The 60,413-nt window shown below is 43.8% G+C and overlaps 1 protein-coding gene and 1 long non-coding RNA gene across 2 annotated transcripts; both read left to right on the plus strand.

Annotated features, from left to right (window-relative positions):
• Positions 1–15,564: 15,564 nt before the first annotated feature.
• On the plus strand, positions 15,565–28,403 carry LOC114774187 (HLA class I histocompatibility antigen, B-58 alpha chain-like). Its single transcript, XM_028966110.1, has 8 exons — positions 15,565–15,738; positions 15,921–16,181; positions 25,464–25,736; positions 26,036–26,329; positions 26,998–27,096; positions 27,207–27,224; positions 27,357–27,432; positions 27,519–28,403. Exons 1-7 carry the CDS (start codon positions 15,687–15,689, stop codon positions 27,404–27,406), a joined length of 1,047 nt encoding a protein of 348 aa, XP_028821943.1. The 5' UTR covers positions 15,565–15,686; the 3' UTR covers positions 27,407–27,432; positions 27,519–28,403.
• Positions 28,404–44,267: 15,864 nt separating this feature from the next.
• Positions 44,268–57,399, plus strand: LOC114774207 (uncharacterized). Its single transcript, XR_003744753.1, has 4 exons — positions 44,268–44,331; positions 45,239–45,366; positions 45,699–45,729; positions 57,353–57,399. It is a non-coding gene; the product is annotated as an uncharacterized LOC114774207 (long non-coding RNA).
• The last annotated feature ends 3,014 nt before the right edge of the window (positions 57,400–60,413 follow it).

Consider the following 60,413-nt stretch of genomic DNA (forward strand, 5'->3'; position numbering starts at 1 on the left):
ATGTAATGTAATAAACCAGCTATTTACATTAAATACATAATCTCAGAAAGTGACATAACTACAAACCAACAAACAAACATGAAAACTAATGATGATCATAGAGCTTTTTACTGATTCAGATTTTATAAGATTGGATTTGAAAAACACTGATTGGGTTGCTGCAAGACCAGAGGCAGAAATCATCAAGCAGAAATGGAATGGAGGTTAATCTAGATACTGGAAGAACTACCTGGAATGTGATTGTGTTGAGTGGATAAAGACGTATACTCAGTCTTTGAAGATCAGTCTGGAGAGAAAAGGTACAGCAGCACACAGAACAACACAGAGAAACACCCAGCAGGACTGATATGTAACGTCAGTAGGGATCCGTGTCACAAGTCGAGTCTCTAAACTCTGTAACATAAAGAGGGGGAAGCCATAAACTGAGGAATTAAAGAAAAAGATTAATAAAAAATAAACGAAAACAGAAGGAAAAGTCTTCTTAAATAGAAAAGTGTACAAATAACAAATGAGAATTGCTGGTGTCTTCTCCTTGTAAGTCACTTTGGATAAAAGCGTTTGCAAAACAAGTAATGTGAGTAAAGACGTTCTGACATAGTGTAGTTATTAAACCTAAACAGCGGTATGCACGAAAGATCACAGTACTACCCAGTTCTGACCCCCGCCCCCTCCAGAACATGAACTCACTAATCCTACTAGCATTCACCCAGACGGTGTGTCAACCTCTCCCTGAACGCCTTTCAGGCTGGCAAATGCAAATGAACCCAGCCCTATTGGCTGTCAATGTGCTGTGGGATGGTAAAATACTGGAAAGTTTCTGTTCAAGGTGCTTTTGAAAGTAATTATTGCATTTATATTAAGTAAAACCTGTTTTGTACTATTATGAAAATGGTTGTTCGATAGGTTGAAAGCACAGGTAAGTGGGTTGATTCTGTAAAGGGGATAGCAGATATTGAACGAATGTAATATTCGAATAATATGTGTTTCTTTTGAGATATTTCACTGAGATGAACAGAGCTGATCCTTAAAAAAACAAAAAAAACAAATCCAGCACCAACTCTACAGGGCCAGTGTGACGAGTGACCGGTGTGTGACCTAGGCAGCTGAGGTGACCAGAGCGTGAGGGGAACCAAGCAGTGAGGGTGCAGCACAGCCGATTCAACCGCGACTGGGACAGTGAGCCATGGCTGATGATAGATCTTCAAGTGACTGTGAGAGGAAGCAGCTGACGTGGAAGATCAAGAAGAATCTTCACAGGCTGACACCAGATGAACTGTTCAGTGTTGTCAAGAACATCAATCCGGTACCCAAACTTGATTACAGAGGTGATTAGGGGTGATGAAGAAAGCTGTTATGACTATATACATAGTTATCTACACAGTAAGACGCTAATGGAAACAGAAGACCAGGGGTTTTCAAAACTACTGTACCTATGTGATATTTTGGATGAAATCAGTATGAAAAAGGCGGGAGGGCAGTCTAATGTTAGCGAACTGGAGGTGAATGTACCTGATCCCATTCCTATCTCACAAGTACAGTGGTGTGAAAAACTATTTGCCTCCTTCCTGATTTCTTATTCTTTTGCATGTTTGTCATACTTAAATGTTTCTGATCATCAAAAACTGTTAACTATTAGTGAAAAATAGCATAATTGAACACAAAATGCAGTTTTTAAATGAAGGTTTACATATTAAGTGAGAAAAAAACTCCAAATCTACATGGCCCTGTGTGAAAAAGTGATTGCCCCCCTTGTGAAAAAACAACTTAACTGTGGTTTATCACACCAGAGTTCAATTTCTGTAGTCACCCCCAGGCCTGATTACTGCCACGCCTGTTTCAGTCAAGAAATCACTTAAATAGGAGCTACCTGACACAGAGAAGTAGACCAAAAGCACCTCAAAAGCTAAACATCATGCCAAGATCCAAAGAGATTCAGGAACAAATGAGAACACAAGTCATTCAGATCTATCAGTCTGGTAAAGGTTATAAAGCCATTTCTAAAGCTTTGGGACTCAAGCGAACCACAGTGAGAGCCATTATCCACAAATGGCAAAAACATGGAACAGTGGTGAACCTTCCCAGGAGACCCCAGGACAACATCTAAAGAACTGCAGGCCTCACTTGCCTCAACTAAGGTCAGTGTTCACGACTCCACCATTAGAAAGAGACTGGGCAAAAACGGCCTGCATGGCAGATTTCCAAGGCGCAAACCACTTTTAAGCAAAAAGAACATTAAGGCTCATCTCAATTTTGCTAAAAAACATCTCAATGATTGCCAAGACTTTTGGGGAAAATACCTTGTGGACCGACGAGACAAAAGTTGAACTTTTTGGAAGGTGTGTGTCCCGTTACACAGCATTTCAGAAAAAGAACATCATACCAACAGTAAAATATGGTGCTGGTATTGTGATGGTCTGGGGTTGTTTTGCTGCTCCAGGACCTGGAAGACTTGCTGTGATAAATGGAACCACGAATTCTACTGTCTATCAAAAAATCTTGAAGGAGAATGTCCGGCCATCTGTTCGTCAACTCAAGCTGAAGCGATCTTGGGTGCTGCAGCAGGACAATGACCCAAAACACACCAGCAAATCCACCTCTGAATGGCTGAAGAAAAACAAAATGAAGACTTTGGAGTGGCCAGGTCAAAGTCCTGACCTGAAACCTATTGAGATGTTGTGGCATGACCTTAAAAATGCGGTTCATGCTAGAAAACCCTCAAATAAAGCTGAATTACAACAATTCTGCAAAGATGAGTGGGCCAAAATTCCTCCAGAGCGCTGTAAAAGACTCATTGCCAGTTATCGCAAACGCTTGGTTGCAGTTATTGCTGCTAAGGGTGGCCCAACCAGTTATTAGGTTCAGGGGGCAATTACTTTTTCACACAGGGCCATGTAGGTTTGGATTTTTTTTCTCCCTAAATAATTAAAAAATTGTATTTTGTGTTTACTTGTGTTATCTTTGACTAATAGTTAAATGTGTTTGATGATCAGAAACATTTTGTGTGACAAACATGCAAAAGAATAAGAAATCTGATAAATGCTGTAAATGTAAATGTAAATGTAAATCAGGAAGGAGGCAAATAGTTTTGCACGCCACTGTAAAGAAACAGAATGGAGGGAGCGCAGGGGAACTCAGACACGGCAGGGCAGATTAAACACATCCTGACCAGGAGAGAAGATGAGTGGCTACAACCAATGACAAGGAGCAAGGAACCATAAACAAGGCAAGAAGTATGACAAGATCCTTAGACAAGGAATAATGGAGCACTCGTGGGTAAAGATCATTGACAGAGTTTGTTACGAGGTCAGCGGTTCAAGACCTTACGATGACTGAGGGTGAACAGTCCTTAAAACAGTTGTTACATGGGAGTAGATGAGGATGAGGAGGTGTGGAGTAATCAGTAGCTTGGAGAGGTTGATTGGGTGAAGCTGGTAGAGGGGCAGCAATGCTCTCATGACAGTATTGAGTTAAGTTGTTTTCTACTTGTGTTAAAAACATGTGCACATTCTGAAATGGCCGCAGTTGCTGGATGTGACTGTGAGAGAAAATGAACCAAATCCTGTTCCTGCACTAGACTCAGCTCCATGGTACCTTGTTCATGGTAAAATGTAAAAGTAAAGGCAGTGATGCTATAATTGCTAACTGGTTCATTATTTTCATAATTCTATTCTGTTATATTTTTGCGGAACCAAACAAAGTTACCTGTTAAGTGCTTTTTACTTATTTATTAAAAAGACTGAAGACTGGACCTTCTTACTGGATGCACCACAGCGGCTCCCTCTCCTAACCAGTATTATGCCTGTATCATCACAACAGTGTAGATCCAGTCAAACATGTAAAAAATATGAATTAATCCTGCAAAAAGTTGATCCTGCGGCTTATAATTCAGGAGGTTATAAATATGGGTCAACTTTAATTTCTTACATTTTTTATTCATTTGGAAGCTGACAAAAATTTACATTTACATTTACAGCATTTATCAGATGCCCTTATCCAGAGCCACTTACAATCAGTAGTTACAGGGACAGTCTCCCTGGAGCAACTTAGGGTTAAGTGTCTTGCTCAGGGACACGATGGTAGTAAGGGGGATTCAAACCCGGGTCTTCTGATTCATAGGCGAGTGTGTTACCCACTAGGCTACTACCACCCAGTTTGAATATTTAGCTGCAAGTGTGGCTCCAGAATAATTAATACCTCAAACACATTTCAACCATTTTAAAGTGTGGTCGGGCACATTATCAAGCTGAATGATGGAACTGCATTCAGGGAGTATTGTTTCCAAGAAGGGGTGAGCAGCAACGTTTAGGTAGGTGGTACGTGTCAAAGTAACATCAACAGGAAAACATGCAGGAACCAGGGTTTTTCAGCACAACTTTTCTCAGGTCAGAATGGGCACCCTTACCATTCTGAAGGTATGCTGGAGGTATGAAAACAGTGATAGACAATGTATTTTGACACCTTTCTATCAGAATTATAAACTGCTAAACCAGAATTTTCCAAATAAAAAAATAAGATATGAAATAGGAAAATAAGAATACAGAAAAGTGATTAAGAAGCATCTAATGTAGTGGTATAAAAGTAAAGCAACATTAGCAGCTGCTCCAACAGCAGTACCGTGTAACTTGTTCAGTTTTTAAGTTATTGCTTCTGATGTAGAATTCTGGTTGAGTGAAATAAAAAAATAATTTATTAAATTAAAATAACAATTTTGTTTTCATTCATTTGGTTACTTTTTCAGTATTAACAGTGGTCAGTATAACTTATTTATATAATTAGTGAAAAGATATTTAATAGATAATGGTCAGTATAAATTATATTTAGTAATATTTTACTGATGTAGCACAAAGCACATGGTTGAACAATAGGAGTTTTAAGAAGAAACTGTTATGATTATGTTTTTCGTTTCCCTGTTTACCTTGTCTACCCTTTTAATCACTAATGTAGAGTTAATGCTCATGAGGACGTTTTAGAAGAGAGTCCACTGGTCACCATACTAGAAGGTGAAATTTTGTATACTTTAAAAAAAAATTGACGACCCTGATAGAAAACGTTATAGTTTCAGATGAATTGTCAGGTAAAAAGTGATGGTTACCTGCTTCAAAGGGTCTGAGGATATATGAATATGTAGGTGGTAATTCATCACTTTAGAAGTTTAATTGAAGCTATTACACTAAAAGCTTGGGTGCTGGAACAATAAGGATGTTGATTTGATTCCTATAGGACCGGTACAAATGGTTATGACAATGGTGTTTGTTTATTCAATGGATTTGGTGTGTTGTTAAAAGGTTGTGAGGTGAACGGTGAACTCTGTTGAAGGTGGGGTAGGTGCTCTGTTGATGCTGCTAAAAGATGTTCCTAACACTGTATGACATGCTTTTGGGTCGACTCATACTAACCTCACACTTGAAATGGCCCCATGAGGGTTCACCTTCTGGTATCCAGCTGGAGATCAACTTCTACTTATTCAAACTAGCTGAAAGGGTTTCTGAGTATGATGTAGAGAAACAAGTTTCTATACAACCCGCTCACACCTTCGGGTGGAAGAAGTACCATCCAGAAACCAGCTGCACAGGAACCCACAGGACAAGGATGAAAAGCCAGATGATGCCACATCAGAGCCTGCAGATGGCAGAAAGGTCCCCACACAGTCCAGGTGGAACAGAGATTGTCAAATGATGCATTTCACCTAACAGCTGTGCTCAGGGTGGGTCTCTGCCTTCACCCACCGTGCCAGAACGGGCTAAACAAGATAAACAATTCTAAAGAAAGGAGAACAACAAATAAAGGGCAAGAAAAAAATGAAACAGGTTCAAAAGAGAGAATGTGAAGCTTGAACTAAATACAGAGGATATATTAAGAATCACAAATGCACCCACTTTCTGGCATGTATCTAGGACCAGGCACACATCACCTGTGTTTGTTCCATGAATTTGATTCACTGATAAAATGTGGTTACTGAATAGGTAAAGCAGACAATCTGAATTCACCTGATCAAATATAACTAGTGATCATAGAATCTCATAGTTTTAGGAATTGTTAATGAGCTCAGCAGCCATGACATCTTTATTGTTTGAAAGTGGAGTTTCCTCCCACTACTAGTGTATGTGGGCTGAGACCTCATGTGCACTTTGAGCATCGTCCTGAAATCTGGAGCTTGCTGTAGATTCCAGACACCAACATTCAGTCTGAAACTGTCACTACTTTCGCTACAAATATTTGTGCTGCAAATGAGATCAAAGGAAATTCTGAAGCATGGGCTGAGGAATCTTGCCAGGAACTCCTAACAACAGCAGTGGCCTTGAAATCTGAGGAACATGCTTCATGGGTACATGGAAGATCAATCCCATCTGAGCATCAGAAGAATTCAATGTGAGAGACCAAATTGAGCTTCGCTTCAACCACTTACAGAATTAGTCATATAATTGTTAAAAAGATAACATTATTTATTTATTAGGGCACTTGGGGAACATGTACATGCCACCAGTATGATGTGAAGACAGCCAGAAACACAAGTGAATGTGACTGTGAAACAGAACAGAACTCAGACGTAGACAACCGGTCAGGACTGGAGAAAAAAAAAAACAAGATAACCAGGACGTTACATTTACAGTGTTTATCAGATGCCCTAATCCAGAGCGACTTACAATCAGTAGTTACAAGAACTGTCCCCTGGAGACACTCAGGGTTAAGTGTCTTGCTCAGGGACACAATGGTAGTAAGTGGGGTGTAAAAACAGTGAAGACCATGTGGTGTGGGAGAAGAGAATAGAGTGTGTAGAAAAAACTCTTTCTCCCTCCACACAAAGCACTGTATTCAACCACTCTGTCAGGATTGCCTGCAGCTGGGCTCCACACCGGAACCCAATCCTGACGCCCCATAAATGCCGGAAGTTTCCGCCCATTCGGGGTCGCTGGCATTTTCGTGAACTCGCTGCACGAACTTGACCTAGTTTTGTTTCATGTGTTTTGAGTTCTGGCAATCGCCACACGCCTACGGGTTAGTTTGTGTTATTTCCCTTTTATTTCCCGTTTTTGGCCACCGCGCCATTGTTTATTTGTGTATTGTTTATTTAATAATAAAACCCCCTTCCCAGTATGTCAGACCTCTGCGCTTCCTTCCCCCGTAAGTCCGTAGTCGTGACAGAATGCCAGCGACCTACCCAAAAGCGCAGAGGTGGAAAGCAGAGGAGAAGAAACGCCGCGAAGGACGCAGCCCGGCGCGGCGAACGCGGACACCAGGGGAGAGACGCGGCGCCCGTTCTGGTGGAGCGTTTTCTCCCCGAGAAGCCGTGGTACGCGGCGCCGCGTGATGACGTCACCCCCGGGAAACTCCGCGAAACCCGGAAGCGACAACGTCGGCGGGTGAGGAGGCGGAGCGAGGACGTTGGCGTCGGCAGCAGCGAGGAAGTGACGTGGGCAGCGAGCGCAGAAGATGCGACCCCCACGATCTTCGGCATGTCGAGCCAAGAACTCTGCGCTCTGCTGGCAAGGCTCCCCGTGGACTGGGACGACACGGATGACGACGAGAGCACGGGAGACGAGAGTTGGGCTCCGCCCATCGCGCCAGTCTGCGATCGTCGCAAGGTCCGTGGGGACCCACGTCACTTCCAGGGGGGTGAGAAGCGGCAACAACAACGACGGCGTTCCTCCAGCGAGGAGGTGGGCAGCCTCCAGCCCGAATGGCCAGAGTACTGCCCATGGGAGCTTATCGCGCCATGGGTCCAGGATGTCCGCAGGGTGGACGACCCTCGGAGTCACCGGTGGGAGGACACGGATGACGAAAGCGATGATGACGTGGATTTTCGGTGGGCGGTCGGTGCCGGGATGGCTCCGCCCAGCTTGCGCGTCCGAGATCATCGCGGCGTCCGTGATGACCCATGTGACTTCCGGGGGTACGAGGTTGACACGGACGACGACCAGGATCGTCACGAGGTCCGTGGAGACCCACGTCCCTCCCAGCAGTGTGAGGAAAGCTGGTGGAAGAGGGCGACGGGATGTCGCCAGCCAGCAACTGCGCTGCCGGGACTGCCTCGCAGGGAATCCTCCATTCCTGCTCCAGTCGCCGACCCGCCTTCCCTCTGCCCGGACGTTCCCCAGCGAAAAGGCAGCGCAGCACCAGCGTCCACACCTGCTGGAGAAGACGTCCACCCCCCTCCACACCACACACCTACCACCATCTCCAGCAACGTGCCCAGCCCCATGTGGGACAGCCCAATTGTCCCGGGACCCTTCAGTGGGGCAGCAGACACTGATAAGACCACCACCATCCTCTCGTGTCTGCTTGGGTCAGCATGGGGCTGGAGCGCAGCCCTCTGGCAACAGGGAGAGACAGACAGCAGTTTTCGGGACTTCCAGCAGAGACTGAGGGCGGAGTTTGATCGGCCAGAGCCTGAGCCAGGGATCGAACTCTGCCCCTCCACCACGTCCAGCGCCAGTCAGGATCCGGGGCAAGAAGACCAAGCACTGGCGGGCGACGAGAAGGTCGCACCTCCCGAGATCCTGGCTGTGCCCCCTGAGGAGGTCCTGGAGAGCCCAGAGAGGGAGCCAGACGACCCTCTCTTCTGTCTGTCTCTGTCTGTGTGTGTCTGTGTGACATATGTGTCCGTATGTCGCCCCCACTTCCCCTCTTTGTGTCCACCAGATGGCGACCCAGCCGCGGAGCCGAACCCCAGGGAGGAGGTTCCTGACCCGAATGTGCTGGTCCAAGGCGAGGTGGACAAGCCCCAAGGTACCCCTAAGTCCAGCCGGGGGGGGTGCTCCCCCAAAGAATTTTTTGGGGGGGTGCAGTTCGGGTTGGGGACTCCTCCTGAGGGGAGGGGAGGTGGGGAAGCGATGGAGCTGGGTCCTCCGGTAGCCAGTGAGGAGGGCGGGCCAGGCATGGGCCTGCGTCTGCCTCCAGAGGGGTGGAGCGCCATAGAGCCCCCGGGTAGGCATGAGGACCCAGCTGGGACAGGCAGGAAGAGGGCCTGCTTGTCCCAACGGACGCAGAAGGGGCTAGCCGGATGGTCTGGCAATGCCCCCCCCCTTGGCACCAGGGCCGTGCAGCGAGAGGGGCTGCATAGTCCCAGAAGGCACCAGCCTGGGGTGCCTGGAACAGTCGCCGGAGGCTCTGGGACAATCTCCCTGCGCGGTGCAGGGGGTGACACAAGAAGTGTCAGAGGGGACGTGTGGAGACAGGGCCCACATGTACCCAGATGGATCGGCCCTGATTATTGTGTGCAGGTACGGGAGTCCGGGGCCGCCATGCGGGACCACGCCGGGGAGCCAGGCCGAGGGTCCGGGGCCGGCAAGCGGGACCACGCCGGGGAGCCAGGCCGAGGGTCCGGGGCCGGCAAGCGGGACCACGCCGGGGAGCCAGGCCGAGGGTCCGGGGCCGGCAAGCGGGACCACGCCGGGGAGCCAGGCCGAGGGTCCGGGGCCGGCAAGCGGGACCACGCCGGGGAGCCAGGCCGAGGGTCCGGGGCCGCCAAGCGGGACCACGCCGGGGAGCCAGGCCGAGGGTCCGGGGCCGCCAAGCGGGACCACGCCGGGGAGCCAGGCCGAGGGTCCGGGGCCGCCAAGCGGGACCACGCCGGGGAGCCAGGCCGAGGGTCCGGGGCCGCCAAGCGGGACCACGCCGGGGAGCCAGGCCGAGGGTCCGGGGCCGCCACGCCTGACCACGCCGGGGAGCCAGCCCGAGGGACCGGGGCCGCCACGCCTGACCACGCCGGGGAGCCAGCCCGAGGGACCGGGGCCGCCACGCCTGACCACGCCGGGGAGCCAGCCCGAGGGACCGGGGCCGCCACGCCTGACCACGCCGGGGAGCCAGGCCGAGGGTCCGGGGCCGCCACGCCTGACCACGCCGGGGAGCCAGCCCGAGGGACCGGGGCCGCCACGCCTGACCACGCCGGGGAGCCAGCCCGAGGGACCGGGGCCGCCACGCCTGACCACGCCGGGGAGCCAGCCCGAGGGACCGGGGCCGCCACGCCTGACCACGCCGGGGAGCCAGCCCGAGGGACCGGGGCCGCCACGCCTGACCACGCCGGGGAGCCAGCCCGAGGGACCGGGGCCGCCACGCCTGACCACGCCGGGGAGCCAGCCCGAGGGACCGGGGCCGCCACGCCTGACCACGCCGGGGAGCCAGCCCGAGAGACCGGGGCCGCCACGCCTGACCACGCCGGGGAGCCAGCCCGAGGGACCGGGGCCGCCACGCCTGACCAGGCCGGGGAGCCAGCCCGAGGGACCGGGTCCTCCAAGGGGAGGATACAGCAGGGCAGGAGCCCTGTGGTTGCCGCCGTCCACCCCGCCGCCTCCACTGATGGTACTGTTGGGGCTCCGAGGACGTAGCCCTTGGAGGGGGGGCTCTGTCAGGATTGCCTGCAGCTGGGCTCCACACCGGAACCCAATCCTGACGCCCCATAAATGCCGGAAGTTTCCGCCCATTCGGGGTCGCTGGCATTTTCGTGAACTCGCTGCACGAACTTGACCTAGTTTTGTTTCATGTGTTTTGAGTTCTGGCAATCGCCACACGCCTACGGGTTAGTTTGTGTTATTTCCCTTTTATTTCCCGTTTTTGGCCACCGCGCCATTGTTTATTTGTGTATTGTTTATTTAATAATAAAACCCCTTCCCAGTATGTCAGACCTCTGCGCTTCCTTCCCCCGTAAGTCCGTAGTCGTGACACACTCCAATTTGATGTTAACTGGCAGAAAGAGGCATGGCACAATAGAGGTTAAAAATGAACAGTTTCTAATTTATTAACACCGGTAAATAATTATTGTAGTTACATGTGAATATTGAATGTTAAAAGGTACCAAGGTTACAGAGAAAATAAAAATGAGAAGAAAGTGTAAAGAGGGAGAAGAGAAAGAGAGGGGGAGATAAAGTCTCAGAAGCCTTCCAGCTTCCAAGGGAAACCCCCCTGAGCAAGAAGCTCAGAGGTCCCTTTTTCCACATGTGAGCAGACTTTTATACCCCTGGTCTACAGGAAGTTGTCACTGACCAATCAGAACCTGTTGTTTCTGATGTCACGCCCCCGGTGCCTCCCATTTGGGGAAGACAAAGAGGGTGGGCGGTCCTGACGGCTGATACTTCACACGTTGATGTCGGACAAAAGGCATGTAAAAACCGGGGTGTCGAATCTTCACCCACAACCGTCAACACAGGAATGTCACACCTCCCCCTGCAGACATCTGTTAGGCAAGGCAAAAGCAGGCTCCCTGTGATGTCCATTCTTACAGACGGCCGGTGAGTCTAGTATCATTATATGAGAATGGCTGCAAAGTGTTACAGGGGTTTTAACCTGGGTCTTCTGGTTCATAGGCGAGTGTGTTACCCACTAGGATACTACCACCTGCTACAGATGGCCTGGGCTGGATCAGTCTTGGGCCCAATATTAATTTACCCTGTTTTAAACGGATGCAAGGTTTAGTTAACTTTCTAGTCTTTAATTTGAGGAATTTGCATGCATTTGATTTCACACTGTAGAAATAACAAATCTTTTCAAACCATGAGGATGCACGAGAACAGCAGCTGTGGGATGAAAAGACACCACTGGTTTAATATAAAATACTCAAATGAGGGATGTAATTTTAAAGGATATGACTGGAGTACAGTTTCTGTACGAATTGTTACACCAGACTAACGGGTAACAACCTTAATACGCAGTTGAGGGTTTGAATCTCACTTTACTGTGGTAAATATTTAAATATAAATATTCTCAAAAAAATATAGTTATGAGTTCATAGTGGAGGCCCAACATATTCTCCAAAGACACCCCGGCCATCTCCTGCACACAAGGAGATCCAGTCTTGGTTGTTCTTGTCTGTGGTTTGCAGGAGTTCCCAGCAGTTCAGCAACTCTTTACCTTCAAGATCCAGCTATTCAGAGACCACCTCTTGTCCTATAATTTATCCAAATCTTCATACACACACCTTGAACAAAACATCACTTTTATGTGTCTCCCAATGTCCCCGAGCTTGAATGACAGTCACTGCCAGTCTTGTGCTTTGAATAACAGAGATATAAAATATAAAATAAAGTATAAAATAATAAATGTTTAGTGGCCTTCAGTACCAACGATAAAACGGAAAGAGTTCCAGATGGGATATATAGATCCAGTTGTGTTAATAAAAATAAGAAAACTAACAAAAATAAGATTGCTGCTAAAAACAAGCAATTATACAGAAATGTGCAGACTGCTGCTGATTGTGGGCAGAAGGATGTGGGCTGATTGTGGGCATTTATGATTGTGATTGAACTTTTTTCAAGTTGTGTTATGCATCGTGCTTAAGCTTTTTAACATTGTATTGCATTGTGAGTTGATTTTCTGTTACTCTGGCATTGAGATTGGATTCCCTCTACGAATGCTGGGTTGTTTTCTGTCAAGATTTATTTAGGCGCTGTACCCCATGTCTGTGCATGACCAAAAAAAGGGCGCAGTTCTGATTTAGTTCCGGTGTTGAGATTAAAATAATAAAAGTGTGACAAATAAAACTGTGTGATCATTCCTCAATATGGCTAATGAACAGTTACAACGAACATTTGTACAAGCGTCTAGATCATTTTAAGCAGAAATTCATCCACCTTGAACTCAGAGTAGATGTTATATCTGTAATGTGTAAATGAAGGAGTAGAGACCAGTGCAGGTTTTACATCTGAACTCTCCTGAAACTCAAACTGATCTGAACAAATACAATACACACATTCATCAGTAGGGGCAGATAGAAATCTATTAAACTGATGCACATACACAACAGCAGAGATGAGCTGAGATCCCACAATTATGACAGTCGACTTAGGGTTTTTAACGAGATGTAAGTACGTACTTAGTTCTCAAACTACAAACTATTACAAATTACTAGAAGTACGATTACTAATACCTGTGTAGTTCAAATTTAGCAAATCAATGGTTGTAAATCAAATGGTTGCCTTGTGGTAAATAGAAGAGGACGTTGCAGAATGAGCCAGATTTATTTATGTCAGAATTATGGTCCTTGATGGGTTGAATTATTAAATTAACAACTCGAAGGAACTGAAAACAGTGCTTGGATTTCCAGATTATAAGTGCAGTGCAGCTGCTGTCATTTGTTCTTTGACAGTCCGAGATCTGAAGCTGTCACCCACACCCTGGTGGAACATGGAAAGAATTAGTCTTTTGAGGAAAAATTAAATTTTCAAATTATTATTCAAATTATTCAAACAGCAGCTCAAGACCTTCCTCTTTAGAGGATATTTAGATTAACTTGTAACCTTCTTATTCACTGATTTATGTATAGAAACTACAACATAGTGAATTAAAAGGTTGTATTCATAGTTGGGGGTCCTAGTGAACCAGAATTGATCACTTCATCAATGGTAACATGGACGCACGTTGTAAGTCGCTCTGAATAAGGGCGTCTGCCAAATGCCTGAAATGTAAATGCCAGTATGTTCTGAGGTGTGGTGTACGGTACATTATACCTGATGTGAAAGTAAATCTGATAAGTTGACAGTTATTTTTCTTTACCAAGCACACAGTAGAATTTACTGTCTTCACTGTGCTGCAATTTCACAGCATTACCACAAGGTGGCAACATGAGACAACAGAATATTTCCACTCGAAAAAGTAAAGAACAGAGGGAACAGGTGGCTGGAGTAAGTTGACCAGGATGGATGTGTGTGATGATGGAGAATGGAAGCTGGAGAAGGGAAAATGGCGTTTACCTGCTATACTATATACAGCTCGAACCAGCTACACTTTATATAGAAAATGTGCTTTATTTGACCTTTTATTTCAGATTAATTAGATATTTTATTTAATTTGTTAGTTACACTTTTATCTAGTGCTGAGTTGCCTTTGTTCTGTAATTTGTGTAATGTGCATTTCAATATCACTGAGTATAAATAAACTTATGGGCCCAACATTATTACCTTCCTACTGTTCCTACTCTTATTTACTATCAATGTAATCTTGACCAAAGAAGAAATAAACCTGAATTAAAAAGCTGACCTCAGCTCAGTTGGTTTGCGCACCAACCTGGTGATAGATGTTGCTCTCATTTAGTAATGATGTTAACATGTACACATAAAGAGATTACAAGTTTATGCAGATCTGTGAAGATTCTCAGTCAACCAGGTGAATTTGTCTGCAAGTTGACAACTGGACTTTCTTTCTTTCATTCTGCATCCACAGAACTTTGTCAATCTGTACCATAGAGCAGAGAACATTCCCCCCACCACAGAAGCCAGAACTAAGGAAGACAGGCATCTGAGGACGGCCCTTAAAACCTGTGGATATCCCAAGTGGGCCTTTAACCTTCAAGAAAAGGACCACAGAACAACCTGAATCGCAGGGCCAACGGAAGAACCTGGTCCTTCCATACATGGCCGGTCCATTTCAAACCTGCACACACTCAGAGACAGAGACTCTGTCCCAAAGACCGGACACCAAAACAGAAGAAGAACCATGTAGTGTATGCTGTCCAGTGCGGTGAAGAGCGCTCCGAGCTGTACAACCAAACAGCTGCTACACAGGAGGATGGTCCAGCACAGAAGGAGCAACATCTCAGGGCCAGAATCAGCGGTGTACCTTCACCTTAAGGACAAAGGACACTCTTTTTTGGATGAGAATGTTCAAATATTGGACATTATATAGTGGTTTGAGAGAGGAGTGAGGGAAACTTTGCATGTGCAAATCAACAATCACTCACTCAACAGAGGTGGAGGCCTCAGACACAACTTATCTCCAACCTATTTCACTGCCCTTTCTTCCATTCCCGGGAAAATCAGGCCTAATTGACACGTTCACCAGGTTGGCCACATTTAACGACCCGCTTAATTGAGGTAGGAGGAGCTCCCAGGGCGGGGCTGTCACCTCTACCCCCCCCCCCCCTGCTTTTGTTCCACGTAACGAGCTTATTCAAGGCGGGACTGAGGTGAAATCAACCTGGAGGATAAATTTGTGGGCACAAACCAGCTTTCCTCAGATTGACAAAGTTCAGTGGATGCAGAATGAAACGTCTCTAACTTAAAGAAAGAAAGTCCAGTTGCCATGACGCAACTTTCAGACAAGTTTATGCATAGTTCACAGTACGAGGCACAATTAGAAAAGGAACATCCCACCAACATGCATATTCAAATAAAATAAAATAATAATATATTTTAATATAATAGATGCAGTGAATTCAGTACAGTAATAAGTGAGTGTGTGTATCCTGTAAATTAACATAGGTTACAACAGGAATTAAAAGTAAAACAACCAGAATAATGGCAAAAGAATGTAAGATCATTTCTGACATAAATCATGCCTCTGTCCTCCAACAACAGATTATCGAGATATTTTAAGATATTGTTTATTATGTGCCACACTTTACAGATTTGAAAAGACATCTTTGCTCCATGACCCCCTTAATTCAAACTGGAATTTAGTTTTGCAAGTTAATCTGTTGCTTTAATTGGGTTTAACAAAATACACAAAATGGACAACAACACCGAGTATAAAATATCATGTTATAAAGTGTTTGGAAGTGACCAGCTTTTTTCAGGATGTTGCTTTCAGTTTCGAGACTAAACCCCAGACTCTGCTGTTCTTCCTGGTTTTAAGTGACGTCAGACCTGCTGCGCGATTCTATTGGTTCAGATTCTCAGATATAAAAACTCCGGACGGCGGGGAATCAAGTCACTTAAATTCCTGTCCGGGTTCATCTCGCTGCTGGAATAAACTCCAACATGAAGGCTGCAGCTCTGCTTTTCATAATCAGCGTTCATCTTGTTTCTGGAGGTACTCGGCACAAACAACATTTTATCCCGACTCTTTACTGGAAACATTATAGTATCGTCTTGCGTTTAAAATCATGAATTTTATTCAGTTGTTAGATTCATCCACTTTAGAGTCTATTTGAGTGAGATATATTTAATATATTTTTATTAATTAATATTGTTGTGTTTAATATTTATTTACAGGTTCTCATTCCCTGCAGTATTTCTACACTGCGGTGACGCGGGGAATTAATTTCCCAGAATTCACTGATGTCGGTCTGGTGGATGGACAACAGTTTGTTTACTACGACAGTAACACCAGGAAATATGTTCCCAAGGTGGACTGGATCAAGAATAATGTAGGACCAGAATACTGGACCGGAAATACCCAGAAACTTCAGGGAGAAGAAGCTGCATACAAAGCCAATCTGGTTACAGCAATGCAGCGTTTTAACCAGTCAGGCGGTGAGTAGAAATCTAATCCTGGTTTTAAATAATAAATTGCTTGGTCATTAGTTAAATCTCTTATTTAAACTAAATATAGCTCGAATTTTAGTTTATCATTTGTCATTTTTAGTTTATCAAAGTTTCATGATACAAGACAAGATAATAATAAAAAACTAAACTCTTACAAATCAGTTTTCTGACTGTTGTTCTGACAATTTAAAATAAGAGAAATACATCTGAATATAAAAATAATTACTTATTAATTTAGGGAAACTGGGTTTTTGTTGGCTAGCAAGAAATGATCCACAATGTTTATTTTGTTTGATTTGCTGTGGCTGATGCGGTCAAGTCCTGAGTCTTTTCTATCAGACGTTTGATCTTCTTTATTCTTCAAAACTACAAACCCATATGAAAATAAGAGTAAAATTCTAGTGCAGTAATGTCATTTGTCCACTTGAGGTCCTCGTCAGTTAAAGATTCTTCTTCAGTTCTCCTGATCTTCTCCACCGACCTTCATGTCACAGAATACAGAAAACACTGATTTTGAGACTCAGAAGCAACATCTGAACTGATGAAGACTGTGACCCTGCAATCATTTTCCAGCTTATACTTCTTATTAAGGCTGAAGGTTTTAAACAGGATGCTCAGTCCACCTGGCTTCCATACGCACTTCCATTTACGTCCACAATTACGTCCCACCCAGGAAGTAAATGTATAAAATTTGTGAATTATTATTTTTTAATAATCTTCAAATTATTGTGTCTTCAAATTCCTTTAAATATTTCAAGGAGTTGCAGTAAACATTTACACATTGTTAAATCACACACTTGGCAACAGAATAATTATTCCCACCAAGACACAGAGAAAAGGGAGAAGAACCAAGAAATAAGCAGCACAATTTCTTAATTTCTCTGAAAGTAGCAGCAGAAAGATTTGAGAGATGATGGGAGATGAAGGTGAATCGACTCTCTGAAGACTCAGCGCTTCATCTCCACTTGGTCGGAGTAAAATACAAATTACCAGACAAACTGAACTGAAGTTACACAAAACTTCAGCATTTTTATTTACTGAATAATGTGAAGAAATTGGGGGCAGAGGAAAAATTTCTCTGTGTGCACCGTGTGCTGTGCTGCTGTGTATCACATGTGACAATCACTTCACTTTTACTTTTAGAAATGAAGATTTTCTTCAGCTTCATCAAGTGACTCAGTTACTGTCTGGAGATGCTTGAAAGGGTGAAATTCACCAGAAGTTACTGTTGGAACCGCAGCCATTTTTATTAGATAAATGCAACTGGTGGCTCATAGTAATAAGTCACCATTTAAAAGTAAATGGATTCGGTGGCTGGAGAATAAAGTGACAGCGCTGTTGTAAAGGTGGGAGAGAAAAGAAACAGAAATGGTTCCCACGTCATGTGGGATAACTGGAGATAAGAGCAGGGAACAGAAGATGCTGCTCAGTTCCTGTATCAGACCCATATGGACCTTGTAACTGTGACATTCTCCACATCTTCAGTCCTGAGAAGAGATGAGAGAAGCAGCAGAGACTAGAAACACTGAGCTCTTCACTCCTTATAAATGTAGAGCCACAAACAGTTATATGAAGCGCCCCCTACAGGTCAAACAGTGAGAAAACCCGACACAGCTTCTACTTTACCTCACACACATCTACACCCCACCCTCCACCAACAGGACGGGGGTGTGGCCGATCAATGGTGGGTGTGGAAGTGGGAGAGAAATGTGTGTTTGCTGTAGTTCACCCTCTTTAAGCCGCTTTCATACAAAACCCGTTATTTTCTAGGTGTAATAGGGCTGAACGATATTTCGTTATCGTATCTATATCTCGATATGAACTTTCAAGATATTACTATCGAAAAAAGACGATAGACGATATAGATTTCCCCTCTCTACGCTCGCCCCGCCCTTCACACAAGAACATCAGTTTTATGAGCGGCCTTGAATGCGCCGCTAAAGACAGCGCGCACACACTACAGACACCGCGCAGAAATGAAAAAGAAAGAAAATGAGTGCGGGAGATAATGCGGCCGGTGGTAGTGCAGAATCTGACTTGGTGCCAAAACATAAATCATCTTCCATTATTTGGAGGTATTTTGGATTCAGAAAAGACGATGTAAACCAGAGTGACGCGTTGTGCAGGTCGTTCTTAACAATAATTGCGACTAAGCACAACCAACATGTCTCACCACCTGAAACAGCATGGCGTGCTGCATGAAGGGTGCATGACAATGAGAGAAACGCCGAGGACTTCTCAGTCGTCCCAAAATAAGTTCAGTAGCGTTACGCCGTACGAGTCGACGTCCACCAGACACAGAGAAGTTACAGACGCTATAACACACCACACTGCAAAAGACCTGGTACCTGTGTACACAGTCTCAAAACGAGCGTTATAAAATACACATTTTAATCAAGTGGCCATTCCGAAACTTTATAATGAGCGTAAAATGAGTGTTGAATCCGAGCTCCGTGAAATCGATCAATTCGCCACAACCACGGACCTGTGGACGAGCCGGACAACTGAACCATACATAAGTTTAACAGTCCGTTTTATCACAACAAACTTGGAACTCAAGACCCGCTGTCTGCAGACATCACTCTTCCCCGCGGAGAATACCAGGGATAATATAGCGGAGGAGATGAGCGGTGCGTTAGCAGACTGTGCTGCCTGTAACTACCTCTCTGTTAGTAGCAAATGCATTTTCTGCATACAGTTCTGTGATCTTTTGAAGAATATAAATGTTGCACTTCAATGTTCCACCAGCTGCTGCATTTGTTATTTGCTTGGTTTTCACCGAACCCGTAGTCATATCGTATCGTATCGATATCGAGATATCTGGCATGAAAATCGAGATATGAAATTTTGTCCATATTGTTCATCCCTAACGTGTAAGTGTGCTCAGTAACGAGGACCTCGCCGATATAAACTGGTGCCACTAACCAACACCTTTTATTTAACAACGCCGGGCAGATCCAGAGAAATAAAAATGCACCAAGAAAACATGTTTTACAGAAAACAAAGAGACACTTTAATTTTAAATTGCCACAGATTATAGTCTTTATCCGAGAACAAACACATACTGTAACCTGCCAGGAATATAAATAATATGCATAAAAAATAGTAAATTCAACTCCCAAAACATCACAGTATCACAGTCTTATGATCATGTCAATTTTTGTGCAGCTCAAAGTTCATATTAATCACAGCAATTTATAAATCACAAGAAACACAACATTAAAATGTGGTTAGTTCCCCCCCGGTCTCCAGGAAAAGAAGGAGATTAAAGTTCTCGGCCACTGCTGTATTAGCTTTCATTGCTACGCTGATGACACACAGCTGTATCTGTCAGCAATGCCAGATCAGAGGCAGCAGCTGAAGAAAATAGAGAATTGTCTGAAGGACATTAGACAGTAGATGCTCACCAACTTTCTCCTGTTAAACCCTGACTAGACAGAAGCGCTCGTAATCGGGCCTCAAGCAGCCAGGCATAAACTGGCTGACTACACAATAACCCTGGACAGCCTTTCTATCTCACCGAGTATTGAAGTGAAGGATTTAGGTGTCATCATTGATGCAGGTCTCTCATTCAATTCGCACATAGATAATGTCACTAGGATAGCATTCTTTCACCTTAGAAATATTGCGAAAATAAGAAATATCATTTCAATGCATGATGCAGAAAAGTTGGTCCATGCATTTATTACATCAAGGTTAGATTACTGCAATGCATTATTGTCTGGATGCTCTAGTAGGTGCATGAGTAAACTCCAGCTAGTACAGAATGCTGCAGCCAGAGTTCTAACCAGAACCAGGAAATTTGACCACATCACCCCAGTCTTACAATCACTGCACTGGTTACCCATCAAATTTAGGATTGACTACAAAATCCTACTTTTAACCTATAAAGCTCTAAATGGTCTCGCCCCACAGTACCTGAGTGAACCAAAGGTGCAGAAGGTCACAGCTGGGTCAGATCCTTCTCCTATAGAGCTCCGCAGTTGTGGAACAGCTTGCCTGTCAGTGTCCGGGATTCAGACACAGTCTCAGTGTTTAAATCCAATCTCAAAACCTATCTGTTTTCTCTGGCTTTTTGCTAAAGTTTCACTTGATTTTGATGCAGTGTCAATTATAAAGTCCAGTTTATCACAGAGTCCCCCTGTTAGACACAGACAAAGTTAAATTCACCAGTTAGGCTGTCCTAGTTAGGCTACTGGGCCACTGTGGCACCAATATACCACTATAACCACAGATTTCAGTATCGGTCGTACAGTGCAACCGTCTGCCGCTGCTTCTGTTTGTTTTTCTCCGAGACACGGAATCAAGCACCCAGACTACTGGCAGACCCCAGTGAAGAGACAAGCAGATACATCCTGGTTCCTGACAACTGCTTTACAAGGACAAAACATAAAACAAACCAGAGGGTCACCACAGCCACCACCACCATTACAACTACAGCTTCAGGGATCTTCAAATGGACCAGTAACATCATTATGGACACGTAATCTAGACCATGACACTGAATACATCTGGACTTCTCCAACCCTACAACCGTAGGACTTATCATTATATCATATCCAACCCTGCACTGACACCATTTGCAGGCTCACTCTACCCTGGAAGGGGGTCCCTCTCTGTATCACTCCTTCCCAAGGTTTCTTCCTTTCTTTTATTCTCTCTCCTAGAGTTTTTCCTTGTGTGCAGAAGGGTCAAGTGTGGGGGGTGTCAACTGTAGGGCCTGTCAAAGCCCATTGAGACATACTGTATGTGATTTTTGGGCTATATAAGAAATAAATGTTGTTGTTGTTGTTGCTGTACCGCCGGTCCTCTCCTCCTCTCTCTACCACATTTACCCCCACTAACTAACTAACTAACTAGCCGTTTGACTGAGGGTGATAGATGCTTGTTCGGATGTGTTTGATGTTCCGTTCCCTCAGAAATTCAGTGACAGCACGAGAAGTGAACTCTGGTCCATTATTGTGATGGCGCAGGAGTCACCCTCACGTGCAGAAACAGAAGACAGAAAAGCAATGACAGCAGTTGTTGTTTCCGCCGCTGCTCAGACCATTTACTGAAATAATCAGCCAGAGTAACGGCCTAAAACCTGCAGTCATGGGTACCCGGTTCGAATGGCCCACAGTGTCCATAACTATGTGCTGGAATGACCCCCCTGGGAATTCCACAGGCTGCTATGGGGCAGGGACACAGGCCTGGCAGGTCGAGCACGATGACAGGACTGTGTGGACTAAGTCATCCATGCGTGGCCACCAGGACAGCTCCCTGAGGCGGAATGTCCTGGTCCCCTTCATGCACTAACTGTACAAGGCGCTCGCTAAGAGATCTGGGAACTACCAGACATGAACCTCTGAAGACCAGTGACATCTCCACAGACATTTCATGACGAATGAAGAAGTAAGGCTGCAGGTAATCGGGAAGAAGCTTTCTGACTTTGGACCATCTGGAGCTGATGACTTGTCTGAGATGGTCGGATTCAACTCTAAAATCAGCCAGCTGCAAGAAGAGGGGACACTTCAGCTGTTTCTCCAAACAGGTCCTGCTCAACATCCATGACAGCGCTGTCTGTGAGAAGAGGGACACGTGAGAGGAACGTCCACCATGACGTTCTTGTTTCCAGGGCGGAACTGCACATCAGCCTGGCTGACCAACCTGCAATCCTCATGCCAGCTCTGTTCATGCCGCTCGTATGGAGAAGAGTAGCGAGGACCTGATGGTCAGTCCGGGGTGTGAACCTGCGGCCCCACACGTATCTTCGCCATTTTTAACTGCTGTACGCAGGCTGAGGTTCCTTCTCTGTAGTGGAGGATCTTCTCTCTGCAGCTGACAGCGTGCGTGAGGACCACGACGTGTTCAGCATTTCCTGCGTGAACTTGAATTAGAACATCTCCTGATCCACAGTCAGAAGCACCCGTCTCTATGAGAGTGGGGAGGTCTGGGTCACAGAGACCAAGTGCAGGACTTTGTAAGAGTCGTGTTTTAAGGTTCTAGAAGCTTTTCTCAGCATCATCGTTGCGTTACAATTCAGCCTGAACGTTTGTTCTAAGCCGTCGCCGTTCTGGTTCTACCAGCGCAGCAGAATTTGGTATGAATTTGCTGAACCAGGACGTCAAGCCAAGGAAGGAGCGTAATGCCACCATATCTCCTGGCGCAGGAGCTTCAGCTATGGCAGTCAGATGGTCTGTACCGGTACGGGGACCTTCTCTGGAAATGACACGTCCCAGGAATGTAATGCATGTTTGACCAAAAGCACTTTTGTCAAAATGTATTTGAAGGCCGGCATTCCGAAGGTGCTCCAGAACATCTTGTAAGTGTCTGTCATGCTCTTCTTTTGAATCTCCATTCACTATGATGTCCTCCAAGATGTGCTACACACCCGGCAGGTCTTTCAGTTTTGTTTGCATCATTTTCTGGAATGCAGATGGTGCAGAGGACAAAATGGACCCTTGTGAACTGGAAGATGTCCTCATGGGTAATAAAAGCAGTCAGCTTGCGGCTCTCAGGATCTAAAGGTGGTTGGTGAGAAGCTGAGCTCAAGTTCATTTGGCTGTAATGTGAAGCACCTTCTAACTGTGAAAACAAGTCCTCCATATGAGGAAGTGGACATCCATCCATAAATTATGGACTTATTGGGTTCACGAAGGTCCACACATAAACTCAGTCCACCTTTGCGTCTTCGTACTACAACTAGAGGACTCGGCCATTCAGAAGATTCCACTTGTTCAGCTGAGGCAGCGAAGGCTTGAAAACAGCCGACTACCGACAGCTCACGTTTGGCACAAGTGACCAGCTTCACTTGCGGAGTTGGCGGTCAGTAAAATATCGCTTGTACGTTACTTCCGGAAGAAGAAATACAGAAGCTCCAGCATCTACAGTTATCTCCAGGGCTTCAGTGTGAACAGTTCAGGTAACCTTATCATGAGCTGCAGCCAGAAGTTTAACATGATCCACACAGAGCAGAGAAAGTTCCGGAACTACCACGTCTCTCACTTCACTAGTGAGGGATCTGCAAACTTCAGCAAGATGAACTTCACTGAAGAAGCTGGACAATTTTTGTCGGTAGTTAGATGCTTGGTGGCTCCACGTCTGCAGCATGTTGTTCTGCTTCTTCTGCCTCCGGTAACGTGGAAGCGACACGCTGTAATGTCGTGTACAGGCGCGAGTGGGGACATCTCGGCTCATTTTGAATCGGCGTTTCTACCCGCGTCGCGATGGAAGATCGTCCTCCAGTAAATAACTTCTCTCTGTCTTCACTGAGCTGATCACGAATCATTTCATCCTCCGTTTGTACAAGATCTCGAGTTTCTGCAGGAGACCACCGACCTTCTCCAGAGTAGAACAAGAGATGTCCCTCGGGACACAGACAATGCAGCCAGACAGCGCGTCTCCTCGCGTCCGGCCATGTGTCCCCGCAGCATTTATCACCAGCATTTTATTACCGAAAATCCTCCGCCATGTCGTACCCGGGATCATGAGGAGGAAAGGCCGGTGGGCTCGTAGTGAAGCGCTGGTCCTCGTCGCCAATTTGTTCTGTTGGCGTCTTAAATAAATCTCACGGGAGACAGACGAACATTCAGAACCGCGTTCCTGCTCTTTATTTTTACTTCTCTTCTTTCACTTCAAATTCCCGTTTCTTTTCCCTCCTCAAACACCCCCTACAGGCTGGAAGTTCTCTTGTTCCACAAGATCCTTCAAAACACAGACATGACGCGGGAATTTAGGAGACGCGGATCTGATCAGCTTCTGACAGTCCAGATCTACAACATGAAATTATCTACAACACGAAATTATTTACAGCAAGAAATTATAATTTTACTGCGATTGAAGCGCCTTTATAAAGCAAGTGCCCGATGACGTGGCTCCGAGCCGCAGTGACGTCACCGCGTTCCGCTCCTCGGTCGGGGGGTCACGGCGCGCTGTATCTCCCTCTGTAGTCCGTGTCGGGGTGAAGTTCTACCCGGACCCTGTACCGGCGGAACTGGGGTTCGGAACTGGTCCCGCAGCGTGGACTCTGGTTCGCCCTGAAGGTCGGAACGTGACGGCTGGAGATGCAGCCAAGTCTCCTGTCCATCCTGTGGGATCTTCTTGTGGGATCTTGTCCTTCTGCAGCCTCCTCGAAACAAGTTCCACAGGAAAAGCGGAGGATGGAGGTGCAGTTACAGCTCTACTGTAAAAAAGGAGAAGAAGAAGAAGGTGGAGATGCTGATCCTGTCAGCTTCGCTCCTGCATCAGATTTTTACTCCGCTGTCCAAGCAGCAGAATAAACCTGGACAGCAGGTCCACAGTCCCGCCTGCAGCATGGTGCAGAAATGGTGAAGAAACGTTCTAAACTTCACAAGGACGAGCGAGTAACGAGGTATAAACCAGGATCAACTGTCCGTGTTCCTGGTGAGCGTGGATGGAAGGAAGTAAATGTGGAGGCGCGGTGTAAACTGGTACCATGTGGGTCTGGTGCTCGCCGGGTTTTTATCGGTTCTGCTGCTGAGTCTCTGCACCAAAGAAACTGAAGAAAACGAGGAGAAAACCAACACTGAAGCTTCACTTCCTCAGGCAGAGGAGTGTGTGTTACTCACACAGTAAAGTACCGAGGTTCACACACTTCACCAAACACACACACATGAAGAGAGAGGGGAGGAGAGAAGAAGCAGGAGGTCTTCACTCCTCCAGCAGAAGAAGAAGTGATAGAGGAGATCTTGTACTGATGGAGTTCTGGATAACCGAGAAACTTGATCAGACCAAAAACGTGCGACTTGAGACCCGCAAATACAAAATCTAGAAATTAAACAAGCTCAGGTCAGCAGAACAGAAGTGAGAAGGTTGGTCTGGTCTCCACACCCTGATCTGGGCTTCATGTGCAGCAGAAACCGGGAGAAACAGATTCTTCATGTGTGTTGGTGTCATGTGTTGATGAGACGTTCACAGGTAGAAGTTAAATAAAAGACATTTTATTATTCAAACTCCAGAGCAGGAGGGTCCTGACTCCACCTGGAGAAGGAGATTTTTTAAAATCTTTTGTGCTTGTTTTTCCAATGTCACACATTTATCGCATTTGAGGAGAAACTTTAGTTTTTTCCATCTTTAATTAAGAGAGCAGTATTTCAGTTTGAGACCCATGAGACTTTACTTAGAAGACAGAAAAATGAAAGAAAAGCATCTAAACATAAGTTGTGATATTACTATGAAATGTATTTGATATCAGAAGCATTTATAAACAAAATCACACACTGGCACAGATATAAACTCCCCCCCCCCCGTCTTACTTTCTCTTTACAGGAGTCCACACTGTACAGCGGATGTTTGGCTGTGAGTTGGATGATGAGACTGGAGTTACAGATGGATACAGACAGGATGGTTACGATGGAGCAGATTTTATCTCAATGGATTTGAAGAGCACATCTTATGTAGCTCCAGTTCCACAGGCTGTAATCACCAAACAGAGATGGGATGGAGCTGCTGCTGAGCAGGTGAAGAGCTACCTGACCCAGGAATGTATTTACTGGCTGAAGAAGTATGTTGGCTATGGGAAGAGCAGTCTGGAGAGAAAAGGTACAGCAGCACACAGAACTACGAGAAACACAAACGCTGAGACTGTTTATATATTATTATTAAATTCTGAAAATATTGTTGTTTATATTTGCATTGTAAACATTGTTCCCAAATACATTAAATAAGCAAAAAACGTAAAAAATAACATTTACTAACAACACAGTAAAACAGAGAGACAAAACATACACACATCTACAAGTTTATACATATTTAAATATCTGAAGGATCTGCTGATATGAAGACGTCCTGTTTCTCTTCCAAATTGTCTCCCTGTTCCCCTCCTCTCTTCCTCTCTCTAGTCCCTCCTCAGGTGTCTCTGCTGCAGACAGACCCCTCCTCTCCAGTGGTCTGTCACGCTACAGGTTTCTACCCTGATAAGGTGATGATCAGCTGGCAGAAAGATGGACAGGACCTGCATGAAGATGTAGATGTTGGTGAGACGTTGTCCAACCATGATGGAACCTTCCAGAAACGTGCAGAACTCAAAGTGACCCCTGATGTGTGGAAGAAGAACCAGTTCTCCTGTGTGGTGGAGCACAAGAGTGGAGACCCAATCCACATGATCCTGACTGAGGAGAAGATCAGGACCAACAGTGCAGGTACAGGAGCTTCTAGACAGAATCATCAGTCTTCTTGCTTTAAAGTCCTTTGGATAGAAATGTGCAGGACCAGTTTACAACAAAGTGTTGTGGAGAGTATTTCACTGTATGGTGCTGAGGACACAATTAAAGATCTTCATCCTATGCACAATAACCAATAACAATAATGATAACGAGACCTAAATTACTTTATTAATAAAATAAAAACAGAATATAAATGCCCTCCAAACTCACCCTTTTATTTTTCCATTATTGACCATTGATCTGATTTGAACGTTACTGACAGCAGTCACAAATAAAGAAGCAGAAATACAACAGAAGCCTTTTACACACATTTATACCAACCCTACACAGAAACTGGACACGTTTAAGTAACAGACTGTTCTCATTATGTTCTTAATGTAATTTATTAGGCAAAGAAGAAAGTTTAATTGGTGCTGTTTTAAATACACATTAAACACTGAATAAAACTAAAAAAGATCATTACACCTACTCAGACCATTTGATTTACTTTACTGCTGTTTTGGCAACAGCAGTTCCTAAATGAAGATTATTGTTTGTACAAACCCCACACAGTCCAGTATAGTGTATTATTGTACTGTATTATTACAGTACACACCCCACACAGTCCAGTATAAAAGTGATTTTTACTTTCACTGCAGGTAATAATGTTCCAGGCATCGTTGCTGGGTTGGTGGTTGCTGCTCTCGTTCTCATCGCTGTGGTTGTTGGTGTTGTGATGGTTGTGAAGAGAAGATCAGGTGAGAGACGCAGCAAACAACATCAGTAACTTCTACACCAAACATGGTGTCATGTGGGGAAACTACTAATCAGTAAAATACTAAAATACTTTCTCTTCTCTTTTATACAGATTACAAGAAGGCCAGAAGTGAGTATTACACTCATCTCAGAAATTACTTAATATTAAGACTTTATTTTAATTTGCATTTAAACATGAATTATGTGTAGCTTTAGAATTTGTATGTTTGTGCTTTAAACTAAACATTTTCTGTTCATCTAGCGTCTCCTCCAGCGTCTGTTTGCTCTGATACGGGGTCTGATGGCTCTTGAACATCTGCTGAGCCTCTGGTCACATAGTAAGTTATTTCAACTTATTTTATGGTGTTCAGATGCAGTCTTTAAGACAAATGTTCTTATAGAGGAACCGTGTTCTGTTTGCCAGGAACTACTGATCCAGTTCTACACCGCAGCCAAAAAATCCACTAAGTGCCCCTCCATTAGAGTCTGGTTTGGTGACTGCAACAAAAAGAAATGACAGCAGATCATTTCTTATAATTTGTACTGCCAGTCACTCCATCCTGGACCTAAACCTGTACATCAAATTATCATTATATTGTTCTTTTAAATTTTATATTGTGTTGCTTGTCACATAATATAAATCTGGATCCAATGTTGCTCCTGATCTACAGTCCTACAGGAACCTGTAATTTGGAGTCTTGTGTAGTTTTTTGTTGCACCAAAATCCTGTGGGATGGTTGATCATTAGGAACAGTTTCTCCACTAATCAAAAGAAGAGTAAAACCTGCATCCAGACTTTTTTCCATCCTGGTTCCTCAGTTCTCATTTTGGTTGGGGGTGTTTATTCTCCTAATTTTGGTTAATTATTAGGATCTTTGCACTTTAATACAGTTTATGGATGTACATAGCTTTTCAATTTAAATATTCTCTTTAGCCTTTGTGTGGAGGAAGATATGTTTGGTTTAGTTTACCTATTTTATTGGTCTAGACGTGTTTGGTCATGTGTGATGTACATTGTGTAATAAAATTATGCTACTGAACTGAAAACCTGTTTTTTATAAGTCCCTTATGGTGATCACCAAACTAATGAAACCAATTTTTAAAAAGTAGTTAGTTGTTTCTTTGCTCATTTAGAGTTTTATTGGTACCGAAGGCCAAATGTTTTACTAAACGACTAAACACCAAATTTATTTATCTGTTAACCAAAACTGGCGGGATTGTACTCATTTCAAGAACATTTGTTAATTTTTCTATTTTATGTGAGGTTGCAGCTAGAAAGACACACCGAATAAAAAAAAGTCCACATTCACACCTGGTCCTGTGTATTTACATTCATGATGAAACATTTACATAAATGGTTTAATGTATGCATCATGAAATCATTTTCAGCATGTGGTTTATTAAAACAATTACAAGAACTTTACAAAAGCCATTCTAGATAGATATTTGAAGTAGTGAGAACATAAATAAGCAGAACGATGGAAACCCATGAGATGAGCACCGGATAAAAGACCAACTTAATATACAATCACAACTCAGAAAATTACAGTTTTAGTAAATAGTGAAAACATGAATCAAGCATCAAAATTTATGATAATATATAAACATCCTTCTTGTAGAACCATTTTTAAACTAGTGATCACCAGATAACTTTAAAACCAGTCAGTGAATCCAGTTTTCTAACATGATCTCAGACAGGGCGGGTCTACACATGCCTGAGGAGGCGAACAGAAAAGAGAGAAATGAAGTTCATACAAACATGCTCTGGTTAGACCGGTTCTATGCTGCTGGGTGGGGCAGGAACAAGACTGAAACACGACAACCTGACATTATATTACTGTCAGACGCCCAGGTTCAATACTGAGGGAGGGTCATGAATCAGGATAGAAGCCAGGTCAGGGACCCCTGGTGTGTAGAACGTCCTGGGATGAGTGTATAGTTGGGCAGCAGGGAATTTACACAGGGTGGGTGTTTTGTTAAGTAACAAGTTTATGTATCACTTAACATAATTCTTTATTAGTCCCAGAAGTGGGAAATTTGTATAGTCGCAGCAGAAAGTGAACAAGAGCAGCAAGAGACTCAGGACAATTCACACACGGACAACACACAACAGTTTCTACCCCAGCGCGTGAATCGATTTACGCTTTACAATATGTAATTTACTTAACATTATGCACGGACACTTTATATTGTACACATTCACTTTATGCAACTGAGCCTTCTGTGACTTATTTATTGCTGCTGCACCACTTTGTCTTCTATGTATCATGTTCTATGTTCTGTCTGTGTGGGAGGGGTTTTCAAGTAAGAATTGTGCTCTGTACGCTGTACTTTGTACATATGACTATAAACTTCAACCTCAAAAATAATTAGTATAAAAAACCTATACCAAAACTGCAGTATCAAAAGTACAATACAAAAAACTGAAAAAAAATAATTGACCTTGTAAAGAAGAACTTTAAAAACAGCAACAGCAGAAAGGTCTTCAGACACAAGAAAGGTCCAGCACCACAGATTGGTACGCTGTACACTCTAACACATCATCAAACCCACATGACCAGACCACAAAACACAACAATCCATCAGCAGACCCACAATATATTGTGCTGCGTTGATTTTATGTGGTTGAAATATTTTATTCTCAAATAAATGTTTTTGCTTTCCTTGTCTTTGTGTAATGTGACAGACATCTTTAGTTCATGAATTGTTGAACACTTCACCACTGACAGATGAACTGAGTATGATTGTTTATCTCGATACAGTTAATCCTGGCAGTGAGTGGGATCTATAAGGCAGGAATTAAAAACTGGTGAATCTGTGACAGGATCGCTGATGCACATGTGGAACACGGCCTGGTCTGTTGTCAGAAGATCTACTGTAATTCAGAATGCAGAAACATACAGTTTGTGGGCTGCAGATCCACAGACCAGTCATGCTGACCTGTATCCACCACCAAAATATCATACAGTGGCCATGTGAGCATCAGAACTGGACCATGGTGCAGTGGAAGAAGGTGTCTTGGTTTGAGGAATCATGTTTTCTTTTACTTCAATGCTTGCCAGGTGTGGATAAGACATGGTGCCATGTTGCATTGTGGGAAGTCTGTACATTGAAATAATTTTGGCTCCTGAAGTTCAAGTACACAACCACATGAAATGATTGTCCTCTTTCAGCTGGATAACGTGCCCTGTCATACTGCAAAAAAGCTTGAAGAATCATTGAGAGAATTTATCCACTGTTCATCTCAATTTTCATCATGCTTAAAAATGTCAGGGTACTCATGGCCCCTCATGTTTCAAATCACATAAGCAACAAAAACAAAAATTCATCTTCATGTTGTGTGTAGATGTAGTTTTGTTAAATTTCACTCTGCTCTGTGTAAATTGATTTCAATTACAAAATGTGACCTGAAGGAAACGCTAAACTGGAGTCCTGGGCAACTCTAAACATGAAGTGGTTGGGCTTTCTGGACTTTCAGAGAGCTGGACGGTGGTTTTGGGAATTGTTCTGCTTTGTTTAACATCAATTTGTTGCAAAAGAAATATCCTTTATTATCAATATCAAAATATTTCCTATCAAGTAAAATAAAAAAAATAAATAGAGATGAGTTGTCTTTATCTAACTATTTACACCTAGAACAGGGACAGGAACTCTGTACCAGAGCAGGTATGGACATGAAAATAGAGAAGTCGTCTGTATCGGTGCTGGTTAGACTGGTTCTTTTTTGTATGGAAAGTACCTGCAGGGAACAGCAGGAACTTTAGGACCGATAGCGCCTTGAGGTGGAGAAACTGAAACACAACAACTAGGTACCATCTTCCCGAATACAGGTACACTGTAGAATGGAGGAAGATGAAATACTGACCATCACAAGAATGAAAAGAACTGAAAAGAAATATCTAGAAGTTTAATAAATGACTTCTGTGCATGTAAGGGGCACCATCTACACACATATAGTTTTTATACCGCCGTCCTCTCCACTCAAAATAGTCTCAGTAAAAAAAAAAAAAACAGCTAAAGTTTCTGTATCCAGCGTGCTAACATGCTGCTGACCTATTTCACCTTCTCTCCCGTAGTTCGGATAAAATCAACCTTTTCTCCATGTCCACTTTAAGTGGGTTACAAGCAGCTTTGTTTTTGCCTGTTTAGGGTCTAGAACAGCTGTTGATTCTCTGGACAAATTTCACCTAATTAACGTTCACCCAGAATCATTGTAATTTAGATATAAAATAAAACCCATTTCTGTGAATATTATGTTTGACTTGTGACTAAATATCACATCTATAAATCCAAATGTGTGTAGTAATTGAAGTGAAGACACTGTACATACATAAAGGGTGGTAGTAGCCTAGTGGGTAACACACTCGCCAACGAACCAGAAGACCCAGGTTCAAATCCCACTTACTACCATCGTGTCCCTGAGCAAGACACTTAACCCTGAGTGTCTCCAGGGGGGGACTGTCCCTGTAACTACTGATTGTAAGTCGCTCTGGATAAGGGAGTCTGATAAATGCCATAAATGTAAATGTACATTCTCTGGAAAACTGTCAGTATGACAGACCATTTATTATATTTTACTGTTATATTTTTTGTCAGCCTGAGTAAAGCATTCCTCATGAAAGTTCTAGAGAAGATTTAGAGAAGAAGAGAAGATTTTCAGCTTTGTAGTTTTGTTTGTATCAAAAGGTGGATCCAGGGCTGCACTGACATTCTGAGAGAAAAATACAATTTAATCATATTCCATTATTATCACATTGAATGACACAGAATACAAAGATTAAATAAACTCACTTAAATGTCAAAACATTTAAACTGACCTTTCTTTTTTATCTTTTGATGTTCATCTGAGATCTGATCATTTAAAATGAATGTTTGGTCACAGCTGGGAGGCACTTCAGTGAGGAACCTGCAGCCTTGAAGTCTGCCCAGATCTTAGTAGTTTCTAAAAATTCCACTTCTTACATTTACATTTACGGCATTTGGCAGACGCCCTTATCCAGAGCGACTTACAACGTGCTTTCAAGTTCTTTAAGATAGTCACCCTTCTCGATAGACTATCCTGATCCTGACCTCATATTATTTTCCTTAATACCAAGGTGACTGGCTACGTACATTAAATGAATGATAAACTAACACAGTGATCTGGAAGGATGAGTTAGTTCCCCGTCCAGCCTGTCTGTTCCCATTCTATTCAGCTCATCAGGTTTTCCTGGTCTGATGGAGTCAAGGCTCCCACTGGTGTGTCTCCCAGGTCCACTGATGTTTCCATTTGGGTCTGTTGTTAACTAAGTAACACTTATTCATTAAATGAATACACTTCTACCCTGTACTAAAGTTAAATAAAGAATATGTTTATTGTAACATTATTGCAGAAAGAATACGTATGATAATAAACTTTATTACACCTTAAGGGTGTTAATACATGGCTAAGTCTTCATCCGGTGCTTTGCGATTTTCTCATGCTCAGCATGCAGTATACATGCTCTTTTTTTTATCGCTGTGTGTAACATTCTTCCTGAGTACTTTCCTGAATACTCTCATCTATTAATTACTTTGTACAAAGTCCTTGCGGGGAGGCCACAGGGCTACTGATTGGCTCCCTGAAGTGTTCCTTCACTCCTCTGTCCTTTAATGCAAATCCAACAGCAGAAGAATTTTTCAACGCTATTGCAGAGTTTTACTGATAACTGGATAGTGTACATTCCGAGAAGTTGGTAAGTAATAAATCCCCGTTTTATTTCAAGCTGTCACATATCTTAAGAGTGACAAACATTGTAGCACCCTCAAGGAATAACAGAGACAGAAGTCAAAAACGGTTTATTTTGGTCTATTTTGCATTGATCACAAACAAAATATTAAAGTCAACAAACCTCGTGAGCTGACATCCATGAGAGGCTAAATATTTTCTTATGGCTGTAATTTCCTCTCAACATTACTTTGCTTATTTCTCTTTCTCTTCAGTGGCGCCAATCTCCAGCAAAGCTGTGCAGACGGCATGAGTGCATATATAAAAAGGGGTCGGGCGGAACCTTAACCCGTAATAATTGTTCCGTCTGTTCAAAGAACATTAAATGCAAATGACTGTTACACCAACAACACAGGAAAACAGAGAGACAAAACGTACACAGGAATCATCTACAAATTAACCATATTTAAAAATCTGATGATTGTGGAAAATAAACTGAGTGTTTGTTGGATGATCTGCTGATATGTAGACGTCCTGTTTCACTCCCTGTTCCCCTCCTCTCTTCCTGTCTCTAGTCCCTCCTCTCCAGTGGTCTGTCACGCTACAGGTTTCTACTCTAATAAGGTGATGATCAGCTGGCAGAAAATTGACAGGAGCTGCATGAAGATGTAGATGTTGGTGAGACGTTGCCCAACCATGATGGAACCTTCCAGAAACGTGCAGAACTCAAAGTGACCCCTGATGCGTGGAAGAAGAACCAGTTCACCTGTGTGGTGGAGCACAAGAGTGGAGACCCAATCCACATGATCCTGACTGAGGAGAAGATCAGGACCAACAGTGCAGGTACAGGAGCTTCTAGACAGAATCATCAGTCTTCTTGCTTTAATGTCCCTTTAGTCCCTTGCTTTAAAGTTTGTGTACTCGATATTGGAGTTGGATTGGATTTCCTCTACACTTAACAAAGTGTGACTAAACTGCATAACTGTACTAAATTGTCACCCCTGTTAAACCGCACCAACCCACTGACCCAGGACACAATACACACAGTCCAGTATAAACATTATTTCAAAAAATCTCTTCCTGCAGGTAATAATGTTCCAGGCATCGTTGCTGGGTTGGTGGTTGCTGCTCTCGTTCTCATCACTGTGGTTGTTGGTGTTGTGATGGTTGTGAGAAGATCAGGTGATAGCAAACAACATCAGTAACTTCTACACCACAAATGGTGTCATTTGGGGAAACTACTAATCAGTAAAATACTAAAATACTTTTCTGTCACAATGCGAATTCAGTGTCCAGCGTGGGCTGGAGGGGAGGACGTCTTGGGCAGTAGGAAGGTGGGGTAACATGAAGTGTCTTAGCAAGGGGGCAGGCAAACTCAAGGTCAGGGACGGGCGAAGGTCGTGGTCATGAGGTTCCAGCAGGCAGACAATCGTCGTATCAAGAGGGGCAGCAAAACTCAAAGTCGAGGACAGGCAAAGGTCGTGGTTATAAGGAACGGTTTTGTCAGGTGTAGGTAAAGCAGGCTAGCGTCTCTGGGGAATAAATTCAACAAAGAGGGTCTCCTCGGGGTCTCCTGGCTTTTATACTGGCCGCTGCCCGCTCTCACTTCGGCTTCCGTCCGCTGTCTCCCCGGCTACCTTTTGGAGCACTAGGAATTACTTTAATAATATTCCCATGGAGACAACCAAATAGCAATATTGTGAAATCACTGAACTTTTTTCTCAGTCTAATTGTTTGTTGAAATTTTTATGTTAACTTGTTTAAAGTAACTTCACTTTAAAATAAAGAAACAAGAATTTTGATCTCAACTGTGTGATACAAACATACACAGACACACAGACACATAGACCAGCAACACACCTTTTTATTTTTTATTTAGTTTGGTTCATGTAAATAGGGATATACATTAATATTTTTTTTCCAAACCATATTCGTCAGAGATCTGGATAGATTCATTAGATTATTGCTGTACATAAAGTCTGTAGGATGGTAGATCAGGAGGAACAGGGCGGGACACCCTGATACACACAAAACTGACAGTTAAATCAGCTGGAGTTGAACACAGATTAAATTAATAGAAACATTTTGTTTCAGGTTGTTTCTAACTGTGTTGTGTTTTTCTTCATAGGAGTCAGAAGGCATTAAATAATTGTGAAGTGTGTAGCCTGAAAAGTAATAAGATTGTCAATCCTTTTGTTACCATGTGTGTATATATATTTATTTTTTTACACCCCATTTCACAATGGGGGGGGGGGGGGGGGGTGAAAAAGGGATTTCAAGATGCTGTATATTGTGTATACTGTTGTATTGACAACAATAAACTGCTTTTGAATCTTATTGTTTAAAAAAGTATTGAAAACCTTAAAGAGCGACCCTCTTGGCCATCGCTGACTGTGCGTTGGTGTTAATAAAAAGTCCTGCCTCAACCGCAAAACACGTGTACAGGGCTGCAGTGGTCAATTATACGCAATTCTGTTCACGTCTTCAACATGGTGGAAATCACAGAGCCCTATATCTGTGTGAAATGTAGGGAGGAAAAAAATAACATAATTCACTGTTAAAGGGAGGGAAAGTGAAGTGATTGTCATTGTGAAAAACAACACACATTGCACAGAGCGAAACGTGTGGGTGCTTTTGCTCGGGACCGAGTGTACAAGGACACAACGATGTCACAGCGACAAACGGTTTTGGAAGAGCTTAACATAGTTGGTCCCATAGTTGGAAGTGAATTTTGTTCCTTTTTGTTGTAACTCAGAAACTGTTGCTGCTTATTGACTTTGGACTTTTACAAGCCAGAAGAATATTTGCATTGTCCTGGAGGTTTTAATGGACTTTCTACTCGACTATGGACAAATTAATTGATGGTTGCCTATATATATATATATATATATATATATATATATATATATATATATATATATATATATATATATATGATTGATATATATATGGATATAGAGGATATGCATATTTTCTTACAATAAAAACTCTGTTCCTTTTTTCAAGACCATTGGTGTACATCATTCACTCCCCTCCTTAGTTGGGACATTTACAGAAGAAAATGTCCAAGAACCTTCTTGAAAAGTAATTAAATGGATTTGTTCTTTTCTCCCATCCACTCCATTATCACATCGTTTTTAGCTGAAAAAAAAAGTTTTTAACGCAAACACAGAATTCCGAAGAATAAAAATGGAATAAACAGAATTTAGGAAAAAATAATGCTAGAGGATCTGCAAGAAGGATTGGCAGAGGATAATGTTTATTTGAATCAGTCTCATCTGAAGAACAGCATTGCTCAGCAGGGACTCTTCTTTTTCTTTTTTTTCATTTGGTCCAATTCATTCTTTAAAGTGAACTTATATCCATTTAAAATGAACAGAACTGGAAACTGTCTGGTTTCAGTCCAGTTTGCTTTAAGAAGGTGTTGTGACCCATGAACATTTTTTTGCTCCTTTTTATCTCTGTAGACATGATCTACAACATCTACAGTTATCAGCTTTCGTACTCATATGAACTTCAGACATCTTGAGACAGAGGTTTGGATGACCCATTTTTCCCTTTTTTTATTATCTCCTCCTTTAGAATTTATTTGAAATGCAGGGAACAAAACAATGGGTCAGAATTTTGCTGCATTTTACGTGATGGGTCCTTCACATTTCTGCTCTGTAGAACTTGCACTGGAGTGTGACGTGCAAGTAGAAAATTTTTACGTGTGTAATGTCCCAGTGCAGTGCCGTATTGTGTGTGTCTATTTTCCTCAAGAGTTGAAGCCCCGCCTTGTTTGGGCTGCAAAATGCCGTTTTGTTTGATTCGCCCCTGATGTCATCGACAAGTTTACGTCTGTCACGACCGCGAGTTGAGGGGAGAGGGAAGTACAGAGGCGGGACATGCTGGGAAAGGGGTTTTATTATAAATAAACAATAAATACAAATAAACACGGCTCGGTGGTCGAAAACAGTTTAACTTACGGGACAACTCAAACAAACCTGCAGTCATGTGCCGATTGCCAGAACTCAAAAGACTAACACATACACGGTTGCAAAGTCAAGTTCACGAAAATGTTGGAGCTCCAGAAGGAGCGGAGCTCCAGTCCTTTATAGGCTGTCCGGATTGGGCACAGGTGATAGGACCAGGTGCCGTCAATCCTGACAACGTCAGAGCAAGGATTCCGGAAGTGATGTATTTTGTGTACCTTGTGTTCCCTTAAGGAATTTGTAGTGATTTTCTACAGGAATAACAAACAGTCGTGTAGAACTACTGAACTACTTTATTTAGGCAATGTTATTATTATATGAATTATAAATAGTATTGCAATTTCATGTTGCTGGTAAATATATTTATATATTATTGTCACATTCCGACTGTGGGGGTCACTCTGGTCCGGAATTTCCATGATGACCACGTCTTTTCCTAAATTGCTCCTGTTTTGTGTATTTATACTGCCCCCTTGTATTTAGTCCTTTGTCCATGTATTCCATGTCAGCCAAGACCTGTTATGGACCTTCATTATCACAGCAGTGACAACAAAAGTTCTTCAGTTTTTGCTTCCTGAGGAGCCTGAAGAAAGCGCAACACCACACATGAGCTGCTGGTCAACTTCTAGAGGTCTATCATCAACAATGTCCCCAACCATTTTTCATTTATAATTATTTATTAATTAAGTTATTATTCAAACAGACAAGACTTTCACTTCCAGACAATGGAGAGAGAGAGAGAGAGAGAGAGAGAGAAGTAAAATACAGAGAAGAGGAATCATCTGTATATCTGAAATTGACAAATGATGAATGTAACTGTACTACAGTTGTATTTGGGGTGGAAATTGGCAGGTAGATGTATTGAAGTGTTGAAATACAAAATGAGTGTTTGTTGGATGATCTGCTGATATGGAGACGTCCTGTTTCTCTTCCAAATTCTCTCCCTGTTCCCCAAACTCCAATCATCCTGCCTTCTTCCCCTTCTCCACTCTTTTCCCTTGACCAACAGCAACATCTCTCCCACACACAAAGAAGGGAATTTCCTGGATCTGGTCTTAGGTCGTCCTTCTCCAACTTCCCACCTTTCTTCCACTCAACTTCACATCTCTGACCACCACTTCCTGACCTTCACGCTCACTCTACCTACAGGATCCACGACTACCCCCCATCCATCCTTAATTCGACACAACCTTCACAGTGTCACATCTCCCAACCTCTGACTCATTCTTCTCCTTACCACTAGAGACAGCAACTAACTTTTTCCTCAACTCACTTTCCCTTTCTATGGATCACCTCTGTCTTCTATCTTCTAAACCCAAAAGGACTTCTCCCCCTGCGCCCTGGCTCTCCGATAAATTGCGCAGTAATCAAAGAGTACTTTGAGCAGCGGAGAGAAAATACAAGAAATCAAAACTTGACTCAGACCTACAGTATTACCAGAATCTTCTGCGCAAACTTTCCACCAGAAGTGGGACAAAGTCATTGCTTTTCAAGTCACAAGTAAGTCTCAAGTCTTTGCCCTCAAGTCCCAAGTCAAGACAGGCAAGTGTCGAATCAAGTCCAAAGTCAAGACTGATAAGTCTCAAGTCAAGTCCTAAGTCCTGCAGTTTGAGTTTCGAGTCCTTTCAAGTCTTTTCAACCGCAGAATAATAATATATTTTCACCGATCGTGTATGCTTTTAAAATCTATTTTTTTATTAAAACAAGTGCAATTGAAACTGCAGAAATAAATAGTGCTGACATTGCACTATTAACTTCATTTTTAACATTTAACTCATATTTTTTAAGAATATTCTTCATTTTAAACCACTGCTATACAGAATAAACGCATCAGAAAAAACAAGTGCAACTGTAATTATTTGAACAAAAAGTGCTAACATTGTATTTCCATGACATATCGCATTTCAATTAGTTCCACAGCAGTTTGTCCTGTACTGTAACAAACACATGAACATAACAGACTTAACCGCGGGAAGTGGAAAATAAGATGTACTTGTGTTTACCAACTGTTTATTCAGTTAAATAGCTGCATTCATGTTACCACGTCACGTTTGATGTGGTAATTTCACAGTTCGAAGACTCGTTCTCGCCCCCTACAGTGCAATTCGGCTAGGTATACATCCGCGCTAAAATATCAAGGTGAAAGTCATCATAGTGTAGCGCTTCTTCTTCTGCGTTGTGTAACTTTTTGATTTAGTTTCTTGAACCACAAATGATGAGCTGACACCCAAGAGATTTTCTGTGCAAAGTGTATTCTGTACAAAAAGCAAGGTCGCGTCAGAACATCGCGACTTTCTGCACTCTCACAGCTCACGCCATGTGTCCAAGAGACCTGAACCGGGTCTCAAAAACAAAATACAAGATTAACGGCGTTATTTTTTTATCGCCGATAAGAGTCTCACAACGCAGCACGTTTTTATCGCCCGATAAGAGTCTCACACAGCACGTTAACGCCGATAACGGCCCACCACTAATATGTATGTATTGTATGTCTTTGTTGGTGGCTAAAATACACGTTGCTGCTGACCGCCGTCTACTGTGTGCGATAATGTACATCGACTAATATTATGTATAAGTACCTCATCCTACCATCCTTTAAAAAATCACTTTAATAAGTGTACGAATTAAGGGAGTGAACTCGAAGTGGACAGATTACCAGTTTGCGACGTTAACAGTGAGTTTACAGCCTCACTGATTTAACTACACAGCAAAGAAAAGTTAGCAAATAAGCGTTAGCATTCACTCAGAACTTACCTTTCTTTGTGCAACTTCAAATGTCGAACGAAGTTGGAAGTTGTTGCATCTCCATCTGTAATCTTCGACCCGCATGTTTTGCATACTGCTATTCATTTTTTGTTGACCACCTCGTAGTTTTTATATCCGAACGATTTTTGGTATCATTTGGTATCATTTTGTCTAACTGGAGAGTTCCACTGCATTGGTTGTCCTGTAATTTGATTGGATAAATGCTGTTGGCTCAAAACAACGTGGATCTAATTTGATTGGATGTCTTGCCGACAGCAAAAACGCGCACAGACGCACATATACACAGACATTGAAAGATACAGAGCGTTCGGTAATAACATACGTTTTAATATTTGGGTTTTCTGGGAAACAGCAAGTCTTGTCAAGTCAAAAGGCTCAAGTCCAAGTGAAGTCACGAGTCAATGATGTTAAAGTCCAAGTTGAGTTGCAAGTCTCTTTACATTTTGTCAAGTCGAGTCTAAAGTCATCAAATTAATGACTCGAGTCTGACTCGAGTCCAAGTCATGTAACTCGAGTCCACACCTCTGCTTTCCACTAACCTTACTACTGCTAAAACGGCTTTTTAACGAGGCAAAACTGGAAGCCTTTGCCCACAACGCTCAAAAACGGGTGGGCTGGACATGGCGATGAAGGAGGACGCATTTGCACAATTTCACAGGACAGGGGTTTAACACAAACTACACAAGACAAGGGAACATAAACACGCACAATGACCCGACGGCGAACAGACACGAACAGGATAGTTTTATACAATTATATAAATAGACACCAGCTGAACACAATCAGGGAACATTACACAAGACTAACATGAAACTCCGGTCCGGACTCCGGATCCGGAGTAAGTTCTGCCGGTCCGGATCATGACAGTACTCCCCCCCACAAAGGCACTACCACCTGGGAGGAAGTCCATAGGGCGAGCGGCGGCTGTCCTGCACCGGCGGCGTCAGGCACCAGTCACTCTGGTCAGTCTCCGGCATGCCCCGCTGGAAAGTTCCCTCGTCTCGGTTAACGCCGGGAGCACCTGAACTGCGCGACCGGTCTCCTCGACCCCACGGTAGCTTTCCTAGGCCGTCGAGGTCCGGTCGCACGGATTCATCAGTACTCCCCACCTCCGGAATCGCCAGGGGGAACATGGACCGCGTGGCCACCGATAGTCTGTCACGCTTAGGGAACCGATAAAAACAGGACATAGATCATGGCGGGGTACTGGCGATTACCGGAGGGGCGTCGCTGGAATCCGGACGAGACGGCGGCGTCGGGGGACGTCCATACATGGAACCTTGAACATGGATCTGTGGGACAGACGTCCTCCCGACCAACCACAGCTCCCTGGATCTCAGCGGGGCGTAGATCGGCTGCGTCCACATGGTCGGGTCATTCTGTCACGGGTGGGCTGGACATGGCGATGAAGGAGGACGCATTCGCACGATTTCACAGGACAGGGGTTTAACACAAATACACTAGACAAAGGAACATAAACACGCACAATGACCCGACGGCAAACAGTCACGAACACAATAGTTTTATACAATTATATAAATAGACAACGGGTGAACACGGTCAGGGAACATTACACGAGACGAACATGAAACTCCGGTCCGAACTCCGAATCCAGAGTAACCCCTGCCGGTCCGGATCATGACATATTTTTATATCTACTCAACCCTCCCCTACCCCATCTTCCCTAACTGTTGATGATTTTGCCAACCTCTTCACAGGGAAGATTGAACAAATCTCCACCACAAATCCTACTCTACCCTCCAGGGTTGATTCTACAATTGCGCTAACTCAGTTTTCTAAGGTCATATCAGATGAACTCATTCAGATTATATCTACAGGCAATCCAACCACCTGTCCACTAGATCCAATCCGTTCCGCAATGCTCCAAACCATCTCTCCTGACCTCATCCCTTTCATTTCTTATATCATAAACAGCTCAATCACATCCGGACATGTACCATCTGCCTTTAAAACAGCCAGGGTTCTTCCAATCCTAAAGAAACCCAATGCTGATCCTACAGACATCAACAATTACCAACCAGTTTCTCTCCTCTCATTTCTTTCTAAAATCCTTGAGCGCTACAATCAGCTATCACTTCAACTGTCAGAGAACAACCTCCTTGATACTAACCAGTCTGGCTTCAGAACAGCTGATTTTACTGAGACTACCCTTCTGGTGGTTTCTGAGAAGCTACATGTGGCCAAAATTGGCAAAACTGTCATCTGTACTAATTCTCCTCGACCTCTCTGCAGCATTTGACACAAGACCCTCTTGTCTATCCTGAAGAGGGTTGGAATTCGGGGCTCAGCATAGCAGTGGTTTGCTTCCTACTTAGATGAATGATCTTACCAAGTGCCTTGGAAAAGATCAAACTCTGTCTCCCATAGACTCTCCACTGGTGTCCCTCAAGGCTCAGTACTAGGCCCTCCCCATTTCGTCATCTACACCAGATTACACGGGGAGGTCATTTCCTCAAACTCAATCCCACCAAAACGGAACTAATATTCATTCCAGCAGATCCTTCACCACATCAGGATGTCAAGTGTGTCAATCAATGACATGTGTCAATCAATTACCTCATTTCCGTGTTGCTCCCAGTCACATGGATGGAATCATGTGACTGGATGTTGAAGGACAGGAGCGGTGGTAAAGGCACAGGGACTTGAAGGCATGGATGGCATCTGTGGTCACGTGAAAAGGGCATGTAGAAGGCTTGGTGAGAGCAGTAAGTGGGGCTGCGACTGTACTGTAGCCACGGATGAAGCGACGATAGAAATTCGCAAACCCAAGAAAGCATTTCAGCTGTTTCAGCGTCGTGGGTAGGGGCCATGATGCCACTGATTCCAGCTTCTTGGGCTCCATGACCACACCCTGGGGCAAGATGGTAAAACCCAGGTACGTGGTGGATCGCTGGTGGAAGGCGCATTTTTCCAACTTACAACTTACAGTCGGTGGGCAAGCAATCTCTTCAGGACTGCTCTCACATGTTGGATGTGGGATTCCAAGGTGGGTGAGTAGATGAGGACATCATCCAGGTAAGCATACACCCATCATCCCAGCATGTCCTGGAGAGCGTCGTTAATGAACTGCTGAAAGACGGCGGGTGCATTGCACAGTCCAAAGGGCTAATGACTCGAAGTGACCAGTGGGGGGTGATGAATGCTGTCTTCCACTCGTCGCCCTCTCGGATGTCAAGGGTGGTGTTAGTAAGGGGCAATAGTGTTCAATTTTTTATGGTAATTTTGTTGAGGCCACGATAGTCCACACAGTGCCTCAGACACAAACTGCTCCATCCTTGTTGGAAACAAAGAAGAACCATGCCACGGCCAGTGAGGTCGATGGGCAGATGGTGCCGTTCTGAAGCGCCTCGGGCACAAACTGCTCCATGGCCAATTGCTCTGCTTTAGAGAGAGAGTAGAGATGTCCTTTAGGTGGAGTGGATCCCGGTAGCAGGTCCATGGCCATGTCGATGGGGTGGCAGCTGGGCAGCTTTGGACGGGTTGAAGATGGCGGCTAGGTTGTGGTAACGTTATCTAAAACAGGACGGGATGATTCTGGATTCGAGGTGGAAGACGGAGAGGGCTGTGGCAGAAGGCAGTGGCGATGGCAATGCGCTCCCCACTCCAACACCACGCCTGATGAACAGGAGAGATGAGGTTTGTGGAGAGACAGCCAGGGGAACCCGAGGAGGAGTGGTGAGGTGATGATGGTTGTAATCAAAAACTGGATTTTTTTCACCATGGGAGCTGGAGAGCAACCGTGCGGTGAGTGATGGGTCCCGAGGAGTGGAGATGCGAGGGGTTACATGGGGATGTGATGTGCTGTAACGAATGAGTGGTCTATGAAGCTTGCACCTAGAGAGAGCCTTGATGCAAAAGCCTTTTTACTCTCCTTACTAAATATGTGCTGAGGAGCGTTGTTCACGCTTGTGTGTTTGAGTTGTTTATCCTCTCATACTGTTTTATATGCTGAGAGAGAGTTTGTGATGTTTGTGAATCATTTAAGTCTTATGCTAATTTCCGCCTGTTATGAGCACTAAGCTAACAAGGTTCAGTAATCTTTCTTGTGTTTTTGCTGCCTATATTTATATTCTGGGTACTATTTTCTAGTGCTGGTCAGCTGCTTATGTATGACTGTATTGTCTGATGCATTTTAGGTTACTGTAATCAGTGTTATTAATCAGTGTTGTGTTTCATATCAGTTGCATGTGTGCTAATGTATATTTTTCTCTGTTTACTGCAGACCACACACACACACACACACACACACACACACACACACACACACACACACACACATTCCCTTTTCCACACAAATTAGTTAATAAATAACATAACGGATATGCTGGCATCCAGGCTCTTGATTCATTGACCAGAATCATATTGTCGCTTCACCAGTGTAACCCGTCGTGGGACTGGTACATTCTACATGACATGCTGAGTCAAAGTGATTGCTGATTTTGGAGTTGAATTTCTGACCTTGAATTTATTTGGAGTTGAATTTGAGCACGCATGAATAATATTGTTTTGAATTTATAGTTCTAACTACAGCGTCTACAGATTTACTTTTCATACTCTAAACGCTGCCTTTGTATTACAGGTGTAATTGAAATGAGTCTAAATTTTTTCTTCACCCTCTCCATTTACAGCAAATTTTATTAACGTCCGTCCTGGCAAAGAGGTTTCACTTTTGTTTGCATTTGAATAACCTGCCCTGCCGGTCACACAACACATCAGGTACCTGGTTAGCGAGTGACAGCAGATTACCAGTCAGATTTGAAGTTGCCGTTTCTGGTGTCTTGCTTCAGGAGGTTTGTATTCTTTACATATATATTTATAATGAGCTGTACGTATTTTATGGACAATTACCCATCTAGTGCTGTTCAGCTGTTTGTGTCCTAAAAAACTTAACCCTGGTTTGTCAACTTAAATACAGATATAAATAAATACAGATATAAATGCAAATGCCACAACAGAGTAATCGTTTAGTCAGTTTGCCTGCGTTCATCCCTGTCTAGACAGCCTGTCTAAAACATCCGGAATTAAATCACAAATAATGGTGATAACTAGTCAGTATTACTCTCATAAAAAAGCCATCTTGATCAGTACTAAGTATCATTTTCAGCCGAATTTAGTATTGATCAATACATTACACGGTTTAATGGTAGAAGAGGGAAGTGGTATTTTGTTCTCTGTCTTGCTCTTTCTTCAAACTGGGTGTGCCACAACTGTAAATGTATGTTTATGGCTGCTTCTTTGAAACATCATACATTTTTATCCAACTTTATATTTTTGAGAATTTCATATGTTCATATATATGTTGAGAATTTCAGAATACATATAAAAATCTTAAATGGACGAAGTACACAAACCATGTACTTGAGTTAAAGTAAACTTGAGTTGCCCAAAGTAAAAAATTCAATACTCCATTTTCTGAAATTCAGTCCTCCAGTTCCCATTTCTCCAATATTGAGAAATGATGCAGAGTTTTTAATGGAGTAATGGACCTTTTGTTTTTCATCTGCTATTGTATTAAGAAACCGGATGATCAATATATCGTTTAACAGCTCGAATCGTATAATTTAAGCTACGTTTAATAGATTATTTTAAAACCTGTTTAATGCAGCACATGTAAAATACAGTACAGGCCAAAAGTTTGGAATCACCTTTTCATTCAATGTGTTTTCTTTTTATTTTCATGACCACTTACATTGGTAGATTCTCACTGAAGGCATCAAAACTATGAATGAACACGTGTGGAGTTATGTACTTACTTACCTTGCCTGTTTTTCCTGTCCTTCCTCCCTGCCTTCCCGATACTCGTCCAGTCTCTGATCTTACTTGAGGTACCTCTCGCAGTCCCCTCCTAAACTGCTGAACTATATTTTATATTGTTGTTGATTTATAATGTTGTATTTGAGTGACACCATTGACCAGAATCAAATTTCTTAGTATGTATACTCATACTTAGTATTTCTACTAAAAGAAGTGAAACACATGTATACACACATTTGCAATTAGGAATGGGAATTGAAAAGAAATTTCAATGCCTTTATCAATTCTTCTTATCAGATTATAAAACCTGGTTAACTACATATTTACATATTTAAAATGCCGTTTTATAAGCTTCCTTTACTTGGTAACAACGAACACTGTCTTCTTTTTTTTCTCGTTCCAGCAAAACAGCTTCAGCTTTCTCCAGACATAAGGTAGTGTTCTGCAACTATAATAAATTGTTTTCATTATACATTTACATTGGATCACAGATTAAGAGGAAAAAATAAAATGCCAGTCCCTCAGATATTTCCATTTATAGATCAGTCTCTCTCAGTCTTTCTCTCTAAAAGCATCTGTAATTAGATTTCTCACTACCTTATCCAGAACAACAATTAAATTTTGTATAGCCCAAGCAAAATCACAAGCAGTATGTCTCAATGGACTTTGCAGCCACTACAGATGACACCCATCATCAGAGGTGAAAATAGTACAGAAAACATGTAATTAAGTAAAAGTATCTTCACTTTGCTTAACTTCTACCTAAGTTAATGTAAAAGCACCAATCTATAAATCTACTCAATTAAAAGTAAAAATTACTTTCAATTACTTCATAAATCATAAATCCAATACAGTACTAGACATTTTTCATTCAACTTTTGTATAATGTGCAAACTATGTTCAGACCACCCCATAAAACAAAAAATAGAATAGAAAATAAATCCAAAGTATTAAACTGTAAAATTTTGTTCAGTTTGAGCAATGTAATGAAAAGAATACACAAAAAGCATATACAGTGCATCCGGAAAGTGTTGTTGCAACCTTCTTTTTATGTTTTGTTATGTTGCAACCTTTTTTCCTCCTCAGAACTCTATACATATAACACCCCAAATTTATTAATAGTTTAAAAAAATGAGAAAGCACAACTGAGAAAGTATTCACTTTGCCATGAAGCTCAAAATTGAGCTCAGGTGCCTCCTGTTCCCCCTGATCATACTTGAGATGTGTCACATGATTCCATCCACGTGACTGGAAGCAACACGGAAACGAGGTAACGTGACTCCTATAAATTGGCAAGATGGCCACTGCCAGACGCTCAGTCATTGATTGACATACGTCAACGAGAATCAGCTCCAATCCTTCTTCGAAAAGCAAGACCGTTCCTGACCTTATCTTATCCTCTCTCCTGAACCTCCTTCCTCTTGTCCTGTCCCGTCCTAAATTGTACTGTAACTTCCGTGTGGTGTTGCGGCTTACGCCGGTTCACGTTCGCATAGTCGGAGGGAACTTACCTGCCTCTTGCGTCTCAACGCACCAAGGTTCCTCGTCTCTTCCTACACGTGCTCACGTTCTGGTTCCGTGGACGGTGACAGAACGACTGAGACCACTGTGAATCTCTTATGTGATCGGGTAGCGCGCCAGGAGAACCTCATCGAATGTCTGTCGCAGGAGGTTCGGCAACTGCAGCTCCCACTCCAATAGTGCATTGGACCCTTCGACCCCCGTTCTCACCCCCTCGAACCACCGTTACTCCTCCAGACATTCGGGGGGAACCCATGCAGCTTGGACGGGCAGCCCTCACAAATAAGGAGTAACAGCGGCGTTTTCGGGAGGGCTTGAGTGCATACTGTGCTTCCCCCTCACACAACCGCTTAACCTGCCCTATTCATCCGGGAAACGGGCCACCCAGCTAATCAGAGCGGCACGATCAACTGGCCCACTTCTTCCTCCTTTTCTGACGCCAACCTCACGACTCACTCTCCCAGCCATCCTGGAATGGACTCAGCACCTTCTCTACACCACTGTCTCTGTGGATTTCGGGGCAGCTGGAAACTTCATAGACCACTCATTCGTTAGAGCATCACCCCCACTGGTCACTTTGAGTCATTAATTATCCCATTTGGACTGTGCAATGCACCCGCCATCTTTCAGCACTTCTTTTTGCCCACCGACTGTACTGTAAGTTGGAAAAATGCGCCTTCCACCAGCGCTCCACCACGTTCCATCTCGCCCCAGGGTGTGGCCATGGAGCCCAAGAAGCAGTGGCATCATGGCCCCTACCCACAACACTGAAACAGCTGCAACGGTTTCTTGGGTTTGCGAATTTCTGGCGACCACTTCTCACCCAGCCTTCTACACACCCTTTTCATGTCTGACCTTATCTTATCCTCTCTCCTGAACTCCTTCCTTTCTCTCCCCCTCCCCCGTACTAAAGTGTATTATAACGCGAACGACAACATCTGTGTGGTGTTGCGTCTTACGCCGGTTCGCCTTCGCATAATAAGTCGGAAGGAACTTACCTACCTCCTTGTGTCCCACTGCACCAGGGTTCTTCATCTCCAAATTGTTTTGTTGAAAACATGCTCGGTGCAGCAAGAGGAACAAGAGGAATAAATATATACAATAAGAATTGAAGAATAAATCATAGTAGAATAATGATTATGCAAAGTGATATTGTGTTTATTTAATGAATAAAGAGAAAGTAGCAGCGTGTGATGGGGGAATTAAACAAACATTCAAAAACAAACAGGTGAGTAATATTGCACAATCTGAGTGAGAACAAAAACAACATTGGTATTAACCCTGAGAAAATCCCCTACAGAGCAAGGAAGAGTTGTACAGTCTAATAGCTCCAGATAGGAAGGATTTCCTGTGGTGGCCAGTTCTGCATTAAGAGGCTATGAGTCTTTTGCTGCATTTGCTCTGTTGGGCCATCATGGAGGCATGCATGGGGTGAGAAGGGTTGTCCATGATACATAGAAGCTTTTTTAGCATTCTCCTCTCAGACACCTCCGTCAGGGTCTCCAATCTGACACCCAGGACAGAACCAGCCTTTTTAGTCTGCTTGTTCAGTCTATTTGCTTCAGCTGTCTTCACCCCACTGCCCCAGCACACAGAACACAACACTATACCACAGAATAATGTCAGATAAGATGTCAGAGCACAAACCAAGCAAGAAGTCAAAGGAATTGTCTGTAGACCTCCGACATAGGACTGTCTCAAGGCACAAATCATAATTGTTTGGATCAACAAAGTTTTCGGAAGATTCTATTACAAGTAGCAGAATAATGTGAAGAATTCCCAGATACCTTTTCATTGCTTGTTTTGCGTTTTGCCCAGATAAAATACTGCTATTTCCTGATTGGCTGTTGTGTAGACCTTTTCATTTTTTGATTGGCTGGTAATTGACGGGATCTAGGACCCAAAAAAAACAACTTAATAATTACAAATTACTCACAAAAACTACTCCATTGCAGTAACATGAGTAAATGTAATTCGTTACTTTCCACAACTGCCCATCATACTTAAACCCTCTATAGACACAAGGATCAACTTCCTAGAAGACTCAAATCGAGAAAAAAAGTAAGAAACCTACAGAAGGAGTAATTCAGAGAAAGACCACCTTCCAGAGTAGCAAGAATGTTCAATGGGCATCACAGCAGTGCTATTATGATTGTCCATGCTGATGATGCATGAGGTAGTCTGGGTGCTTCATTCAGGGCCTCAGAGGGAACAAACAGAAGTAGTGGCAGACAGTAGCATTGTACAACTGATACAGAAATATGCAGTTATGGTGGTACACTAATGTAATAGTGCCCTGGTACCCTAGTTAGGATAGCCTAACTGTGAATTGAACTTTACTTTACTTTACTTAGCAGACACTTTTATCCAAAGCGACTTATAAGTGGAAGACACCAGCAATTCTCACCAGCAATTGAACACTGTCTATGCTTGACAAAGTGAATTTGTTTTAAAGTACACTTGATAATTGATCCTGTGTCTGTGATTTTAACTTCAGTATCATTAACAGCATTAACAGAAGGCCAGAGACAACATATGCATTTTCAGTTTAGATTTAAACACCAAGACTGTGTCTGGAACCCAAACACTGACTGGCAGTGTTTGTTTAATAAAATTTACAATTTAATTGTTGCCAGGTTGTTACTAAGGTCTTCTAAATGTTTTTTACTTGCCAATGCTTGCATATGTAGCATGCAATGGAAAATCATACATCATTCAGGCTGTTTTTTCTGTGGCCCTGTCAGTACAAGTGACCAGCTTTTCATAAGGCAGATTGTTGGATGAGAGATGAGTCCACAGCCTAGCAGTGAAGGAAGCAGCCCCGTTATCAGTGGGTTGCCGGTTCAAATCCCGATCTGCAAAGGTACCACTGCGGTGCCACTGAGCAAAGTACCGACCCCACACACTGCTCCCCGGGCGTCTGTCATGGCTGCAGAGGACACATTTTGTTGTGTCATCGTGTGCTGTGCTGCAGTGTATCACAATGACAATCAATTCATTTGATCAGTTTTGTCTTTCACAGTGTTGTATTAGCAAGATGCGGTCCTCCACAGTTTTCAGGCAGGCTATATTGTGTGGCTTTTTAAGTCAGGAAACCTCACTGACAGGAAACTAGGAACTGTAACTATCAAATATTTTTGGAATCAAGTACTTTTTTCATTGATTATTCGAGTAATCAGATAAAGTATACTTTTGTGTTTTTAAACAACTCTTTCAATAGTGTGTAACGCAACATGAAAATCCTCTTAAAATGAGCAAGCAATTGGCTGTTATTCCTCACAAGCTTTTTATTCAAACTCAATACATTTATTAGATCAAAGCTTAAAACCTTTGGGTTACTGACTCCAGAACTAAAGGAAAAAGGAGTGTACCCCCTGCTATAGCCCATCTGAGAATAAAGAGAAATAAAGTATAAAGATACAAAACAGTAAAAAGAAAATATAAATAAACAATTAAAGTATTACTAATAATCCACCTTAAACAATACAGTTCAGTTTCCAGTTGTATCCAGATGAGGTAGGTAGGTAGAATGTTGTGTGCAATGTTATGTGCAAAATAGAGAAAGAGAAAGAGAGAGAGATAGAGAGAGAATTTGTCTTAGTGCATGTGTGTGCAATGCATGTGCAAGCCTGTGCCGCTGTGATGTACTGTGGGGAAAAACATTGATGTGCAACAAATGCTAAACTCGCCCAAAAGTAAATCTATATGCTAATGAATGTAGATTTGTCCATTTGTTGCATTTACTATTACAACCTTATGTATGGGGAAGGCGTGTTTTGAGGTGTAACCTATCTGTGTGTGTGTGTGTGTGTGTGTGTGTGTGGCGCTCAGGAGCGAGAGATGAAGTACATGAGTGAGATCTTGGTGTATTTGCTCTTTTGCTATATGCCTCATCACTATCGACTCATAACACAAATAATTACAAATAATATACATTCTAAGAAGCGCTGTTAGTTAGCAATCATAAAAATATGATACCTTGTAGACGTTCCGAGTCCGCTTGGAGAAGTGTGGTTTACGTGAGGATTTGGTTAAGGTGCTGTAGTTTTGACAAAGTACTTTTATGGTAAGCCAGGTCCGGTTTACAGTGTATACACTGCACTACGTTGTCCACACCGCACACCGCTATCTTTATTTTCCACCAATAAATCGCGCCTCTTTAAATCTGTGAAAACAGTCCGTGTAGAACATTGATACCGGTAATGCGTAGCTCCGCGGGAGCGATACGATAATAGATGGACTTTGTGACAAATTAAAAGAAGCCTCGAGGCAAAGAATTTTCCTCGAACATTCTTTTGTAATAGAATCATTCGAGTTATTATAATAATCATTTCAGCCCTACAGGAAGACAATCTGGAACTGTCAATCCGCTGTAAAAAAAAAGCTGACTATCTCTGGTCTCACCACTCTCCACTCCCTAAACTTCCTGGCACTAACAGAGACCTGGATATCCCCACATAACACTGCTACACCTGCTGCCCTCTCTTCTGCCTACACATTCTCCCACACTCCTAGAAAAACTGGGAGAGGAGGGGGTACTGGCCTTTTAATATCAAGAAATTGGTCCTTCACACCAATGCCTCTCACACACCTTAACATTTCTTCTTTCGAATTCCATGCACTCTTAGTTTCTTCTCGTGTGAACATCCTTCTCATAGTCTTATATCGCCCTCCAGGGCCACTTGGGTCCTTTATAGATGAATTGGACACTCTCCTCAGCATTTTCTCCTTAGAAACCCCCCTCTCCTTGGTGACTTCAACCTTCCATCAGCCCAGCTCCAATCATCATGTCTTCTTCCCCTTCTCCACTCTTTTTCCTTGACCAACAGCAACATCTTTCCCACACACAAAGGAGGGAATGTCCTGGAGCTGGTCTTCAGTCGTCCTTCTCCAACTTCTGACCTTTCTTCCACTCCCCTTCACATCTCTGACCACCACTTCCTGACCTTCACACTCACTGTACCTACAGGATCCACAACTGTCCCCCATCCATCCTTCATTCGACACAGTGTTATGTTGTCTCACCTTCATCTGTATCTTCCTACATTCTTCCACATCTCCCAACCTATGATTCATTCTTCTCCTTACCACTAGAGACAGCTACTAACTCTCTCCTCACCTCACTTTCCCTTTCCATGGATCAACTCTGTCCTCTATCAACTAAACCCAAAAGGACTTCTCCCCCAGCGCCCTTGCTCTCCGATACATTGCGCAGCAATCGAAGAGTACTTCGAGCAGTGGAGAGAAAATACAAGAAATCTCAACTTGACTCAGACCTACAGTATTATCAGAATCTTCTGCGCAAATTTTCCACTAACTTTTTGCTGCTAAAACTGCTTTCTACAAAGCAAAACTACAAGCCTCTGCCCACAACCCTCAAAAACTCCAACATCTTCTTATCCCTACTCAATCCTCCGACTCCCCCTGCCCCATCTTCCCTAACAGCTGATGATTTTGCCAACTTCTTCACAGGGAAGATTGAAAAAATCTGTTAGACATTTGCCACCACAAATCCTACTCTACCCTCTGAAAACTCTACAACTACTCTCAATCAATTTTCTAAGGTCACATCTGATGAAATCATTCAGATTATAGGTACAGGCAACCCAACCACCTGTCCACTAGATCCAGTCCCTTCTGCAATGTTTCAAACCCTCTCCCCTTACCTTATCCCTTTCATTTCTTATATCATAAACAGCTCAATCTCATCTGGCTATGTACCATCTGCCTTTAAAACAGCCAGGGTTCTTCCAATTCTAAAGAAGCCCCACTGCTGATCCTACAGACATCAACAATTACAGACCAGTTTCCCTCCTCTCATTTCTATCCAAAATCCTTGAGCGGTGTGTCTACAACCAGCTATCACTCCATCTATCACAGAACAACCTCCTGGATCCTAACCAGTCTGGCTTCAGAACAGCTCATTCCACTGAGACTGCCCTTCTGGCAGTTACCGAGCAGCTACATGCAGCCAGATTGGCAAAACTGTCATCTGTGCTTATTCTCCTCGACCTATCTGCAGCATTTGACACCGTTAACCACAAGACTCTCTTGTCAATCCTGAAGAGGCTTGGAATTCAGGGCTCATTATGGCAGTGGTTTGCTTCCTACCTTGATGAGCGATCTTACCAAGTGACTTGGAAAGGATCCACCTCTACCTCACATAGACTCTCCACTGGTGTCCCTCAAGGCTCGATGCTAGGTCCTCTCCTTTTCTCCCTCTACACGAGATCACTTGGTGAGGTCATTTCCTCACATGGTTTATCCTACCACTGCTATGCTGACGACACACAACTCCTCTTCTCCTTTCCTCCCTCTGATCTACATGCTGCTTCCAAAATCTCTGCATGTCTAACCGACATCTCGTCTTGGATGGCAGCCCATCACCTCCAACTCAATCCCACCAAAACTGAACTAATATTCATTCCAGCAGATTCTTCACCACATCAGGATCTTGCTATTTACCTAGACAACTCGCAGCTCTCTCCTTCTGCAACAGCCTGCAACCTTGGCGTAACAATAGACAACCAACTCTCCTTCTCGACTCACATCAGCAATCTTTCCCGCTCATGTAGATTCCTTCTCTACAATATCAGATGAATCCACCCTTATCTGTCAACCCAGGCCACCCAACTACTGGTTCAGTCCTTAGTAACCTCACGACTGGACTACTGCAACTCCCTTCTAGCTGGTCTACCACTATGTACCATCCAACCTCTACAACTCATACAAAATGCAGCAGCACGACTGATCTTCAACCTTCCCAAGTTCTCCCACACCACCCCTCTGCTACGTTCCCTCCACTGGCTTCCAGTAGCTGCACGCATCAGGTTCAAAATACTGATGCTGGCCTACAAAGCCAAACATGGAGTAGCACCATCCTACCTCACAGCCCTTATTACACCTCGCACTGCACCTCGTATACTCCGAACCTCCAGTACTGCTCGCCTGGTCCCTCCATCTCTGAAGGTAAAAGGAAAACATTCATCTAGACTCTTCTCCGTCTTGGCCCCTCTGTGGTGGAATGAACTTCCCCTCGAGGTCAGAACAGCTCAGTCACTGAGCACCTTTAAACGACAGCTCAAGACCTTCCTCTTTAAAGAATATTTAGATTAACTTGTAACTTTTCTTATTGTCGAACTTGTGTACAGAATCTACAACAGAGTGATACAAAGATTGTATTCATAGTTGGGGTCCTAGTGAACCAGAATTGATCTTCATCAATGGTAACTTGAAAGCACCAAATGCCGTAAATGTAAATTAATTACCCAAGTCTAACCAAGCTCAACCAGAGCTAATAAACCTTAATGAATTCAAACGTGGAGCAAAAATATGTTTTAATTCGTATTATATAGAGTTTTGGTTATTCTATTGTGTATGTTATTGGGATTTTATAAATTTTATGTTTATCAGCACTTACACCTGAAAGACAAAGGCCACTGGAATTGAGGGGTGAAATGTTGTCAATCATAATCCTCTGCAGTCTTCTATAGTCAGATTTGGTAGCTGAGCCAAACCAGACAGTTATGGCTTTAGAAGGCTGCAGAGGATAGTCAGGACTGCTGAGAGAATCATTGGAATATCCCTCCCCACTCTCCAAAACCTGTACTTATCCAGAGTGAGCAAAAGGATCAAGGATCCATAACAAGTCCAGTTGCCAGTGAAATAACCGTTTTTGAGAACCATGACCTGGACGACTGAGAACCTTCACAGGTAATCACAATAGTATAGAGACTCTGAGGTTTCACAGGCAATTCAATGGGAACATCTCCCTTCGGCTGCTCCTGTTAGGTGTTGCTGGTCGGGCTGTCCACACAAAGATCTGCAAAGTTTTACAACTGATGCCCTTCCTGACAACCCTCTCCATTTACCTGGACTTGAGACAGACACCAAGAAACTAACCCTCACGTACATTTCCAGTCGCTGGGTTGCAGCCCCGCCTATATGTAATTTTGCATAATTGCTGAGCCACCTAAGCTGCTGGGTTCAATATACAATTTAAAATATTGAAAAACAAAGAGTTACAAAAGAGAGGTTGGGTGTACACGTTCACTGGTTAAATCATAAAAACCAGACAATAAGACAATCAAAATAAAAATAATCCATGCAAAATAATCTGTTAGTTGTTTCCACTTAAAACACATGCAATTTAATGGTACAATCAGGTGACAATTCAACTTTCCTTATAGTCATCTGTTAGGGATTACTGGTGCTTCGGCCAGGAACTAAACTAAAATCCTAAAATATCAGAATAAATAACCAATAAAATAATATAAAACCAAGATAAAGTCTAGAACATAGTAAAATAATTGTCACATCGGTGAGCTGATGAGGTAAGTAAGCGCAGAGGCGGGACATAATATAAACAAGGACAGGAATGGGGGTGGAGCATTGACCACGTCTTCCATCTTCTCACTCGCTCGCAGGGCTTGCTGCCATGGCAGGCCAGCCGCTTGCACCTGGGGGGACTGAAAGAGCTCAGATCCGTATTCATCGTACAATTCAGTAAAACAATGACAAATCACATTCATGCCCAACACCCCAGGGACAGCGGTTTTCTGCTCTAACACTTTGCCGATGGGATCCTTAACTATTAGGATCCACCACTTGGGTACCTTCTCAAAAACCATTCCATATATTTCAAGGTACTCTAAATACTCGAGGGCCATTGGCAGCTGTGAGACCTAACCAATTACAGGCCTTCAACGCTCTTGTTTCTCTGTTAGCAAAATGTGAAAAGAAAAAACTGTATCATGGTGGTTACCTTTGACCCTCCCCTTTTCCAATGTGTGGCTCAATTCACTGGAGGGTTCTATTTTGAATTGCATTACTGTGTATGTCGTGGATGCTCCAACTTTGTCCACCCCAGACACAGGCAACACGCAAAGTACAATTCAAGCCAGTAACACTATTTATTGTTTAGGTCAAGCAGATATAACACCTGTTGGGGGGCGTATCAGAATAAAACACTGCCCGGAGCTGGTACACATCACCAATACTGGCGCTTTGATGCCACCCTCCCCGATACACACACCGCAAATCGGGACGAAGCACATCTACAAACCCACAATTAATCAAAATAGGAAATCGCACCAAACACACATTACGAACCACAGTAAAGTACCACAAATTCACTCTTAAAGGGTTGGGTGGGTAAAATAAATCAGTATAGTAAACGAACCAGGCTGGTTACCTGAACCCCCCATTCACACAACAATCCTGAATATTCAGTAAAGATATACCTATATAAAAATACCTATTTAATAAGAGAAAGATCCTAAAACAGTCAGTACTGGTCGGCTTCCCGACCATGTTTCGGGTCCGCAGACAATCGCGCGCAAACCGGAAATTACAGCTTCGACGTAACTTCAGGGATACTTAGCTTGCGTTGTTGTCGATGGCTGCCCCGCCCTCTACTACTCCGCTGGTCACGGTACATTTTGATGTTGTTTTTTTTTTTTTTTTTCACAGTTCCATATGATTGATGCTTGCCACCTCCTGTGTTGTCTTGTTATGCATTAGGGGTGTTATAATAAATCAATATATCACAACATTTTAATTGATGATATTGTATTTGATATTGTATACAGGGACATCAAATATTGATATTTTTGTATACAAATGTACACAACCGGGTGGTTCTGTCAAGGATTTGTCAAGGAGGTTGGCAGAGATGAGAATTAGTGTGTGACTACAACCCCCACTCCTGTAGTTGGCACTGTAAAGCTGGGTACTTGGAATTACTGCTTGTCATTTCAGGCAGAGTGAAATAGCAAAATATGATAGACTGATCACAGCATCTTGTATCTGCGCTCTGTTTTTACATTTTAATGCTGTACATATTGTAATATTCTACATATCGCAATATGTAAAGTATGTATCATGATACGTATCATATTGTGAGATCCTTGCCAATACACAACCCTATCATGCACTTTTGTGGTAAATGCATGTAATATAAATTTAATATCGGAAATTTAATTACATAATATCCCACTAGTTTTACGCAAACACAATCCACAACAGCAGATCTGCTTTCTGTATTTACTTTCATTGTTCCCGCGGTGATACATCTGACCAACCAGCAGAGAGAAAGTTCTTACGTGATTTGAAGGACTCATTTTGGTTTACTTTTTTTTTTTTTTTTTTTTTTTTACTTTTTGGTTTATTTTTCTCTGTGTCAAGATAAAATTATTTTTGCTACAATTTCACCGACTGATTCATAATACATAATACGTGAGTGTAAGATCATTTAGTGATGTCCACATCTCTCGCAAAAAAGAAGCTAATAAATGTAATAGTTTTATACTTTTTCAAATGAATACGCTAGATGTGAGAAGATGCATGTTTCCTTCTTAAATGCAATATTGGCAAGCATCTAGTGATTACATTTGTAATGAACCAAATCGCTTCTCAAATTTGTTTTTTTCTGTGCATGGATATATACACTAAACATTGCATTTAATACAGCCATCTATGTATGTTTCAAAATTCATCAATAAACGACACCACTCACAAATATATTTCTTGATTCAGCAACTGTAACGCGAACCGGGACCAGAACGAGAGAGACGTGTAGGAGGAAACGAGAGACCTCGGTGCGGCGGGACGCAGGGAGGCAGGTAAGTTCCTCCGCGTTAATCTGCGAACGTGGACGGCGCGAGCCGCAACACCACACTGATGTTGTCGTTCGCGTATTAAGACACAAGACAGGGCAGGACAGGGTGACAGGAAGGAGTTCGTGGATCAGGAGAACAGAGAGGACAGGTACGGTCTTACTGGGTTGAAGGTTTTCGGGGCCGAGTCGAATGACGTGCGTAATTCAATGACTGAGCAATTGGCAGCTGCTCTCCAGCCTAATATATAGGAGTCACGTTACCTCGTTTCCGTGTTACTCCCATTTCCGTGTTACTTCCATCATGTGACAGTACCCCCCCCCTCCAGGGCCGACCCCCGACGGCCCCGGAGCGGCGGCAGTACGCTGCCGGTACTCAGCCACCAGAGAAGGGTCCAGGATGAAACGACTCGGGATCCAAGACCGTTCTTCTGGTCCATAGCCGGTCCAATGCACCAGGTACTGGACCCCCCGACCTCTGCGGCGAGAGGCAATAATGCAGCCACAGTGTAGGCGGGTCCCCCGTCGACGATGCGTGGCGGTGGCGGATCCGGAGCAGGAGGATGAAGCGAGGATCGGACAAAGGGTTTGAGTTTGCTGACATGGAAGACTGGATGGACACGGATGGCAGGAGGGAGTTGGAGACGATATGTGAGGGGGTTGATCCGACTGAGGATCCGGAATGGTCCGATGTATCGAGGGGACAGTTTGTGTGACTCAGTCCTGAGACGTAGGTCTTTGGTGGACAGCCACACCCTCTGTCCCACCCGGAAGTGCAGTCGACGAGGGTGCCGGCGATCGTGCTGGGTGGACATCCTTCGGGAGGCGATGAGGAGGGCCGACCGCGCAGATTTCCAGGCCTTTCGGCAACCGCGGATCATCTGACGGTGCGTGGTGCGTGAAGATGGGGGGCTGATATCCATGGCAGATCTCAAAGGGACTATGGCCGGTGGCGGAGGAGACTTGCAGGTTGTGGGCCAGCTCCGCCCACAGGAGAAACCCAGGCCAGGTGCGTTGGTGTTCTGACGCAAAGCACCGCAGGTATCGTCCCAGCTGTTGGTTGGCCCTCTCCACCTGAGCGTTGGTCTGGGGATGGTAGCCAGAGGAGAGGCTGCAGGTCGATCCAATAAGGCGACAGAACGCCTTCCACACAGCTGAGACGAATTGGGGTCCCCGATCAGAGACGATGTCCTGGGGGAACCCATGGAGGCGGACCACGTGTTGAAGCACGAGGTCAGCGGTTGTGGCAGAGGACGGTAGGCCGGGCAGGGCGACCAAGTGGACCGCTTTGGAGAAACGATCCACTATGGTCAGGATGGTGGTCATACTACTAGCTTCAGGGAGGCCGGTGATGAAGTCCAAGGCGAGGTGGGTCCAGGGGCGATGAGGAATGGGAAGGGGACGCAGGGGCCCAGCAGCCGGAGTGTTGGGAGTCTTAGCCCGGGCACAGACGTCACAGGCATCCACGTAGGCCTGTACGTCCCGCCGTACTGAAGGCTACCAGAATGCTCGGCGAATGAAGGAGAGGGTCCGTTGGCGTCCTGGATGGCCTGAGAGGACGGAGGAATGGCCCCAATGCAGTACATCGGGCCGGCAGGTATTTGGGACGTACAGGCACGGGGTACAGGTGGGGTGTTGTCTGGGCCAGGGTCGGATGCCTGGGCCACCCGGACCTTCGTCTCGAGGGAACACCGGAGAGGGCCTAGGATGCGATGAGGAGGAAGAACGGGTTCGGGGTCAGAGGATGGTGAGTCTGGGGCGTGTTGACGGGAAAGAGCATCGGCTTTTTGATTTTTGGACCCGGGACGGTAGGAGAGTTGAAAGTTGAATTGCTCGAAAAATAATGCCCACCTCGCCTGGCGGGGATTCAGTTGTTTGGTAGCTTTGATTGATATGAGGTTTTGGTGATCGGTCCAGACCAGAAAGGGGGTGTCACTGCCTTGTAGCCAGTGCCGCCACTCCTCGAGGGCCCACCTGACTGCCAGCAGCTCACGGTCCCCCACCCCGTATCGCCGCTGTGCAGGGGTGAACTTCCGCGAGAAGAAGCAACACGGGTGCAATTTCCGGTCCGGACCGCGTTGAGAGAGGACGGCGCCAGCACCCACCTCTGACGCGTCCACTTCTACAACAAACGGAAGGGTAGGATTTGGGTGTTGAAGAATGGGGGCGGTGGTTAAATGACGACACAAAGATTTAAACGCTTGAATGGCCTCCGGGGTTAGGCGAAACGGACCTGGTGAAGGTTTGGTGAGAGCAGTGAGGGGTGCTGCGACCGTACTGTAGCCACGGATGAAGCGACGATAGAAATTTGCAAACCCAAGAAACCGTTGCAGTTGCTTCAGCGTCGTGGGTAGGGGCCACGACGCCACTGCTTCCAGCTTCTTGGGCTCCATGGCCACACCCTGGGACGAGATGGTGAAACCCAGGAATGTGGTGGAGCGCTGGTGGAAGGAGCATTTCTCCAGCTTACAGTACAGTCGGTGGGCGAGCAATCTCTTTAGTACTGCTCTCACGTGTTGAATATGGGATTCCAGAGTGGGTGAGTAAATGAGTACGTCGTCCAGGAAGGCATACACCCACCGTCCCAGCATGTCCTTGAGAGTATCATTGATGAACTGCTGGAAGACGGCGGGTGCGTTGCATAGACCGAATGGAATGACAAGGGATTCAAAATGACCAGTGGGGGTGATGAATGCGGTTTTCCACTCGTCGCCCTCTCGGATACAAATCAGATTGTAGGCCGACCTGAGATCCAACTTCGTGAAGTATTTGGCTCCCGAGAGGGCGTCAAGGGCGGTGTTGGTTAGAGGTAAAGGTGTTTGATTTTCAACTGTGATTTTATTGAGTCCACGATAGTCCACACACGGTCGCAGGCCACCATCCTTCTTTGTCACAAAGAAGAACCCTGCCGCGGCCGGGGAAGTCGATGGGCGGATGGTGCCGTTTTGAAGCGCCTCTGCCACAAACCGCTCCATGGCCAAT

This window comes from Denticeps clupeoides, unplaced genomic scaffold (genome assembly GCF_900700375.1).
Source record: "Denticeps clupeoides unplaced genomic scaffold, fDenClu1.1, whole genome shotgun sequence".
Lineage (NCBI taxonomy): Eukaryota > Metazoa > Chordata > Actinopteri > Clupeiformes > Denticipitidae > Denticeps > Denticeps clupeoides.

Excerpts from the sequence above, each read along its gene's own strand:
- LOC114774187 (XM_028966110.1), top strand. The coding sequence starts at position 15,687 with ATGAAGGCTGCAGCTCTGCTTTTCATAATCAGCGTTCATCTTGTTTCT. Across the intron at positions 16,182-25,463 it reads GCGTTTTAACCAGTCAGGCG|GAGTCCACACTGTACAGCGG; the intron begins GTGAGTAGAAAT and ends TTCTCTTTACAG. Across the intron at positions 25,737-26,035 it reads GAGCAGTCTGGAGAGAAAAG|TCCCTCCTCAGGTGTCTCTG; the intron begins GTACAGCAGCAC and ends TCCTCTCTCTAG.